The sequence below is a fragment of the Papaver somniferum genome, chromosome 7, assembly GCF_003573695.1.
Source record: "Papaver somniferum cultivar HN1 chromosome 7, ASM357369v1, whole genome shotgun sequence".
Lineage (NCBI taxonomy): Eukaryota > Viridiplantae > Streptophyta > Magnoliopsida > Ranunculales > Papaveraceae > Papaver > Papaver somniferum.
In genome coordinates, this window is record NC_039364.1 from 207245328 (window position 1) to 207317416 (window position 72089).

Consider the following 72089-nt stretch of genomic DNA (forward strand, 5'->3'; position numbering starts at 1 on the left):
AATCGCCACCACCGACTACATCGACGGGTACTTCTTCTTCGCTTTCTTCGCGTTCTTCTTCATTTGCAGCAACAATTTCTTTATTTCTTGCTAAAATCCCAATCTTTGGATCGATACCCCGAGCAACGTTTTTGGTTCTAGGTCTGTGGGTTTTATTTCCCTTATCCATTGTTTTATAAACGAATCGACGATGTTTTGATTTTACGATTCGCGGCGATGTTTCGGTTGAACACAAGAACGAGGGAAAGTTTTTTTTTCTTCCACAATCGGAAGATAATATGAAACTGGAAGAAGAAGAGTTGAAATGAGTAGAATTTTTTTTGATTTGGTTTTTATAAAGTTTTACCAGAAGGGCATTTATGTAACTTCAATATCATATAGGATACCCCTTAACTAGAGTCTTTGGTTGGATATAAATTGATGGCCCCTAAATCCTTTCGGATGGCCCCTAAAAACACGAGGATTTTATAGAGTGACAACGAAATATTGTACAGACATACTCAGTTTTAAGCTAGGCACCTAAAATGCTACCTACGCAAGTGCTAAGTAGAAACATATATTTTCCATTGAATGGAAAGCGAAGGTCAAATTGATAAAAGGCATGACGGGAGAAAAACTTAAGGAAACTACAAACCTAGGATTTCTGAGCTTCAAATTGAGGTGCTCTGTACTTTTTGTCTCTTTTTCTTGCTAATCCAAAAAATTAGTAATTGTTAATGAAAATGTTAAAAATATAAAATGAAGGACACTGAACTTTCTCAAAAAGTAAAAACCTAAAAAACAGGATTTGAACTTACGAATTAGCATAACTTGAGATTTGCATGCTAAAATAAAAAAAAATAGTGCATCAAAAAAAGTAGTCTGGGATTCTTCACCCAGTACCAAATGTTTCACAATATTCATAGGCTGGATTGCTTCACAATATAAATAGGCTGGAATAAAAAAAGAGCTTACAAAATTTACCCGCATCTTTTCAAGCCACATAAAACCTACAAAATTGCGACAAAGAAATTGAGTTAGGGCAAAAATGGTTACCATAAATCAAAATTAGGTTAAAAAGAAATTATGAGAAACAGATTTGTATATCAGAAAATAAAATAGTAGATAACAAGAAGAGTTACCTTTCTTTGGGATGATCACAGCAGGACTTTGACAAATTATACTAATCCTTGATGTTTTATATAGTAAAACATCCTCTCGAACTACTGCCATGCAATGATTGTGGATGTTAATAGCATTTTAAGGTGTAACGGACGAAGAATATGCCATTTTGGGGAGGAATTGAAGGAGAAGACGCCCCCTTCAAGCCATCGGCTAAATTATCAATGAATGTGAAATAATGGTGATATTAATACCATTGAATGGGGAGGTTTAAGATCGTTGGATGGTGGCTTAAAACGGGGGTGCATTTTCAGCCGAGATTTATTTTTGGCATTTGGAGGCACTTTGGGAATAATAGTAGCCATCGATTGACTTAAAACGCTCATTCAGAACCATTGGATCAGGCAAAAACCATTTGTTTTTGTAAGATAGATCTTCCATAATTAAGTTTTATTTGAAATTTTTTGAGTTCTAATAAACCTTCCAGCTTGAGAATTTCGGACAAAGGAAACAAAATATATTCTTAATATATTTTCGGAAATTCCTTTGTATTTTCGGTCCGGAAGTATTCTCTTATTAAGAGTAACTTTCTCTTGCTTGTATTGTGAAATCCTGATTAATTCTTTTTTAAATCCTCGAGCATGCCTCCAATAACTCGCATTATTACAAAGGCAAATAAGGAGGAAGCTCAAAGAGTTAAGGATTTTCAAGGATTCAATACAGAAAGGAAGAAGAACATCATATCAAAAATAATGTTTGATTATGAATCTGATAGTTCTACCGGATCTGAAGATGAGTCATGTCTGTTGGCTTACTAAAAAAGCGGGGGTCTAACAACACCACCCAATAATTCGCTTAGCAATCTGTATGGACTAACTCCGAAATACTTTGCTAGAGAATCAACTAGACAGTCAAACTCAATCTATATAAAAGTATCTCAAGGAGTTAATATCTCTCTCTTGATTTGATTTTTACTCAAGCTAAAAACAATAGCGAGTCTTTATCAAATACAAGGAATACTTGGACGGTACCAAAGACCATTGTCCAAGGATCAATCAATATCAATCAACAACAAAAGGTTGGATTTCTAATTGATGATCACGAACGCACAACCTGTATTATTTCAATTATATAACAAATATAATGCGGAAAAGAAATAACACAGACACCATAAATTTTGTTAACGAGGAAACTGCAAATGCAGAAAAACCCCGGGACCTAGTCCAGATTGAATACACATTGTATTAAGCCGCTATAGACACTAGCCTACTCCAAGCTAACTTCGAACTGGACTATAGTTGAACCCCTATCAATCTCCCACTGATACAAGGTACATTTGTACTCCTACGCCTCTGATCCCAGAAGGATACTGCGCACTTGATTACCTTAGCTGATCTCACCCACAACCAAGAGTTGCTGTAACCCAAAATCACAGACTTGATAATAAATAGATTTGTCTCATACAGAAAAGTCTATCAAAGGATAAATCTGTCTCCCACAGATAAACCCTAGGTTTTGTTCCGTCTTAAGATATAAAATCAATGTGAACATGAACCAATTGATAATCCGGTCTTATATTCCCGAAGAACAGCCTAGATTAATCAATCACCTCTCTACAATCTTTCCTGAGTACACAAGCGGATTGTCGAGGAATCACAAACAGTGAGACGAAGATGTTTGTGACTTCTTTATCTTGCCTATCGGAGAACTCTCACGATATCAATCCAATCAATCGATTGTACTCGTACGATAGAAGATGCAAGATCAGATCACACAACTACGATAAAGTAGTATCGGTCTGGCTTCACAATCCCAATGAAGTATTTAAGTCGTTAACCTGATTTTAGAGAAGAAAATCAAAGGTTAATGGTGATCGACTCTAGCGAGCGCACTAGTAGCACACAAACGTGTGGGGATTAGGTTTTCTCAATGCTAGATGTCTCCTTTATATATCCTACAAATCAGGGTTTTGCCTTAGGTACAAAGCAATCCTTATTCACCGTTAGATGAAAACCTGATTTAGATTCAAGCTAATATTTCTCAACACTTAGATCGAAAACTTAGCTTGTCACACACACTTGGGTAAACGTTTACTGGGTTCGTGAAAACCATGCCCAAACGTGTACGTTCATGTTGGTTCAACATAGTAACCCAAAAGGTCAACCATATAAGCATTTCATATTAACCTTGTTCTTCTTCACCATAACTAGTTCAATTGACTCAAATGAACTAGTTAGAGAGTTGTTCAATTGCTATGAGATCTTATGTAACTACACAAGACACAGTTGAAACAAAGATGATTCGATTCGATTGAATCGGCTCATGAACATTATAGCCACGGTTTGCATAAAGCATTCCTTAGTAATTTAACGTTTCTTGTTCAGAGCACATCTTTAGATCATAACCTCTTAAGTTCACAAACAAGTTGATGGACTTAAGTTAATCGGTTGAGTTTTCCAAACTCAACAGAAATTCTCGGTTCGAGAACATCCGTCAGTTCGCGGACTAAGCACACAAACGAGTTTTGGAAAATCCAGCAGAAATTCTCGGTCGAGAACTTCCGACAGTTCGAGGACTTGGCAAGCCAATTCCACAATCCTCCCAATTTCTCTTGATCAACAAAGTTCGAAAACTTCGGTTCTAGGAATACATGGTTATGTAATCTAAACTCTCATTTCAATCATTGAGACATTCTCAGAGGACGCTATGCAGCCGTTATTCACAGACCGATTCACGTCAGAGTAATTCTCAAAGTGATTGAAACTTTCATGACTTTCGTCACTAGGTGAAGATAAACCTGATTAAAGCGAAACGCTTTACCAACACACGATTTCGAGATAAAAGATAAGCAATGAATGCTCAGCTCGAAATGTCAAGTCTGTATGATCTAGTCTATATAGCATACGACTTTTGTCTCACAAGAAGTCGGAGATAAAATAGATAGACTTTTGAGTGATAGATAAGTTCAAGTCGCCACATACCTTTTTGTTGATGAATTTCCACGGTTCCTTGTATAGATCTTCGTCGTTGTATGATGAATCTCCATGAAGTCCTGGAGCTTAACTACACTTTTCCTATCCTATTCCGAGACTTAACTATGTAGGATAGAAATCAAGACTCATAGTTTTGATCACTAACATTGACAAACATGCTTGAGATAGCAACGCATGCGAGGTTGACTGAGCTATGATCTAACAATCTCCCCCTTGTCAATTTTAGTGACAAAACTATTAATACATATGGAATACAAAAAAGATAAACTTTAGTGGCTCCTATTCCATAGTCTAATCTTCAACGTTTCCTGAAATCTTCGTCCTTCCAAGTACTCCAATGATCCCAAAGGTTATAAGTTTAGCATCACCGTTGTTGAAGATTCCCGATCATTATTATACAGTGTCATAGTATTATTATGTAACATCAAAGTCCAATTGTATCACGACTTCAACAATAATACTATGGTAATATGTATCACTCCCCCTTAGTCAATACTCCATCTCGATCATGGAAACCACTCCCCCTTACACAATGATCCGAAAACCATATGTATTTGTAGTGTGAACTACAATATTTCTCCCCCTTTTTGTCAATAAAATTTTCAAAGGTACAAGAACGGGATCATAAAGAAATTTCCACAAGAGACATTTCATAGACTAAAAGAAAAAAGTACATACCAACTTAATTTAGATGCAATCATAAAACCGAAGCTAAATGCATTCATCAAGGAGTTTTAAGATACAAGATAACCCCTATAAAATTCCACAGCCGCACTCCCCGCAAGATATTACCATTAAGCACAAGTTCAAAAGAACTCTCCCCCATTTGATGTCATTCCCGAAAGAACAACAAGAGCGACCTTAATTTCGAAAGAAAAAAAGGATTTTTTATTGGATACCAAAAACCATGAGAATGATTTTCTATATCCAAAACTCAACCAAATTAACCACAAGTAAACCCATGATTAATTTAATTGGAATACGCAACTAAATCAAACCACAAAAGTGATCAATTTAATTGAAGGTGCTCAACATAAGTAAACTTACGGAGCTACGACTAAGGTAATCATACAAAGACGACTAACTTAATCGTTCACATACTCAACATAAGGAAAACCTTACGGAATATGCGACTATATTAACCGATAGAACATGATTAGTATAGTCGTTCATATACTCAACACAAGAATTTGTGGAATATATGAAAACTCAACTAGACTAATTACAATAGAACCTATAATTAATCCAATTGGAATACCAATAACCAAACTAATCACCGAAGTAATCAATTCAATTGTTTTGGGCTCAACATAAGAGAACTGATGGAACCCCGACTAAGTTCATCATAGAAAATGACAACCTTAACCGTACATGTACTCAACATAACAAAGAAAACTTATGGAGTACAAACTAAATAACCAAACTAGTTGATCAATTTAGTTCCTCATGCTCAACATATATCATCTTATGGAACAATCAACAAGCCAATAAGAAAAATCGACTTAGTTGTATCGTGCTCAACATAAGACACACAATGGAGCCTTCACGGTAGAACATAATAAAATGGATCAATGAAGATCAATACCGTGGATAACATACAAGGATCTATTCTATTTTCCATCATAACGATATAATAGACTTTATCCCTGTCAAACAAAAGATTTTATCCTATTTTCCATCAAATACATGATTGTATAGGCATAACTTTTGTAATTGTCAAAAGTCCATTCGTTCTTTCATCAATACGAATACTAATTCATGAACGATTTTACTTTTGACCGTAATATGGGACCTTCAAGTTCACGGACGCAAACAATACATATTCCATAAAAATATTGCAATATATCAAACCATTAAAATACTGCAATAACATCATCCTCCAAATATTTTTAGAATTTAATACCAATAAACCTAAGAAATAACATAAGAAGATGAAAACAAAAATAGCTATGTGTAGTCACAATCATCGCTATTCAAAGCACTATTTATTCTTCCAACTAATCCAAAAAGAAGAAATCCTAGGCGACAATGCCTTTGAGAAATTCAACATCATTCCCGAACTCCTTGTTGTCAACAGCCATTGGAACATACGGTTCGCAAAGATATGAGTTTATATCAACGAACTGTCTTGACTGATTATGTCGTACCAGGGCTCTCTGAATTTCTAAGGACTTTGACACAAAAGCCTTTATTTCAAGAATCTCCTTTCTTACTTCCTTCAACTCATCAAGAACATCAGAAAACTTCTGAGAGTTAGAAGGTACAACCCTTGGTTTTCTTGTCCTCTTTCTTTTCAAGGACCTAGAACCAGAAGATTTCTCTTTTTCCTTGATTGATGGATTAACAATCATAGTGACATCTTTTCTCTCCATAGACACAATGCTTAGAGAACAATTATACCAACTGATTTTTGTGGATGGAATTCACAATCTCGTAAGCAGTCTCGAGATATAAAGGATATCAAGGAGGAAAAAGGAATGTAGGGTTCGAAACCCATAAACAGGTTTGTGGTCGTTCAACTCCAAACCCTATGAAGAGTAGAATTGTCGATATTAACTCTTTCTTTGATAGACAGAAAACAACAAACCTAAGAAAACACTTCTTTCCTAAAGCATGTACGTTCATGATCTTGTCTCTTTTGAACAGGCACATGAGACAAGATTTCCCAAACAACACAATTAGTTTGTGTTGTGGTGAACAACAATTTGTCCACCATTTTCCTCAAGAGAGGAATCTTCAGACTTTTGTCTATCAAAACGATTCGACCATACTTTCTTTTCAAATGGTCTTACTCTATCCATGGAAACCAATTTCTTAGACGAAGATAAGATCCTACATACCTCAGCGGTCTTCTGAGCAAGTTTCAGCTTTGTTGCTAATCGATCTGCTCTTCGTTGGAGTTTGCTGGCGTGCCTTGTTTGGTGCTTGTATTTGTAACACCTTGATAGTTTGTGTCCCTTCATCGAACAAAACGAGCACGTCGAACTTGGATAGTATTCAGGCATCTGAGATGTGCAAGCAGCTAGACATACAGTAGATCCTGAAACATTACTGACAGGGTTTCCAGTTAGAGAATCTTCCAGCCTGATTGGGTTTCCTTCTTCTCCGAATCCATTGAGGTTGATATATGTATTGCTACAAGTATCAAAATCGATGTTTTCACCAAGGAGCCCTACACTTGATTTCCTATCTTCATCGAAATCATAGGTTTCATACATTTCATCAAGTGTTATGGCTAGACCTTTGTTCCCAGTATATTTTCTACGATTTGGGGATTCGTTAGCAAAATGGCCAAAACCTTTACACTTAAAGCACTGAGGCATGTCCTCGTCATCAGCCTCGTCAGCATCCCTGTTTTTAGGAGGTATGCGACCGTGAGGTTTGTCTGATGACCTAGGTTTGTCTCTCGAAAACCGTTTAATTCTCTTCAACAGAAGATCCCTAAACTGTCTTGTGATCAAGGAGACCGACTTGTCAAGGTCTTCATCTGAAAAATCATTCTCAGACTGATTATCCTCAGAGACATGAACACTTTTACCTTTGGAAAGTAATTTAGTGCTCTTCTATGCTTTAAAGGCAACATCCTTACCGACTTTGGATGTATGCTCATGATCAAAGATCTTTAGCTTCCCAACCAAGGTGTTTCTGGAAAGATTATTGAGGTTATTTCCTTCAACGATGGATGCTTCTTAGACTCGTATTTAGATGGCAGCGATCTGAGAATTTTCATCACAATGTCCTTTTCAGGAATAGTCTTACCCAATGCAAAAGATGCATTAACAATTTCAGACACTTTGTGATTAAACTCATCAAATGTTTCTTCATCTGCCATTCGAAGGTTCTCCCAATCAGAATTAAGGTTTTGAAGCCTAGCTTCCTTTTCACTGGTGTTTCCTTCAAATACGGTTTCTAAGATCTCCCAAGCATCTTTCGACCTAGTGCAATTAGACACATGGTGTTGAAGACTTGGGGCAATGGCATGTATGATAGCATTTAACCCTTCATAATTCTGCTTTGCAGCAAGAATCTCGGCAGCATTATATTCACCAATATTCTAGGGAACAGTTCCGTTTCCAGCTGCAACAACTGGCGCATCATAACCATTCACTACATATACCCATGATTGAAAATCACGCGATTGAAGAAAAGCTCACATAGCAATTTCCCACCACAAGTAATTGGAGCCATCGAAGACTGGTGGTACGTTAATAGAGATAGCACCTCTGTCCATAGAGTTAGACTGCTACAAACACAGACTTACTAGGTCTTAAACGTGTTTGCGTGCTCTGATACCAATTGAAAAAGCGGGGGTCTAACAACCCCACCCAATATTTCGCTTAGCAATATGTATGGACTAACTCTGAAATACTTTTCTAGAGAATCAACTAGACAGTCAGACTCAATCTAGATAAAAGTATCTCAAGGAGTTAATATCTCTTTCTTGGTTTGATTTTTACTCAAGCTAAAAACAATAGCAAGTATTTATCAAATACAAGGAATACTTGGACGGTACCAAAGACCATTGTCTAAGGATCAATCAATATCAATCAACAACAAAAGGTTGGATTTCCAATTGATGATCACGAACGCACAACCTGTATTATTTCAATTATATAACAAATATAATGCGTAAAAGAAATAACACAGACACCAGAAATTTTGTTAACGAGGAAACCGCAAATGCAGAAAAATCCTGGGACCTAGTCCAGATTGAATACACACTGTATTAAGCCGCTACAGACACTAGCCTACTCCAAGCTAACTTCGGATTGGATTATAGTTGAACCCCTATCAATCTCCCACTGATACAAGGTACAGTTGTACTCCTACGCCTATGATCCCAGCAGGATACTGCGCACTTGATTCCCTTAGCTGATCTCACCTACAACCAAGAGTTGTTGTAACTCAAAATCACAGACTTGATAATAAACATATCTGTCTCATACAGAAAAGCCTATCAAAGGATAAATCTGTCTCCCACAGATAAACCCTAGGTTTTGTTCCGTCTTAAGATATAAAATCAAGGTGAACAAGAACCAATTGATAATCCAGTCTTATATTCCCGAAGAACAGCCTAGATTAATCAATCACCTCTCTACAATCCTTCCTGACTACACAAGCGGATTGTCGAGGAATCACAAACAGTGAGACGAAGATGTTTGTGACTTCTTTATCTTGCCTATCGGAGAACTCTCACGATCTCAAGCCAATCAATCGATTGTACTCGTACGATAGAAGATGTAAGATCAGATCACACAACTACGATAAAGTAGTATCGGTCTGGCTTCACAATCCCAATGAACTTTTTAAGTCGTTAACCTGATTTTAGAGAAGAAACTCAAAGGTTAATGGAGATCGACTCTAGCGAGCGCACTAGTAGCACACAGACGTGTGGGGATTAGGTTTGCTCAATGCTAGATGTCTCCTTTAGATAGCCTTCAAATCAGGGTTTTGCCTTAGGTACAAAGCAATCCTTATTCACCGTTAGATGAAAACCTGATTTAGATTCAAGCTAATATTTCTCAACCGTTAGATCGAAAACTTAGCCTGTCACACACACTTGGGTAAACGTTTACTGGGTTCGTGAAAACCATGCCCAAACGTGTACGTTCATGTTGGTTCAACATAGTAACCCAAAAGGTCAACCATATGAGCATTACATATTAACCTTGTTTTTCTTCACCATAACTAGTTCAATTGACTCAAATAAACTAGTTAGAGAGTTGTTCAATTGCTATGAGATATTATGTAACTACACAAGACACAATTGAAACAAAGATGATTCAATTCGATTGAATCGGCTCATGAACATTATAGCCACGGTTTGCATAAAGCATTCCTTAGTAATTTAATGTTTCTTGTTCAGAGCACATCTTTAGATCATAACCTCTTAAGTTCACAAACAAGTTCACAGACTTAAGTTAATCGGTTGAGTTTTCCAAACTCAGCAGAAATTATCGGTTCGAGAACTTCTGCCAGTTCGCGGACTAAGCACACAAACGAGTTTTGGAAAATCCAGCAGAAATTCTCGGTCGAGAACTTTCGACAGTTCGCGGACTTGGCAAGCCACTTCCACAATCCTCCCGATTACTCTTGATCAACAAAGTTCGAAAACTGCGGTTCAAGGAATACATGGTTATGTAATTTAAACTCTCATTTCAATCATTGAGACATTCTCATAGGACGCTATGTGGCCGTTATTCACAGACCGATTCACGTCAGAGCAATTCTTAAAGTGATTGAAACTTTCATGACTTTCGTCACTAGGTGAAGATAAATCTGATTAAAGCGAAACGCTTTACCAACACACGATTTCGAGATAAAAGATAAGCAATGAATGCTCAGCTCGAAATGTCAAGTGTGTATGATCTAGTCTATATAACATACGACTTTTGTCTCATACGAAGTAGGAGATAGAATAAATAGACTTTTGAGTGATAGATAAGTTCAAGTCTCCACATACCTTTTTGTTGATGAAGTTACACGGTTCCTTGTATAGATCTTCGTCGTTGTATGATGAATCGCCATGAAGTTCTTGAGCTTAACTATACTTTTCCTATCCTAGTCCGAGACTTAGCTATGTAGGCTAGAAATCAAGACTCATAGTTTTAATCACTAACATTGACAAACATGCTTGAGATAGCAACGCATGCGAGGTTGACCGAGCTATTCTCTAACACTTACAACCTTCAAGATCCAATAAAAACCAAGTGGATACCTTATGATAGTATGGTTAACTATATCCTTGGTTTTGAAGAACTAAGAACCAATCTCATAATAACAGTTCGAAATCAAGATTGGCTGAAGGATAGGATTGATGAAACAAAAGCTGATCTTGCAGACATGAAAAAACAAGTTCAAAAGCTTGAAAAAAAAGAGGTGGTTGCTGACAAGTCTCTCGAGACATGCTTCAATAGTTTGAACACTGAAGAAACCTCAGTGAACAATCAGAGCAGCACTAGGGATTAAGTTATATGCTGTAATACTTAATCCATAAATACTTCAATGTTTTGATCTATTTCATTTATTTTATAAGGTCTATTTTGAATAAAACTATCATTATCAATTTTCTTGTAATAGTTACCTATTACATAGCCTGTGAATGAATGTTTATATTTTTGTTATGTTTATTCGTCTTATGGAATGTATGATTTCGGTTTTCTTCAACCTTAATATTCGATCTCATATGTTGTGACCCTTATAGTTTGTGTGGATTTTTGATTTAGCGGGATTAAGTTCTATCCTGTGTTGGTAGGAATTATCAAAGGATCATAAGGTGTTCTGACTAAAGCTCATATGTGAAAAGTCACAATATGTTGAATCAATTTATGTGTACATGATTTTTGTTTAGCATAACATATGTGTTTCGGGTTTTTATAGTTAAAACCGTTTCAACCTTTCTCTGGTAAAGGTTGCGTTTGTTGTTGTTCTTTTGTTCTTGCGAGAGGATGAAAAATTATTGGGGGAGAGTTCTTATTTGAATTTGCACCTAATGACATATCTTTTGGGGAGAAGAGGCTGTGGAATCTGAGGTAACGAATTTGTTAGTTAATCATTTTCTTGTTTAATAAAAGCTTGTTTATATTGCATATATTTTTCTTTTTCTTAAAAGAAAATCGGTACAATTGATATGTTCCATTATATTGTGTATGGATGTGTGTTTGTATGATTCAATTGTTTCCGGTTAAGAAAAACTGTGTCAATTTATTTGGCTTATTATTTGGTATCTTCTTTAATGTTGGGTATCAAGTGTTTTTGCTTAGCGAAATTCGGTGCAATTGCGGTGTTATAATGTCTATGTTTTTTTCAATTGCTTCCGGTTAAGAAAATAATTGTGCAAGTCAATTTATTTTGGTTTATATGTATTTTTTATGGATTAACAAAATACTGGATTTTGGATAGATTGATCTAACCAGGCAAAGGATTTTATTAGATTAAACGGAAGAGCCTTTGCTTATGACTTGAGATATCTTTATCTTGAAAAGAATCAATAGAGTTGTTACCAAAAGGATTGTTGTTCCTTAGATGTTTGGAATACGATCCGAAGGAATTGTACCAGTGCGTGACCTTCGAAGTCGGAAGCGCGGGGATACTGAGGAAACTAAGTGAACTAGGGGTAGGTGCTTGGTCTCAACTATACGAAGTTGGTATAGATTTTGTAAAGCGGCTTAATTCTGAGAGTGTTCAATTCTAGACTAGGTCCCGGGGTTTTTCTGCACTTGCAGTTTTCCTCGTTAACAAAATCTTGATGTGTGATTTACTTTTATTTTCCGCAATTATATTTGTTTATATAATTTAAAGTAAATTGCACTTTACGTTAACTCCGATATACTTGATAGTGATCCTATAGAGTTTGGTTAAGTCCGAACCTATTATCAAGTATCATACTTTGGTAGTCGTATTGTCTCGATCTCGTATCCATAGACAATCACACAAAGTGTGAATACCGAAGTTGTTGTATTGTCTCGATCTTGTCCATAGACGATCACACTCGGTAAGAAGACTTATAGGTTGAAGCAAAAAGATTGTGGTGTATTTGGGTACCCTCGTCTTTTCAACTGTCTCATAGAAATATATATATGAACAAATTCAATCGAAATCGGTTTGATTCGTAATCGTGCAAAGTACTTATACAAGAATCAATTCATGAACATTAAGCCACGGTTTGCAAAGATTGGATTCCTTAGATCATAAATGTTTTAGTTCATGAGTATGAGAATCATACATGACCGATTCTAGAACTCCCCACTGTGTTCACCAACTAGGTACGCGAACAACAGTTCCGGACCTTGGCCTGGTCAAGACGTTCACAAACCCGGTTCGCGAACAACTGTGCCGGACCCAACTCAGGTAAACCTGTTCGCATACTAGGTACGCAAATAAGAGTTTCGAACCTTCTCAGGTAAATCCGTTCGCATACTAGGTACGCAAACAAGAGTTCCGGACCTGAATCATCACAATACAGTTCGCATACTAGGTATGCATACCGTGTTGTATCCAGACATAGGTAATCGTTATAAACTCTCATTTCAATCATTTAAACATCCTTGAAAGAAGACATTGGTTGTCTCACACAAACCATTAGCTTCAAGTAATTTTCAAGTGATCGAATGATCAATACGAAATGACTGTCTCACACAAATCATATAAGATGTTCAAGGTAACTTTCACATGATCATCTTTTGACATTATATTTAGTTTCCAACAAATAAATTGTTTCCAACTAAACTCGTCAAGAATATGATGAGCATAGCTAAATCAAAAAGCTTCCAACACGTATTTTGAGAAACAGATAAGAGAGTTAAACTCGGCTCGAAATATCAAATGTGTATAATGTAAAAGTCTATAGATATACGACTTAGTTTCATTAGAAGATAGAATATAATAGACTTCTGAGTGAAAGATAAGTTTTTGTCTCCACATTCCTTTTGTTGATGAAGTTCCTCCAAGCTCCTCAGTAGATCTTCGTCTTCAACTGGTGAACGACGTGAAGTCTAAAGCTCAACTACACATTCTATCCTAATCCGAGATATAACTATAAGTAGACTAGAAATCAAGTATATAGTTTTGATCAACTAAACTTGACAAACAAGCTTAAGATAGCAACGCTTACGAGTTCGACCGAGCAGTGCTCTAACACTTATTGTTTGAACTTTGAATGGGTGAATGTGAAAAGAGTTGTTATAACCTTTTTTTATACGCTTTATGTTTGATGCCGATGCAAGTTTTCAACAACATATGTCATCTGATTTTAACCTGGTGCAATATGAAGTTGATCATGAATGTCAATCTTCTATCTTAGTTTGGTGTATGATGGGAGGAAGGGACAATTTGAATGTTCTCAATTTCTTAAAACTATAACAATATTCTCATTGTTAGGCATTGGTACAAGTGTATGATTTCCTCATATTGAGCCCCTGATTCTTCTTCATGCACCATTTCTGACATGTGAGTCCCTGTTGTACCCTTGTTATAACCTTTAATGCTTGGTTTGATTTGTGAACTGCGGAGGAAATTTGAAAGCGAGTCTAAAAAGTGTAGTGATGTTGTTCCACTGCTATGGAGACAATGTGGATGCTTAGCACTGGATTTATCAAATAGGTCACATTTCCACTGATAACAAATCAAACATGGAGTCTAGTATAGTAGTATTATTTAAGTTTTTGGTGAAATCGAATGAATATATAATGTTTATGTTTTGAATTGTGTTTTAGAATGTTTATGAATTTATAATGTGTATAAATATGAATGTCTGCAGGTTTGAACTCTGGTTTTTTTTCCTTAAAGATTTGAACTGTCACTTTCAGGAAACTGACATAACAATCGGTTAACCGAAACCCACTGGAATATACAAAACCGGTTAGAACTGATTAGAAACTAAACCGATGGTTAATGGCACGGTGATGGTAAGATTTTTAGAAACCGAGAGTAATGTTTTCGGTTTTGGTTTGGCTGGAAACCGAGACGAAACTGACCATGTATAACCCTAGCTTCAAGTGTATAGGTTTTGGTCACTTTGCTATTAAGTGTCCAAATCGACGAAAATACACTGACAACAAGGGTCTTGATGAAACTACTGATCATTATGATTATGAAGAAGAAGAAAGTTCAAGCATAGTACTTCCAGCTGAAATAGCAAATAATGAAGATACATCTCAGGCGTGTCTGTCAGCTGAAACTGAAAGTGTTCCCGAACCTCTTCTCAACTGATCATGTCCTTACTATACTACGGAAGGTCATGAACTTTAACAATGTTTCAAGTACAAACAGAAAGTAAGGTATGTCAATAAACTGCAATAGAGGGCTAGTCGCTTGACAAATGTGCTTAAACTCTTCCAAAAGCCAAAACCGTCTAAGGTATGTAACTTTTTTCTCCTTCTTCTCCTAAAAGTGTCATTGTTTCCAAGGAAAAGGAAAAGCCTAAATAAAAGAAGAGATCAAGATCTAAACGATCAGTAAAAATGGAGATTGATAAACCCTTGCAGAAATTAAGCGGTGAGCTCACTGATGCTCACCCCAACACAAACTAATTGTGTTGAAAGGGTGTTTTCTTGTCTCATGTGCCCTGAAAAGAAACAAAAAATGTGCACCTCCAAGGGATTTGGGACAAATTCTCTTGTTTGTGTCTTGTTCTTATTACTTGAATTTTCATCTTCTTATCATAGACTCAAGTTCAAAATTTTGTTAAGTATTTCTTGTGTCATATCAAGTGAGAAAAACAATTGTTCATGTTGAGCCTTGCACCATTGAAACTTTTCCAGATTCCTGGTTTTTGACTTGGTTTGTTTACTATATGGTCAAAATTTGTTCTCATTTTTTCCGTAAGGAAACTGACTTGAAAAGGTTAAAATGGCTTGAATTTTCATAGAATTTTATGTCTTGAAACTATCGTCTACGCTCTCTTCACTCTATCTTTCAAGTAATAAATGTAAAGATTTTCCCATGTACAAACTTTAAGAAAGGGTAAAATCGTATTTCACCTTTTTAATTTGATATTTGGTTCGTGAACGAATATTTGCTTAAAGAGGTTGGTCAGTTTCTGAGTTTTGGTTGATTAGTATTTCTTTTAATAATTATCTATATTTGGAATTCTTCCAAAGTTATAGTGATCTTGAAGATCTAAATATATTCGTGTTTTCTCGAATCACATATTCAAAAATTATTTTGAGATATGGTATCCTCAAGTATGATCTCTTCTGGTGAAATCCTTGTTCCTATGATTGTTGATTCCACAACAAAAAGTGTTGAGAATTCCTATCCTAAAGTGAAAGATTCACTTTTTAAGAGAAAAATGAAGAACATGAAGAAAAACCTAGGGCAAACTGCTAAAATCAGCAAAGGTTTGCAAATATTCTTGGATCTTAAGAAGACCAAGATGGAAGTGAAAGGTCTGAAAAACATCTTGCAGAAATCTCTTGAGATTCAAGAAGCACTCATCAAATAACAGCCAAGCAGTTTTAAAGGATCTAATGCTATTCTTCTTAAATCTTATGTTCCAATGTCAGTTGATGATGAAGAATTCGGGAATGATCAAACTTTCTTCAAAGATTTTTTTACTAGTTAACTCCTTGAAGGAATTTTGTTCTTATTGTTTAAGGAGGAACACTAGTTTTTGGAGTAGTTTTTATATGTTACTTTAGATATTCCAAACATTATCATCTTGCACACTGATTGAGTAGAGGTTGAAAGATAAACTTTATATACATATTGCCAAGGATCATTCAGTTAGTCCACTTGCTTTTGTATTAATTTTTGTCTATATCGATTGTCGAACGAAAAAGTTGGGTGTATTTGGTATCCCCTGCATTTTTCATAGGAATCCCCATTCTCTTTGGCATTTTGTATGGAAGTTGGTTTACCCACAGAGTTGAAATCCCCGTCTACAAGAATATTTTAGCCAATTCAGGAAGAAATGACGAGGCTATCTTGAGAGTTATTGAAGAGGTTGATATGAAAAGAGAAAGAGCATTAATACAACTCAAAAAACACTAAAGGTGTATAATAAAGAACAATTAAAAAAAATGTCAAGCCAAGAGACTTGACAGTTGGGGATCTGGTGCTACGTGAAATCTTACCTAGCAGCTCAGAATACAAGCTGGGTAAGCTCACGGCATCGTGGGAAGGACCCTACATCGTTTTTAAAGAGATTGGAAGAGGGTCGTACATGCTGAAAAACCAACTTGGAGAAAGTTGAACTACCCCTATCGTATCAGCCATGATAAAAAAAAATATTTCCAGTAAGGAACAAAATTACCAGTTTTTTTCGAGAAATAAAAGCTGAAAAGCTGAAATTGTAAAATGCAGATCGGAACGTAGCTCACTCAGCCTGGTTTTCAAACTGAGAAAACAATGTATCAGGAAGTTATTATCAGAAATTACTCCTCAGGTTATCCACATTAAAAGTCTAAAAGAAAATTTCTCTATGTATGCTAAAACACTTCTCTCAAAGAGTTGGTCATGAACATGCACAAGGAGGTAAAACCTCAATTGGTCGACCATGTCATAATTAAAACCATGCTAAGAATAGCTTAAGAGAAAAAAGACCTACCTTGGTAAGAGGGCTATGCACATTAAGACTCCGGACCAGTATCTAGACGAAATGGAATAGTACCCTGGCCAGGTAACCTCTGATCTAAGACCTGTCACCAACACCACTGTAAGGAAATAATGCTAATACTTCCAACGGGTCATGATAAAACAACAATAAGGGATAACATAACAAAAAAGATAATAGTGCCGAAATGCACCAAAAATACTGACTAAAAGGTCCATGATAAAGATAGAACTTAATCGCCAACCTGAAACAAGGGAATAAATTTCATATTCAAAAGCCACCGGCAACGAGTAGGGAAAAATCGGAATACCTGAACACATGTGATAACGAACATTAACTCGTTCTAATGTTAAGACTAAGGGACAACTGTAAATACCACCTAATAAGGAATGGGTTGAAGCCCATAAGGTCTAAAAATATCCATGATGGATAAGGCTCGTCTGAGCGAGATGAGCACAATACAAAAATCTTATAAAGACTAAGTCAAAATAAAAAGTAACCTGAACTTAGGTATCAAAAACCTGAACTCATATCGAAATTCTCGGGTGCAATCATAATTCAATCCTGGTTGAAATTGAATACCAGTCATACGATCACCACGACTGATCAAAATTTCCTGACAATTGAACTCATAAATTCTTTGCAAGAATAAAAAAGAGGGGGGGATTAAAAGAGTGCAAATGTAACAAAATAAGAATTCAGAATGATAATTAACGAAAGTGGAATAATATTTCATTGATTAAGTTCACAAAATTCTACATCAAATCGTATAAAATTATTAAAAATAATAATGCAATAGACTGGGCTCAGCAAAACACGGTCGAGCTGATCATCTCCAACCCCGACCCCTCATTGTCATCAGTATCATCCGATTTCAAAGTATTATCATGTCTCACAAAGGAGCTTGGGACGGGAACTACTTGAGAAGGGGGTCGGACGACTAAAACCCTATTGTGAATAAAGTTGAAAGGTACAAGGAAATCAACATAGTTGGGATGAGAGGCAGCAAGCCTAATTCTAAGATCAGAGATAACCATCTCCAAGTCACGATTTTCGGCCCTTTCGTTATCCAACTCTGCCATGAGGTCAGCAACGCCAAAGGCAACGAATTTGCTAACAGAAGAAAGAGATCGAATTTTCTCATCTCTCGTATTAATTAGCTCTCATAAATTCTTTTCATATATTCATAATGACTCTGAGCATTGGCAAGAGCCAACTAGAGATCGAAAATCTTTTTGTCCCTCTCAGAATCACTTCTCAGCCTCAAAAGCTTACTGTTTTCATCCAGAGTTTTTTTTTCAAAGCGGAAACAAGAGCCCTGCAGCGATTGACCATGTTGACGAGCTCGACGTGCATCTGAAAACCAGAGACAAAACAATAAATAACGCACATACGATCGTCAGAATAAGCATAACGATGCGGAAAATAACGTGAGTCACCTGTGCGCTAGTTAAGCAAATATGAGACTCGGCAGAAGCAAGGTCAAGCTGATTAACCTTAAGAATATCGTGGATACGAGGGTAATTCATCAAAGCGTAAAAGGTTAAAAAGCTTGAAAAAAAAAAATACTTGAGAGACAAATGTCAACCACTCAAACATTTTCTTTTCCAATCGGCTAATTTTCAGCCTCTCGATCTCCACTTTGACACATTCCATGACATAAAGAAATGTACGAATGAGTTTGGGTGAAAGTGGAACACCATTACATAATAACACCTAATTTGAAAAAATTTCAAATGGGCATACGTTTATTCCCTTAGTTTTTCTGATGTATTTGGGTTTTTTGGCTCCAGAGGCGGTTGGACTCTTCAAGAGAGTCCAGAAAGTCATGCATAGTAATGTCATGACTCATACTTCGAGAAAGTGTGTTTTTAAAAAGATAGAATTTGTAATTCAAAAATGACTTACGGCGCGAACTAACAGGCTTTCAGTGTGCTTGCCTGCTCGGTGGATGTAAAATTTATTTCTATCAAAATAAAATGTTTGCAAAGATAATTTGATGTCCAAACTTCCAACAAACTTCCAACAAACTTCTATCCAAACTTCCAACAAACTTCATTGAGCAGAACTTGGTGAATGATCATGAATAATTAATGTATGAATGTGAAAAGTCTAACAGCACTATACCTTGTGTTATATAAGACACGGTGCAAGATTGTTGTTAGGGTCTACCAAATTAGGTTAGGGTGTACAAAATCAAGATAAGACCGTACAAGTTTTTCCTTTGCTTGATACACCCCCATCTAACCTGGTACCCCAATTTTGCTTGGTACACCCCCATCTAACCTGGTACCCCAATTAGCAGCCTTCACACAATGCTCATGAATTTTTAACTTCTAAAGAAAATAGTACACAACTGATACCTAGTAGTATAAGTTGCAAATTTGGTAGTTGAGAATTGAATCGAAATCTCCGCAACAAACAAAAGTCGGAATAGTTTGGTAAAATCTAGGTGTGTATCTTATCGCGGTGATGGTTCCACCAGGACTGTATTTGTACTTCCGATAGATTAACATTTCTCAGGACAGTCAACAAGTGCTAAAACACCCACACCCGTTTTCACTCTCGTTTCTCATCCCACCACAATCACGCGAAATGAAAATGCAAGTAAAAAAATGTGTCAGACAAAGCAGCTGGGAATCTGATGATTAAAAACAAACAAACTAACCAAAATATTAGTTGAGAAAATGAGATTCGGAAGAACATAGAGTAAATCGCCAGATTTAGCCACATCTCTTATTGTTTCCTTCGGAACGTGTCTGTCCACTCCCCCCGAATTTCCCTTCTATCTCTCTCTTACTAGCTGTGAGGAAAAATATTAACATCATCTGCTTCATTGCTTGTTTACTCCCCAATTGTCTCATCCTCCATTCAAATTTATCTGTCTCTGTAATTCACCAACACTCCTCATCCATGGCTCCAGCTGCAGAAGTTTCAACGAACCAACAGTATCAAGGAGATGAAACTAGAAATGGGCAGGAAATCGGCAATAATGTTAATGCGTCATACAAAGTAACCGTGGTTGGTAGTGGTAATTGGGGAAGTGTTGCTGCTAAACTCATTGCTTCTAATACTCTTAAGCTTAACTCCTTTCATGGTAATAAAAACTCATTCTTATTGTCTTTTATTTCAATGATTATTGATACTTTTTCCAGTTAAATCCACCCAAATACATGAAAACCCATTTCTCATTGCTAATCCAAGAAAATGAAAATTTATTATCATTTATGCAAGTAGAAACTAAAATTTCACTATTTTGGTGAATCTTAATGAAAATTCAGATGAAGTGAAGATGTGGGTGTATGAGGAGACCTTACCCAACGGTGATAAACTAACTGATGTCATAAACCAGACAAACGTAATGACTTCAATTCTCTGATTATAAGTATCTGTTCTTGTCAAATATGATATCTATTCCTTGACGTTTACATTTACTTAGAAATTACGCGCATAACAGGAGAATGTTAAGTATCTACCTGGGATAAAACTAGGGAAAAATGTTGTTGCTGATCCGGACATTGCAAATGCTGGTAAGAACCATCTGATCTTCACTGCATTGCTTGTGAATTATAAAACCTGAAACTGTACTTCTAGTATCTAACTTCTCATCGTGGGATTTGTGCAGTTAAGGATGCAAACATGCTAGTTTTTGTGACTCCACATCAATTCATGGAAGGTATATGCAAGAGACTTGAGGGGAAAATAAAGGAAGAGGGTGTTCAGGCTATATCACTTATCAAAGGTATGGAAGTCAAAAAGGAAGGACCATGCATGATTTCTAGCCTCATCTCTGAAAAGCTTGGAGTGGACTGTTGTGTTCTCATGGGAGCAAACATCGCCAATGAGGTAAATACAGAAACCAAAAGAGTCGATACAGTTTGCTTTCCCATAAGCGGAAGCCATACAATTTGTTATTCTTTTAATGTCTTTCCTGAACTGGATTTGGTTTGGACAATGTAGATTGCTGTGGAGAAGTTCAGTGAAGCAACAGTTGGATACAGAGAGGATAAAGAGGTTGCGGAGATATGGGTTAAGCTATTTGGGACTCCCTATTTCCAAGTATCTGCTGTGAGTATCTCATATTTGCTTTGAACCATCATCATGTCAAAGCTTTGCTTGCAACCATCATCTTCCACCAGTTAAATAATCAGATGAAACCACTGATACATAACAAATTCAAACTGGCGATCCAGTTTTTTGCACAAAAATATTCATAGGCTGCCAGAAACAACCAACAGCATACATGGACACGAATAAAAGTAACTTAAAGTTTCACGAGCAAAAATGTTTCATTTAGTCGCTCGAATGTGCAGGTTCAAGATGTGGAGGGTGTCGAACTATGTGGAACACTGAAAAACGTAGTGGCCATTGGAGCAGGTTTTGTAATTTTCACAGTTTGCTTTGAACAGTTTCTTCGTTTGTACGGAAAATCAAGATACTAATCACTGTTAACAAACCAGGTCTTGTCGATGGCCTGGATATGGGGAATAACACGAAGGTATGAGTAGTACACAGAACACAGTGTGATTTGAGTGCTGTACACCAGAACATTTAATGACCCTATTCTTTTTGGTTTGACATACAAAAAATACCAGGCAGCTATTATGAGAATTGGTCTTAGAGAGATGAAAGCTTTCTCTAAGCTCATGTTCCCTTCTGTTAAGGACAGCACCTTCTTCGAAAGCTGTGGGATAGCAGATGTCATCACTACATGCTGTATGAAATTTTGAACTACTGTTACTTTTCCTGAGCTTCAAAAGTACAGGGCAAGTTTCAATCAACAAACTAAATTGTTGTTTTCTCCAATGCAGTGGGAGGAAGAAACAGGAGGGTTTCGGAAGCTTTTGCTAGGAATGGTGGAAAAAGGTTCTTCATTTCCTTATTAGGTTTTGAACAGATTCATTCAAGTCTAGGCTTTCAACGGCAATTGTTAACCAGTGTGGTTTGTTCTACATGTTAGGTCTTTTGATGAGCTTGAAGCGGAGTTGTTGCAGGGCCAGAAACTACAGGTTGACATCACTTGCCATAAATAAAGCTAATGCTATATAATCTACTGAATACGCTAGCAGTATCCAACTTATTTGGCTTGATGTTTTTTTTGAAGGGTGTATCAACTGCCAGAGAAGTGTACGAGGTTCTAAGCCACCGTGGATGGCAAGAACTATTCCCACTGTTCACTACAGTGCATAAGATCTGCATAGGTCTCCTTCCCCCATCTGCCATTGTCGAACATAGTGAGCATACTCCAAATTTCTTACTGGTTGAAGGCTCTGCAGAGTACTACTGACCCTTTCTCAAGCATCAACTGAAACTCCAACCAAATGGAAGACTGTCAAGCTACAAAACTTTCAGCGGACAGAAGTCTAGATGGGTTTTTGTTGACACGCGACACAAAGTGCAACACAAGTGGGTTGATATGGGGAAACTTTTCATGCTCTTAGATGTACTGGCCTAGTGAGTAGTGACCCTTTTGTAAGGTTTCTTTTGCTGGAAGAATCATAGCCTTTTCTTCATATTTACTTGTTCTTAAAGACTAAATTATGACAGTCTAATAGCCCTAATAATATCTCCTATTCCCTGAGTTAATAATCTAATAATGCAGACTCATTTTACCAAGTAGAAATTTTTACATTAAAATCTTACTATGTGGAATGAGGTACGTAAGCGCAAAGAACTCCAACTGACACCTGTAAGACAGCACAATTTCAGATTTAACTAATAAAATCCATGCTAGCAACACCAGAATCATGACCTGATTACCCCTAATGCAAAAGGATACTCTTGAGCATTTTCTGTGAAGATCGATGAACTTTACAACAAATGGAAGACTGTCAAGCTACAAAACTTTCAACGGACAGAAGTCTAGATGGGTTTTTGTTGACATGCGACACAGTGCAACAGAAGTGGGTTGATATGGGGAAACTTTTCATGCTCTTATATGTACAGGCCTCGTGAGTAGTGACTCTTTTGTAACGTTCCTTTTGCTAGAACCAGCATAGCCTTTTCTTTAAATCTACTTGCTCCTGAAGACTAAATTATGACAGTCTAATAGCCCTAATAATATCTCTTATTCCCTGAGTTAACAATCTAATAATGCAGCCTCATTTTACCGAGTAGAAATTTGTACATTAAAATCTTACTATTTGAAATGAGGTATGTGAGCCCAAAGAATTCCAACTGACACCTGGAACACAGCACAATATCAGATTTAACTAGTAAAATCCATGCTAGCAACACCAGAATCATGACCCGATTACCCCTAGTGCAAAAGGATACTCTTGAGTATTTTCTGTGAACATCGATGTAACTTTACAACAAAAGCAATGTTGCAGGTTGTACAGCAACATAAGAGTATGTTTAGAATGTTATATTATATTGTCATCTGTTTACCAGCTGGCCCTATTTACTCATGACATTAACCTCTAAATCATTTGTACCCTACCATTTAAGGGGTCAAGAATTCTAACTGAATCGAGCATGGAATCGTAAAGGGCAAGGACACAGAAAGACAGTACACATAGACATATAACACCAATACCACACACTGGATCATCCAACAACTAACAACTGACAGAACTGCAATTAACTGAAGAGAGAATAATAGTTAACTCATGATGAGCCAATCCGCAAGTTTCATGACGCTATCATGTTTTATGAATGTTAAGAGTGGATAATTTCCAGGGAAAATAGAAATACAAAAGAAGGATCGCTGATAGAATGCTGTGAAACAAGAGGATGAAAGTTAAACTTATGCAAGTGAATCTTCTTGTTTCTGCTGGGCCAGTAGCTGTGCTCTATACCTTTTGATCTCTGCTTCTTTTTCCAATCTTTCTTGCTGTAAATAAACAACACAGTATTGTTGAAGAAGAAACTCAAACAAATAAAGCCAAATCAAATTAAATCTGGAAATTTTAAACAAAGAAAAAAAGAGCCCACAAATATAGCAAATGTGTTCAAAAGACTCTAGCTAATATGGTTGCACAAAACGAATCAAGCAACTCAATGAGATCGACTATTTAAATATCAGGTTCTCGTTATTGCAGTCTCTCGTGTCTTAAGAGATTACACTCAATGAGATCAACTGGAAACAACAATTACAGACTAACTTTATCTTTCGTTTGCTTATAGAAAAAAGTTGTTGCCGAATAACAACAACAACAAACCCCATATAATAAGATGTCTTGGATGAATAAAGCCCAACTATTCAGATTTTGAACCAAGAACATATACATATGTTTATAATGTCTCCAATTGACTCTAGCTAGCATGCTTGTGTGGGATGAATCACACAACACTATTATTCGCACGCCTACGGCTTCCAGGCATTTATAATACCTTACCTAGCCAGTATAAGTGAACTATTTAAAAAGCTCAAAGTTTTTCATGTTAGGTTCCTGAAAATGCAGTGTCTAGTGTCTTCAGAATTGCACTACATGAGGTCACGGTCAACTAAAGCATATGATTACGAAGAAAGGCTAGTCGTGAAAGTGATAGGAAGCCTACACCAGAAAAAAAATTATGCCTAAACATGAAAATTTCATCCTTCCCTTGTCATCGTTTGACTTTCCAACCATCATTCGCAAACATTCAAAACAAACCAGATGAGATGAAATTCAGAAAAAAGAGGGATCTGACTAACTATCAATAATTCAATTTAATCGGATGAAACACTATTCTAGATCACCAATAGCACTTCAACATCTAATTGGTGATTATCTATCGACAATGGCGATACTATTTTGTCAGAGCTTAAATATCGACTTATCATCTTGTAATAACACTTACTCGATCTAAGTTCAAGGGCAATCATAGTTTTTCTAATAAAATACGAACCCTAACTTAATAAAGACAAAGATAATAAACCCTAACTAGGTAGTAATCTGAGATAGCTGGAACTGAAAAATTGAATCCAAAAATAATGAAAAATGAAACCCTAATTTATGTACCTTTTCGTCTTGATGAAGAGCGATCCAGACATGAACTTTATCCATGGATTGCCAGAATACAAAAGCACCAAGTGTCATAGCGAAGAATGTTGCTACCTTCACCATCTTTACTTCTTCTTTTTCTTGTTTCTTCCCCAAATTTGAGAATCAGAAATTTTATGTACTCTTCACAAGAACTGACCACCAAACACAACTTTAGTACTCCAAGAGAGAGACTGGTTATCATGTAATCAATAGTAACTTATCCGATACGCTCAAGGGCTAGTAAATTAATCGAACGGTTCAGATACTTTTGACCTAAAGTGAGTCCCACCTCCAGAGGACTAATCAAGGGTTGGGAGTTGCATTTCTTGGCCTTGAATGAGAAACTCCAAGGGAGGAGGCTGCACATTATTTTTGCTGATAAAATTAGGTTTCACCTATTTGCCACCTACACTTTTCCTATTTGTCACCTCCTAAAAGAAAATTTGAAGTAATTCTACATTCAATTCTGTTTTTCCTATTTACCACGATTTTACCTATTTTCCATCCCCATTTTTCCTAAATCTCATCCCAACTACAAAACTATTTTTCTTTTAACTCCTTTTATGTTGGGTAAACAAAACTCACCCAATTTTATTTTATCGGTAACTTTATCTTCATCTCCTACCACGTCTTCCTTCAACCCTGCTTAAAAAAAAAAAAACCTTCCTTCAATCAATTTCTCTCTCGAATTTAATTCAAAAGTAATCCACTACTAACCTCTGTAATTGATGCCATTACCGCCGCGACATCTTATACATTACCATCACTACTATTATGTTTGTATTGCTCTAATTTATCATTCTAGGGATCTAAATATAGTTTCGTTGATCGAACTTTCACTAATCTAATAGTGGTACCCCAAACGAGAGGAGTGAGAACCATAACCAATCCTAAAACCGGTGTTTAACTATTTCTTTCTTCATTAGACTTCCCAAATTGATTCACGGAACATGTTTACTGAACTAAAAATAGAGATGCTAAGGGAACACATGGTTAGGATCTCACTGTATTTAATTAAATTTACACTATAATCAATTATCCCAAATTTCATAATCTTAAATTAATTAAAAAAAGTCGCATTATGTAGCTAATGATTATTTTAATGGATGATGTAAAAAAAATCGCGTTCTGTATTGTTCTACTGGATTATTTATGTCCAAGCTATTGTATTATGTAACGAATTAAAAAAGAGATCGCCTCAATCTTCAAACCTAATAAAGATAGTGATATATAACGACTAATTTCCAACCTGATTAATTTGGTGGTTTACTATGATGAGTGAGTATTGTTTATCCAGTTTAAAAGAAGTTATATAAAATTTGGTTTGTATAGATGGGATGGAAATTAGGGAAAGAGGGGATGGGAAATAGGTAAAACCAAAGAGAGATCTACTATATGGTGACTCGTATGGATTTTGTCCGTCACACTTTGATGGTCCTCAAAATTGAACTTTAAGAAGAAAGAAAAATCAAAGTTGATCGATTCTCGATCGTTTTCCTTTAAATTTTTTGTGTTAGAGAGCCATCAATCACCATATCCATCATAAATCGAAAGAAAATTATAAAATTATTACCCATGATTAAAGAATTTCAATATCAAAATTTCAATTAAAACAAAAAAAAAATTCTTAAAATTTTAATGTTTTGATTTTCATCAATTTTACATCGTTATTCTTCAAAATTATTACATAGATTAGTTTTTAATAAGAGAATAATATATGGGTTTAAAGGAATTTAGAGATATTTGATCCTAATCGAAGTTTCCTGAGTTTCAAAATTTACCCAGAAAAACAGGTCACGCGCGGGTCAGAAGCGGCGAGGAAGAAAGGCTCCACGGGTCAGTTAGGGACGCATATAAATGTTACATTTGAGTGAATTCTTTTGACAGTTGATTCTGGTCAGGAACAATTATAACTGTTGCAAAATATGTTTCTTTTCCAACAATATATATTAGGAACCTTGAGTAACTGTTGCAATTAGTTTTGGCCATCTTGGTCGACCCCAACTGTTGTAGTAGTAATCTATTTTATCATCTTGAACAATTTTATTATCTTCTTTTACTTATTCGTCACCATATAAACGATCAGAAGACCAACAACTAGGCTAAAAAAAGAGTTGTCGGTTACATATATATATATACTGACTAATAGTATTGTATTATAATTCGTAATCGTTTAAGTTTCTTGATAGCGAGGATTTAGTCATGGTGGTAAAAAATTAAGCATACATCATATATAAGATGTAAATATATGATGTAACTCTAATACGAATACTATCTACAACGGGGAACAAAAGAAGGTACAAACTGTTTAGCAGGTTTGTTAATAATATTAGTTGAATCATAATGAAATTGAGTCGATGGATGTTGCCAGTTACTCTTGATTAAATTACCTTTTTCTGTTGAAATTGATGATGATGAGACCTCAGCCGTTCGATCTCCATTAGGTGGTGAAGTAGGTGACATAGCTAAGGTGACAGAAGAGGTATCGCTACTTTCATCCTTGTGCAAAACTTGATGCAAGGTTTACTTGGATCCATGTTGGTGCTCTCCTTTACAATCTACTAGTGCTTTATTTTCGTTGGGTTTTCTCTTTTGATAATTGATGCTATTAGAGATATTTCTAGAGCGAGGAAACAAAAATAAGACGGTTTTGGTTGACCCTCTCGGTCCCTTGTTGTTTTCCTTAACACTTCACTCCCTAATGAAGATTATTGCTTCCAGTTGTAAACTCGATTTACACGCCTGGTACCTTGATGATGGCACAATTGTTGTGATACACTTGAGGTGGCCAAGGCCTTGCGCATAATAGAAATTGAAGGGCCAGGTAGGGGTTTACACCTAAATATAAAGGAAACGAAAGTCTTTTGGCCTTCCATTGATCCCAGAGGTATTGCTGATGGTGTTTTCCCTTCTGATATTGGTAGACCGTCTAATGGGGTTCAACTTTTGGGTAGACCTGTGAGTCTTGATTTGAACTTTATTAGTGATATGATGTTGAGCAGGGTGAACAAGACTATTCAACTAATGTCCGCTATCAAAAAACTCAGGGACCCTCAAAGTGAGATGTTGTTACTTCGTAATTGTACTGGTGTGTCAAGATTATATTTTTCAATGCGAACTACCAATCCTGCTGTCCTTCAACAAGCCACTGATATTTTCGATGATCATTTGCTCAAGTATCTGAGACTCCTAGTCACTGGTGATGGCGCGGATTTTGGTCCTTTACAGCAGAGATTAGCCACCTTGCGTATCAAAGATGGTGACCTTGGCATTTATACCATGGCAGAAACCCGCACCTACTGTTATCTTGTTTCACAGAGCCAGACTGCTTCGGTGCAAAAGGTGATCCTTGGTAGCTTATTCCCACAGACAAAGGTTTTGCCTATCAGTTGGCTCTTCAGAACTTTATCCAGGTATGTGGACTACCTTCTTCTTACTGTGTCGATGATACTGCCCCCCTTCCATGCACTCCCTGGCAGTCGCTTATTTTGATGCAGTTAAGAAGCGAATCCCAGACCAATTTTATATGTCTACAAGAGACTCCATTTTGTGGAAATGCAACCGTATTAAGCACGCACATGATTATTTGTTGGTTGTACCAATTAGTGGGCTTAATCAATGCTTTGGACCAAGACCGTTCAGAGTTGTTCTTTGCTATCGCCTTGGTATCCCGCTGTTTGTTGAGAATGCTCTATGCTCAAGTTGTAACAGATCTATGGATATCTTTGGGGACCATGCGCTTTATTGTGCTAAGGATGTGGGAAGTAAGTTCCGACATGACCATGTACGTGATGTAATCACTGACATTTGTTACAAAGCTAATGTGCCTGTGTAAGGAAGTTTTTCTGGGTTTTTTGTCGGATGATGACAAAGACTTACGGCCTGCTGATATCCTTGTTCTTAATTGGGAAAATGGTCACGATGTTTGTATGGATGTCACAGGTGTCTCTCCCTTTACTGGTGAGGGTATTCGCTCCTTTGTCCCAGGTGAAGCTATTTCTAGTGTTGTTTCGCGTAAACGCACTAAGTACTTTGACAAGTGTGTTTCACATGGTTATGGTCTGGGTGTTCTAGCCTTCTCTACCTTAGGGGAACTCGGTGAAGATACTTTGTGTTTTTTCAAGCGTTTGAAGAACTGTTTAATTAGCAACGATACTAGTAGTGGTTTTGGTAGTTTTATTTTTCATAGATTAGGGATTGTTATTCAAAAAGGGGTCGGTGTCCAGATTGTTGTTAGGCTACCAACTAAAGTTGTATGCCAATCTTGAAAACAAACAATATCATTTTAAAAAAAAATAAAAAAATAGAAGAGGTTTGACGACAACATGATAAGATGGGGTTTTGAAAACTTAGATCAAAAGGGGATAGTGACGGTGGCCACCGGTGGGTTGGGGAAGTAATAGGAATTTTAGATGTCAACTGGAATAGAATGTAAAAAATAAAGTCAAAATATACAGAGATAGTATTTAAAATATTTTAAAATATATTTGGGTGGTAAATAGGAAAAATGTGGGTGGCAATAGGTGAAATCTAAAATTATTCAGACCACAAACCCAAAAGAAGCAAAGTAATATGTTCCATTTTTAAGGAACTTGAACTCCAGAACCATTCCATTATTATGTACAATCACAAGACTTTACAACTACGTTTATCACAAAGAAAAAAGACGAACTAACTGATGTTTTTTGTTATCTTTTTTATCGACTCCTGCATCTCTCCTGTTCAAGAAAATCAATGACAAAAGAGATGGGACAAGCACATCTGGTATTCTTAATTGGGTTATGTTAACTTGTATACCCGTATACATGTTAAGGTTTAATAAATAATTGTTTAATGGTATTGGAAATTGTGTTTTTTTATCTTATTCTATTAGAAATTGGTAATTCTTACACTAAAAACAACAAATCATGTTCCCAATGCAAAAAATTGTTGTTTTCATTGCAATAAAACAAACAAATCTTGTTTCTAATGCAAAAAAATGTTAATTTAATGCACCTTAACATGTATACGGGTATACAAGTTAAGAGGACCCTTCTTAATTTAATCCACAACGATTGAAGAGCCAATAAATGTATCATGTCCATATGCAAATAGTTCCATCCTTATCTGCTGAAACTAAGGGCTTTCCCAACCCACTCCATGCACAAGCATTGATAGGAGAATAATCTTCCTTTAAAGTGCTCACTACGTCCGATCTAAATCTTGACCAAACATAAACAGAACCATCAGCAGAACCTGATGTAACATAGCTATCGTCTGGACTGATGCAGGAACGACTCCAATTATTTGCCAATCTGTTCCCTGTTGCCCTAAACGTGCCACAAACTTCCATTGAACGCATATCAAATAGGTTGTGCAGATTGTCCCTTCCACTAGTCAATATAATATTACCACTTCGAGAGATACTGATTGATGTAATGGCATTTGAATGTGCAGCAACTTCACTAACTACCTCCCCTTTTGTAATATCCCACAACCGGAGGTTTCCATCAGTATGACCTGTGCAAATTGTTTGTCCGTCCATGCTAAAACAAAGAGAATTACAGTTGCTGTGGGACATCATCGTCAAAGTAGAGTAGCCTTTCTGTAGATCCCAAAGTTTTATCGTTCGATCATAAGCAGCACTAACTACAAGACTGCTTGAAACTTTGCTCACATCTACAGCACAAACTTTGTCTTTGTGGCCTGTAAGAGTATGACGAATCCTGCCAGAATTCACATCCCATGCATATAAGTTGCACGAGCTGCTTGCAGCAATAATGTATCTGTTATCATGGGTAACAGTGAGATCAAGAATAGAGCCTAGGCTTCCATCCAGAGTACGGGTAAGCATCCCAGTTTTCGTATCCCAAATTTTGACACTGCGCTCTTGACCCCCGCTGATTAACCTATCTGACTGGTATTCAAACAAGATTGAAGTACACCCACCTTCATGGGCTGGTATCTTGTGCTTGCAAGCAGTGGGAACGGTTGATCCAGCAAAGTTCTCAGCTCCTGCTTCAAATTGTCGGACCACACCATCAACTTGCTGATTTGCAAGCTGTTCTAAACCACTGGCTTTTAGTCGATTCATCATTTCTTCGTATAAAGCGTTAGCCTACAGATACAAAAGAAACATTGTTATACTGAATCACGTAATGAGTTGTCATTTTTTGTGTAGTTACTTGTATAATACAAAGTACTACAAATAAAGGAGTTCCATAAGGATTGACATAAGAAGGTGACTTTCCAGCAAAACTCAGTGAAAGGCAAATTTAATGTTTGTAAATGTTACAATACCAAGCATACCCATGTAGAAAATAATCCAAACATGTACCATACGTGGTGGAAGATGAATAGAGCCACAAAATCGCAATTGCTAGAAAAGGAAAGGAATAAGTAGAAGCTACACATATCTTATGCTAGTGGTACCACATTAACAAAGTTCCTGATAATATTACGATGTTTTCATATACAATATACTCCATATCCTAAGAATGTACCTAACAAAACTATACCTCATTAAGTCGTTCAGCATCCTGCATCTTTTGCAACATCCAACGATCAATCAACATCTTGTTTTCATCTTCAGCAGTTTTTGCCTTCAAAGTCATTTCTTCTAGCTGTGCTCTTAGCTCTTTGTTCTCACTCATTACCAAATCCAGCGCTTTCGTCTTTTCTTCCAGGCTTTCTTTCAATTGCGAGCACTCCTCTCTGCGAAACATGCACATCAGTAAAATCCCCATCCCCACAAATCACACCCAACAAAAAAAATATATGTCTTCCTACACCAACCTTGTCTGAGTAACCTCAGTTTGAAGATCATTAATCAATGTTTCTTTCTCTTGTACCAATGCTTTTGCAGTTCTACATTCTGCCACTTCTGTCACAAGTTGTTCAGATAATCTTGATTGTGCTTTATAACATTGTTGCAGTTCTAATTCAAAGTTTTCCGCTTTTTCTTTCCATTCTGAACCCTAACATATCAAAACACTAAAATCCTTGAAAAATCACCAAAGAATATTCTGCCCTAAGATGATAACCTAAATTGGATGAATTCACACTGAATTCTAGATTCGAAGAAATTTAAAAGGTTACCTGAGATGCGAAAGGCCTTGAAAGCGCTATAAAAGCTGGAGCATGAGCTCCTTCTTCAAGTAAATGACGTTTTTTTAAGGCATTCAAAGCGTGGTTTATAGCTCTCATGGCTAATTCCTCCGGATTCCTGCGAAAAAAAATTCACATATTTTCAATCAAAAATCACAGGAAAAATCCAAACATGAAACAAAAAGATCGAGTTCGTTATTAAGGTAGAGAAATTCATGAACTTACATGATCATTAATTTAATTTCCCAATCTTTCTTTACCAATCTGAATTTTGGGTTTTGACAAAACGTAGAAAATTAAAAATAAAGAATGATTTGGTATACTGTATACAGTTGTAGGTTGAGTTGGTAGTGGTAATCGAATTTTTGTCCCTATTATTGATGGTCTATACAATTCACACAATAAATATATCCCTGATGGCAAAATTGAAATTTTATCTAAAAGATTTATTTTCATGTGTTTCCATTTTTAACCTTTTATGCGTTATATACTCTTCTTCCTCTTCACTTTGGATGAAAAACGAGCAACACAGTTTATCATGGTTGCTGCCGCCACTACCATCTCCGACGCCACCACAACCAACACCATCAGTACCATCACCATAACTACCACCACCATCTCCTTAATCACGATCTACATCTCCATCTTTGCAGATCGAAAATTACTTTCTCCTTCTCTTCTTAAAACAGCCATCTCCACCACCACCACCTCTGCAATTACGACCACCTTCTCCGCCGCTAATGGATTCAGATTTAATCGAACTATCATCAACAGCATCTCCACCACCACCTCTGCAATTACGACCACTTTCTTCTTCTTATAAAAACTGAATTTGAAATCGGATTCAAATAGATCGAGATCTGTTTCAGGTTACGATTTATGGTGGTGGTGTAGCAGCGACGGCGGATGAGGTATGTTTCTTTCGATACTGGTGGTATTGTAAGTGATAAAATTGGTGTTGGATTTTGGTTCTGGTTGTTTTGGTGGTGGTGGTGCTGGAGATGTGTGATTTGTTGGTGGCAGTGTTGGTATGAGTTGTTGTTACAGAGATTGAAGCATGTTGCTGAATGAAATATGGTGGTTATCTGGGTTGAAGCATGTAGTGATATTGGATCAACTATGGTTGTTGATCCATATATTTTGGATCAACTATGGTTGTTGATCCATATATTTTGAATCAACTCCTGTTGTTGACCCAATTTTTTATTGGATCAACTATGGTGGTTTTGGTTGGAATGATGAAATTGGTGTTGGATTTTGGTTCTGGTTGTTTTGGTGGTGGTGGTGGTGCTGGAGATGTGTGATTTGTTGGTGGCGGTAATGGTGGAGAGGTACGAATGAGAAATTAGTCATGGAATAGTAGTAGAATGGTGGTTCTGGTTGTTGTAGTTATCGAGATTGGTTTTGAAGCTGGTCTTGGAGCTGTTGGTATTTATGAAGCTACAGGTAATGATCAATTTGTTGTTGTTTATATGTTTTTATGGGATCAATTGTTGTTGTTGATCCATTTTGTGGGATAAGCTCCTGTTGTTGACCCAATTTTTTATTGGATCAACTATGGTTGTTGATACATCTATATGGGATCAACTACTATTGTTGATCCTTTGAACTCCTATTGTTGACGATATTTCATTGGATAAGTATAATTATGCTTGTAGTTTAAATCATGCTTTGTAGTTTAAATCATGTAAATTTCTTCCAATGTTGAACTTGTGGTGCAATGGTAGCATGACTGACTCCATGTCAGATGATGCGTGTTCGACTCATGCCAAGTTCACTCAATTTAACATGGATCAACTTTCATTGTTGATCCAATTTTACATGGATCAACTTCCAGTGTTGATCCACTAAAATTGGATCAACTTCTACTGTTTATCCTTTTTTATTGGATCAATTATAGTTATTGATCCCCTAAACTAGATAAACTTCTACTTTTGGTTCTATTTTTATTTGGATCAACTATTGTTGTTGATACAAACCAGTAGTGGCGTCGGCGGTGGTGGCGGCAGCAACTAACTAGTGGTGGTGGCCGCAACAGACTAGTGGTGGTGGAGGACTGGTGGTGGTGTAATGGTGGTGGTGAAGGAGTGGTGGTGGAGTATTAGTGGTGGTGGCGGTTGGTAGCTGGTGATTGTTGAACGGTGGTCGTGGAATGGTAGTTGAATGTTGTTGGTGGTGGTGATGCTAGTGGTGGTGGTGAAGTGGTAGTGGAAGAAATTTGTTCCATTTTGAAATGAAGAAAAAATATTATATGGGTGAGGGTAAATGGATAAGGTTATTAAAAAAGGAGGGAAATATTTATTGTTGCATAAGGATATATTTGTAAGGAATTAAAAGTAGGGACATATAATTAATATACCCGAGTTAGTAAGCTAAACTGCTGAGGTGCAGGCCGGGCCAAGACTTATATGTGCTTCATGTGGCCCTGTCTGGCCCCTAATAGTTATGTGTCAGAAAAACCTAAGAAAAACTTTTTTTTAATAGGAAAGGAAATTCATTTAGATGCTCAAAATTATTACATACGGAGTTTATCCTGTTGAATGAGGATTTGAGTCCAGTCAGGACCATTATTGAACCAATTAAAACATAAAGATTGGGATCTTGTAAATTTGGCTAGAGAATCTGCCAAATGGTTTGCATCCCTGTGTACATACTTGCAACTCCAAGACTCTACTGACTCTAAGATACTACGAGCATCATTGATTATATTATAAGTTGTCCATTTTACAGCTCCCACATTTCCATTAAGCGCAACAATAATATTCGTGCAGTCTCATTCCAGCTTGTTCCTTACCCATCCATTCCTCTTTGCCCATATTACTGCTTCTAGTAAGGATTGTACTTCAGCTTGTTCTGGGTCTATGGCTGAGCAAGCACCTCCTCGCAATCCATTGTTGTTTCCTGCAAAATCTCTGCAGATTAGACCCCATCCTGATAAACTATTACTGTCAACATATGATGCATCAAAGTTGATTTTACAGACACCAGAAACAGGTTGTGTCCAGGTATGAACATTATTACTAGTTCTAACATTTTGGGAAGTAGGGATTATCTTAGACCTGGTCCATTCATCAAGCTGCACAAGAACATTGTTAGATATTTCCCTTACATTGACAGATTTGTTATCAAATGTTTTTGCACACCTTGCTTTCCATACTACCCAAACTGTGAAGCAAGCCAGTTCATATAGTTTAAAATCCATTTGCACAGAATTATTGTTTATCAGAAAGAAACTACAGAACCATTGTGTTATATCACTGATGTGAGCCTGGTTTGTAAACCCAAGTCTGACAGTATTCCATATGGATCTAGTGACATGGTATTCATAAAAAAGATGATGAGGAGATTCATTTGCTGCATCACATAGGGGACAAAGAATATCATGGTGTCTAGAGACTCTAGCTAACCTAGATTTTGTAGGGAGACAGTTATGCATGAGTTTCCAGATGAAATGTTGTATCCTAGGAGGGAGTTTATGCTTCCAAAACAGTTTCCAGTTGATAGATAAATTAGTTTTTGTGGGTTTATGAATGAGCTTATCATCAAGAATAGCCATGTATGCAGTTTTAATGGTAAAAATACCATTATTAGATGGTTCCCATCTCAACTTGTCTTTTCCTGTGAAAAGAATCATTATCCTAGTGATATCTCTAACTGTATTAGCATCAAACAACGCATTTAACATATCTAAATTCCAGGTTTTAGAATCATGGTTGATCAGCTGACTAACAAAAGTAATATTAGATGAGTAAAATTGAGATGATGGGGGTTTGTGCATATTTGGAATCCAATTATCTTTCCAAATATGCACAGAAGAACCATCACTAATCTCCCAAACATAGAACTTTTTAATAATTCTTAAACCTGTACATATGCCATTCCATATCCACGATCCCTACTTATCCACAAAATCAGTCAAAGGATTAAAAATTTTAAAGTATTTTTCCCTTAATATGACAACCCATGGTTCATCTGGAGAAGTAATCGTCCTCCATGCTAATTTAGTAAGAAGAGCAAAATTAAGAATATTTGTTCTTCTTATGTTGAGACCCCCTAAATCTTTAGGAAGGGCAATATCAGTCCAACCTTTAAGAAAACAACCTCTTTCATTTTCTTTTTTTCCCCACCAGAATTTCATTTGTACATTGTCCATCTTGTCGGTCATATCCTTAGGCATAGGGAAAACTGCTAAATGGTGGCTAGAAAGGCTACCTAATACACTTTGGGTCATTATAGTTCTACCTAGTGGAGCTAGGAATATACTGTTTTAGATTTCCAGTCTACTCTTGTAGTTGTCTAAGAGATGGATAAAAGAGTCGCATTTCTTCTTTTGTAAGAGAAGAGGGACACATACTTCTCCTGCAGTGACATTCTCCTAATTCTAAGGATATTATATATCTCATTCTTCACAGAACAAGGAACCTTAATACTAAAACATAAAGCTGATTTATCAAAATTTATAGCTTGGCCCGAAAATTTGCTAAACTGCTCAATTAAAGTGGATAGGTTTCTAGCATCTCTAGTTCTTGCTTTAGTGAAAATTAAGCAATCATCGGCAAAGAATAAATGAGAAATTGAAGGATAGTTCTTATTGGCTTTAAAACCATGGATAAGATTATTTTGTTCAGCTTGTATTAAACTCCTAGAAAAAGATTCTATGCATAATGTAAACAAATATGGAGACAAGGGGTCTCCCTGTCTAAGACCCCTTTGTGGCATATAAACCTCACCTAGAGAACCATTCAGCAAGATGGAAGTAGACACTGTAGTTATGCACTGCTCAATCATATAACAGAAATCATCAGAGAAACCTAGTTTCTTTAGACTAGCAATTAGGAAACTCCATTCTACTCTGTTAAACGCTTTTGACATATCTAATTTAATAGCAGCACAACCATCCTGAGCCTTAGTTTTTTCATACTATGAATGAGTTCATGTGCTATAATGATATTATCATGGATCATTCTACCAGACAAAAAAGCAGTTTGAGCTGGGGAAATGATTTTATTTAGAACATTCTTTAACCTAGAAGCTAGCAACTTAGATATTATTTTGTAAGAAACATTGCATAGACTAATAGGTCTGAAGTCCACAACACTTTTAGGGCAATTATGCTTGGGTATGAGAGTAGTAAAATTATGATTTAGTTGTTTCAATAGGTGATGGGAGTGGAAAAAATCTTGAACAATTTTAACCACATCAGGGCCAACAGTTTCCCACATAAGTTGATAAAAACCTGGTGGGAAACCATCTGGTCCTGGTGTTGTCCATGGTTTCATATCAAAAATAATCTTTTTAACTTCATCAGCAGTAGGTAAAGCAACTAGCATATCATTATCAGCATCAGAAATATTAGCATGCACACTCTCTAAAAATCTCTCAGGATTAGGAGGAGCACTAGTTTTACTCATGGAGCTAAAATGTCTCAAAAGTTCACATTCAATATCTTTTCTATCTTCAAGCCAAATGCCTAAGTTGTTTTGTAATGATTCTATTTGAGTTTTCTGTCTCCTATAGTTTGCTTTGTGATGGAAATAAGCAGTATTTCTATCATCCAAAAGTAAAGCATCATTCTTACCCTTTTGCCTCCAAAAATCAGCCTCAATGTCATACCAGTATTTGAGCTGTTGTGTTAATTCATTGACTCTGCTAGCATTATGTTGACCTGCCTATCTAGTAAGATCTGAAAGCTGGGACTCAAGATTATAAATTTGAGTATTAATGTTGCCAAAATGGTGATAATTCCAATGACTTAGACCTTGTTTAGTGTTTTTTAGGCAGTTAGTCAGTTGGAAAGCAGCATAACCATTAATATTACATTTCCATTTAGCCTTAATTAGTTCAGTACAACTATTATCTCTAAACCAGGCCTTATTGAGTCTAAAATACAAAGCAGCGTTAGGGAATCTATCTCTCAAATCTAGGGACGTAATGGCTCTATCTAGTCTTTCTAATATCAGCTCATCTCCATCTCTCCTATTAGTCCAAGTGAAAGGGTTTCCAATATAATGCATGCTGAGAAGGTTGTTACTGCTCAGTAAAAGATTGTTTTTATCTATTTCTGTTTGGCTAGGTATGTTACCTCCTTCCTTTTCATCTCTATGCAAAATGAAGTTTAAATCCCCAATTACTACCAAGGATTAGTATGTGCTAATCTAATATTTCTTAGATGATCCCATTGTCTATCCTGGTCAAAGCTATTTAAAGCACCATACAAACAAGTGACAAGAAAAGTGTTATTTTTACTATCAAGTTTAACTAGACAGTTTATCATATTAAGCTGTTTGTCAATAATTTGCATATCAATGTTGTCTTTCCATAGAAGACAGAGTCCACTAGATAACCCTATAGGATTAAAGAAAGTAACCTTGGGATATTTGTATCTAACAATCAAGTATTTCATTCTTTTTTCCTGGTTTTTGGTTTCAGACAAAAATACGATATCAGGGTTTTGGGTTCTAATGAGCATATGAAGATGATTTCTAATGTCTTTATTTCCAAACCCACAAGCATTCCATGATAAGATTTTCATACTGATACACTGATTATTGGGAGTTATACGATATAAAACAGTAAAGTGAGAAAATTTTTAGTAATGACCAATATTAAAACAATGACCAAAAGCAAAGCATGCAGAACAAAGTTTTAAATGCAAATATTTAGCAGAAAAATTGGTTTTCTTGAAAGTTACCTTGTTCTCCCCTTTCGTGTTGCTGTCATGTTTCCCCATCAGTGTGTTTCTTTATGTATCTTGTATTTCCAATTGATCCTCAGTCTGAGAAGTGATGGGAATGGTTGTTGAGTTGGTTGAAGAAGAAACAGAAGAATCATCCTGTTTTGGGTCTTCATTTCTTTGTCTCTTTCCTAGTCGTGCTTGCATTTCATTGTCTTCAACCTGATCACTTCTTCCATTCATAGTGCTGATGATAAGACCATCCTTTGGAGGTACAAAAGGAGCGTGTTTGACAACTTTCTTTGGTTGTAACAAAGGGATAGAAGATCCAGTATTCCCTATTGTTCTTTTCTTTTTAGCATGATGATAGACGCATTTATGTGTCTAATTTGTCCCAATTGTATATATTGTTAGTGCTCGATTTTGTACTTATTTGGTTATTTTATGTGTTTGTAGGTGTTTTTGGAGAAATAAGCTTTTGCGGCGAAATTGGCTCAAAATGTGGCATTTGAACCTCCGTAGATAACGTACCAGAAGCACCCCAGAAGTATGCCAAAGACACCCCATAAATACCCCGGAGGAACCCCGAAAAAGTGTTGAAAACATCCCAGAAAAATTACTAAAGGCACCCAAGGGACAAGTGCTATGCGGACCCCAGCACCCTGGATAAGGGGTAACCTAATTACTAGGGGGAGGTCACCTTCACCTTTTGAATTTGGCGGAAAATTGTGGCAGACGTGACTCATATTAGAGTTCGCATTCTTGGGACGATTTAAGGAGATTCAACCTCGGATTTTCGTTGGGCTGGACATGTTAGAGCACAACAGGGTTGCTACAAGTGATCGGACCGAACGAATTGGGCTAGAGAAGCCGGGAGAAGCAAACAGAGGCGTCAGAAGTTTATTGGGTTCTGTTGATGATTGGGCTTAGTTTTAGTCGGAGTTTGACGTAGAGATGGATTGGGATTCAGTTGATACACCAAAACAGGACTGGTATGTGTCACAGATTCGGAAAAATAGGCAGCAATTCTCGGTAGAAGCAAAACAGAGAGGCGTAAAAAATAAAAAGAGAAAACTTTCCGTGGAAGAAAAGAAGGATTTACTCGCAAGATTTTCGATCTTGTTGGCTATATATAGGATGGGTCAAGTCATAATTAGGTTTATGAAGTCATTGGAGCAGTCGCAGAGAAGTTTGTAACACTACAGAGCTGAGAAGATCAAGTTGCAGGAAAACCCGTGTTTCTGCTACTGCTGCTGAAGAACAAGCATTGCAAATAAGAACAGCGTCTTAAATTCGTAACGCTGCTACAGTAACTTCTTCGTAACAGTCAGTCCTTTGTTTTGCAACACCAATACATCATTTCAAACAGTCAGTGTTATAGTTTTTCATCTTTTAATCAATTTTTGAACCATAAACAAATATTTTGAGCAAGTGATTAATATGAGGAGCTAAACCCCATTGCTGAGGCGATAGAGGAATCTATTTTTCCAACAAGAAGTGGTATATCCTATTTTATTTATTTATTTGCAATTATTATATGATTATTTTCCTTGGTTGAAAATTGTTTGAATGATTTTTGTTAAGCAATTGTTATTTCTTTTGATAGAGCATACTTGGACCTAGGTTTTTGATGTTCTATGCTTCGGATTTACACTTGTTATTTTGAGAATCTACCTTTTACAATAGTTAGAATCAACTTGAACGAGAAAATTGCATAAATATAATTATTGGGATTAAATCACTTTGAACTTGGAAAATAGTGGAATCTTAGCCTCAGTGTTCTTTTAATATTAATATCATCTTTGGTTGAGTTTGTGACAATTTTTAGTTTGTTTTCTATTTTAGTTTTAGAATTTAAGTCTATATTTTATCCTTCGCAAGTCTGAGAATCGAACCACTTTTATCACTATCTACAATCACATCAATTTTTGGCGCCGCCGACGCGGATTTGCTTTTAGGGTTTTAGACTTATTTTTCTTTTATTTTTTAGGTTTTTATTATTTTTGTTCTTTTTTACGTTTTTGGGTATTTATCTTTTGTCTACAGGTTTTGGATCATAAAGAGAATTGAGCCAAGGAGTTTGGTGATTTCGTAAAGATTGGATCTTAAAGCATAAAGACTTGGAGAGAAAGATTAAAGCGAAAAGAACAGAAAAGAAAACAATTTCTTTTTCGTTATTTTTCTTTATTATTAAAAAAGAAAAGAAAAAAAAAAGAGAACTGTATTAGGATTTGTTATTTTTGTAATTTTTTCTTTTCTTTTTTGGACACTTGGACATTAAACTTTGGACATTATTATTTTTAAACCCTAAGGAAGGGTTGGTTTAAATATAAACTGTGTGCAGAGAAGGACGGTGATTACGATATCGCCTCGGCCCCTCGGGTTCGTACATGACATAGAAGTCGTGGCCCGAGTCGACTTCAGCGGTTCTTCGCCTGTCTGGTACGGGAGGTAAGTTTTTCGAAACATCCGCGAATCCCCTGTCAGCGGGTTTACTGTATTCCTTCGTTTGCATATATGCTGAGGACTTGAAAACGACTGCTTTAATTTCCTAGTAAAGGGCAAGGACTGGCCATACAAGATAAGGATTCGGATTTCATCACCGTTCTCTTCTTGCCCGCCTTAGGAAAATGAAACCAAACGCGAACCTAAGCCTAAAATTTTGACTAGAACGAGACCTATAGGGTAACGAGCTTAATAGGAAAGTCGTTCGAAGAATATTGGTTACTCTTTTGAGCATACCTCGAAGTTCTTGAAGGATTCTGTGAGTTGAAATCGTGACTGCGCCGCCTTGTAACCGGTGAGGCCTTGGGTATCAAAGATCCACTAAGCTTCCCTCGCCTCGATTCAACTTACTTTGACTCGGATTGATTCCAGAGGGGTTTGCTCAGATTGTAACGAGTTCCTTTTCGAAAGAATATAAGCTGGTCTAGAAACAATCTAAGTGGAGCCATCATGCTTTTTGTTTGCTAGAAATTTAGGTTTGATTTGGTTGAGTCAGCCTTGTTTTGTGTTTGCATAGAATTCCCTACCTTATTCTGTTGCATGCCTGAACGTAAAAGAGACGCCCTAGGTAGATTTGTTAAAGAGAAACCTAGTAGTTCTAAGCGTCTTGATTACCTCAATTTAGAAAGTCCGATTCGTGAAGATTCCGTTTTGAACTCCGTTTGAGGAAAGAATCCCTGATAGTCCAATAGCGCCAGAAATGGCAACTTTGAAAGCCTTGTTGAATCCTACTAGGACTACTCGTCCCTCGTGTATCAGGTTACCTGAAACTGAAGCAAATTATGAACTTAAGCCTGGAACCTTACAGTTGCTCCCAATCTTTTTAGGGAAAGAAAATGAAAACCCCTATTTCCATGTTAGGGACTTTGAGGAAATTTGTAGTACCCTGAAAATTAGAAACCTTGATGATGATGCTTTAAAACTCAGGTTATTCCCCTTTTCCTTAAAAGATAAAGCCAAGTCGTGGCTGTATAGTTTGGCTTCCGAATCAATTGAAACCTATGAACAACTTACATCTGCCTTTTTGAACAAGTTTTTCCCTAGGCACAAAACCTCGTCTATTAGGACGCAAATCTGCACGTTTACACAACAGGAGGGAGAATCTTTGTATAGGTATTTGGAAAGGTTCAATGATTTATTAGCCCAATGTCCTCATCATGGTTTAGAAAAGGTTAGGTTAGTTCAGATCCTTTATGAGGGTTTAGATTATCCCACCACAACTACAGTAGAATCCATGTGTACAGGTGGGTTTGAAAACCAAACAGTTGATGATGCGATGACATATTTGCATGAAATCGCCGAAAAGACCCAACAATGGGAAAGCAATAGGGTACCCCAGAAAACAATTCTTCTAGGCAGAGGAAACGTTAATAGGGTAGAAGGAAGCTTTGAATCAGATGCCAAAATTGCTGCTATAGCGAAAAGGTTAGAAGCTTTAGAAGTGGGTCACACTAGTGGTAGATTGGAGCCTTTTTGGGAAGGCCAGAATAATGAAGAGCAAGCCAATGCTCTCTATAATAACACTAGGTATGATAACCGTCAGAAGTTTGACCCATATTCAGAAACCTATAATCCTGGTTGGAGAAACCATCCGAACCTTTGATGGTCTAAGGGCCAGAGTCAAGGTCAGTTTAGTAATTCTAATGCTCCCCCAGGTTTTGGTTACACTAAGAACTCATCAGGCCCAGAAAACAAAACGACTAGCTTAGAGGAATCTATTAAGATGTTAGCAAAAACTCAGGATATGTTAGCACAGAGCCAAATTAGTTTTCAACAGGAAACCAAGCAGAACTTTCAAACTATTGCTCAGAGCCTTGCTAATCTAGAACTGCAAGTCGGCCAAATAGCTAAGACCTTAAGTGAGAGAGATAACGAAAGCCCCCTAGTCAGACTACCCCCAACCCTAGAGGAGTTCATGAAGTAGGTGCAAAACCATCGAATCAATTGAATGCTATAAAACCCTTAGGAGTGGTAGAGTAGTAGAAAATCAGGTAACCATGCCCGATAGTGAACATACTGTAGTTCACCCCTCAGGATATCATCCCTCAGGACCACTTACTGAGGGGACTGATAAAATTTCCGATGATGCCAATTCGGTTCCTGAGAGGTCTGATTCTGTGTCTAGAGCCCCATTTCCCCAGCTATTAGCATCAACAAAGAAGGAATCGAACTTTAATGACATATTGGAGGTTTTTAAGCAAGTTACCATAAACCTTCCTTTATTAGATGCAATTAGGCAAATTCCTGCTTATGCCAAGTTCCTTAAGGATATGTGTACGCGAAAGCGAAAACTTAGCGTCCATAAGAAAGCCTTTTTAGCTAGTCATGTAAGTTCAATCATTCAGAACACTACCACTCCAAAGTACAAAGACCCAGGTTCCCCAACCATTGCTTGTACAATAGTTAAACACCGGGTAGAAAAATATTTACTTGACTTAGGAGCCAGTGTGAACTTACTGCCGTACCATGTGTACTTACAGCTAGGACTTGGTGAAATGAAACCTACTCAGATAACACTGCAGTTAGCTGATAGGTCTGTCAAAATTCCTCGAGGTGTTATCGAGGATGTTCTTATTGAGGTCGACAAGTTTATTTATCCAGTGGATTTCGTGGTCCTAGATACCCAACCTATCCCTGACCCAGAGAACCAGATACCTGTGATTTTAGGTCGCCCATTCTTAGCTACGTCTAATGCGATCATAAACTGTCGAAATGGTGTGATGAATTTATCCTTTGGTAATATGACTATCGAAATGAACATTTTTAATGTCAGTAAGCTACCTTATGAGCTAGATGACACATGTGTTGAAGAGGTGAACATGATAGGAATCTTAGTTCAGGAGTCATTACTAAATATCGCATTGGAAGATCCATTAGAGAGTTGTCTAGCCCACTTTAACATGGATTTCGAAGAAGATAGCAATATTGAACAAGTGAATGTTATGTTGGATTCTATTCCTATGTTAGATACTGATAAATGGAAAGCTAGGTTCGAACCATTACAAGCTTTTGAGTCTACCTTAATCCCTTGTTCAGAAGAGCCTCCTAAGTTGGACCATAAATCTGCATTCTTAGGGACATCTAAGATTTTTCCTGTGATTATAGCATCCGATCAGGACAGCAGGCCAGAAATCATGCTTCAAGACAATAAGGAAACTCTAGGGTTGACCATACAAGATATGAAACATATAAGTCCTACAGCTAGTATACCTCAAAAGAATTTAGAGGATGAACCACCTGATCATAACTCAGAGAAAGCAATTGACCTTTTTCAGAAACCTGATGGTCTAGAAATTAGGAATATTGTGACTAGTCTATCTAGAGACACCCAAAATTCTAAGTTTGGGGGTAGTGATCGTTAATTATCCCCATTAGAAGTCCCTAACTTGGGACTCGATCCTAGTGCTTATGAGGTATCACTTGAGTCTATTCAGACTCCACAACCCGATCCTCCTGATACTGTCCAGGAGGAAATCCAGCTATTAAAGTCCCATTTTTCGGATGAATCTGTTTTTCAAGACACTCATATGAAGCCCAATTGGGTGCCCCAAATAAATACAGTTGTCTTGCAAGAAACTTTCAATGAGGTTGTGCTCCTTATGTTATTTTTTCTGATCCTGTGCAGTTGTTTCATATTAGTGGCAGTTTTATTTGGTTTTGATGACCCACAGTTAGTTCGACTACTGATATATGATTTGAAAGATAACTAGCCATTTTATGAAACTTGATGTCTGGATGAAGACTTTAAACTTAGCACTTCTTGGGAGGTAACCCAATCTCATGCAACAAGGTAATATCTTTCCTTAACTCTTTTGCTTCAATGGTAACAGTTTCTCCTTGTTCATGCTTTTAATTTCATCTTTAGAACATTGAGGACAATGTTAGATTTAAGTTTGGGGGTATGTGAGAAACTTTTTAGTTGCAGTATGAATAAATAAACTCCAGGGCTTAGAAATTTATTCCTATTGAGGATTGCACTAACTAGTCTAAGTGGATGGAAGCATTTTAATCGTAGTAGTTGAGGAACCAATCTGATTAGATGGAAACATCTAGAAGAGTCTATTCATAAAAGCACAGAGCTCAGGTGTTAGAAATAACATGATAGTTTCACCATATCTCGTTGAGTCCTTTTCACTTCTATTTTTATTTTATTTTGTTTTAAACTATGTTACTCTAAGTGATTAGGTGGGGATCACGATTCAAGTTGTTACCTATGCTAGGGTGAATAAGAGTGATTGAGATACCAAAAAAAAAAAAAAGTTGAGACCGGACCAATTAGACCAATTGGAATAAATATTAACACTTGGATAGCAATATGTGTGTGTTCTCCCTGTCTCCGTCGCCTAAACAAGCGTGGAATGCAGGACCCGTGGGAACTATCGTGTAATACGCTGACAAGAAGCATGCGCTTGGATCCAAAAGATATATTCATGCCGTTAAAAAAAATCAATAAAAAAGGTTATTATTCTATGTAATCGACCACTGGTTCCCTTGTATATGCCAGTTTGTTGATCTAGATTTAGGTTATCGGCCGCTGGTTCCCTTGTATATGCCAGCAGTGTTGATATTAGTCAGACCGGTATCTCAGTCCATTAGGATAGGTTCATTTTAGCAGTGGCCTTCAGACAGATATGTGAAACATCGATCATTTGGTCAACATCAACACCATCTATGTTTTTCTATATCCATCTCTTAATCTTTCCATGTGATTAGTTTGACTCCGAATATGATGTCCATAGTGCAACTATCTGAGTAGAGCTCTGTCACTTATATATGAATTTTAGTATGCTTGAGTGCAAACTCGTGTACATCAATTGGAATTTCGCATCAGGGTACTTCCTCTTGTAGTCAATAAGTATGCCAACCAAGGAGATTCTTTAGTGCCTTCCAAGGTTCGTTGTAGATATCTAGGGCCTGGAGTATTAAGGTTTTGTGGGTATATCTCTAGTAAGCCCTCCCGAGACTATAACTCGGCCACTAGGGACACCTAGGGGTTTAAAGGCTTATTGCATACGCTAAATGCAATCGACGATGCCTGCGACAGTGAGTTAGGATTTTATTTTGTAGTTTTGATTTGCTCGGGACCAGCAAATAATAAGTTTGGGGGTATTTGATAGACGCATTTATGTGTCTAATTTGTCCCAATTGTATATATTGTTAGTGCTCGATTTTGTACTTATTTGGTTATTTTATGTCTTTGTAGGTGTTTTTTGGAGAAATAAGCTTTTGCGGCGAAATTGGCTCAAAATGTGGCATTTGAACCTCCGTAGATAACGTACCAGAAGCACCCCAGAAGTATGCCAGAGACACCCCAGAAATACCCCAGAGGAACCCCGAAAAAGTGTTGAAAACATCCCAGAAAAATTACTTAAGGCACCCAAGGGACAAGTGTTATGCGGACCCCAGCACCCTGGATAAGGGGTAACCTAATTACTAGGGGGAGGTCACCTTCACCTTTTGAATTTTGAATTTGGCGGCAAATTGTGGCAGACGTGACTCATATTAGAGTTCGCATTCTTGGGACGATTTAAGGAGATTCAACCTCGGATTTTCGTTGGGCTGGACATGTTAGAGCACAACAGGGTTGCTACAAGTGATTGGACCGAACGAATTGGGCTAGAGAAGCCGGGAGAAGCAAACAGAGGCGTCGGAAGTTTATTGGGTTCTGTTGATGATTGGGCTAAGTTTTAGTCGGAGTTTGACGTAGAGATGTATTGGGATTCAGTTGATACACCAAAACAGGATTGGTATGTGTCACAGATTCGGAAAAATAGGCAGCAATTCTCGGTAGAAGCAAAACAGAAAGGCGTAAAAAATAAAAAGAGAAAACTTTCCGTGGAAGAAAAGAAGGATTTACTCGCAAGATTTTCGATCCTGTTGGCTATATATAGGATGGGTCAAGTCACAATTAGGGTTATGAAGCTATTGGAGCAGTCGCAGAGAAGTTTGTAACACTACAGAGCTGAGAAGATCAAGTTGCAGGAAAACCCGTGTTTCTGCTGCTGCTGCTGAAGAACAAGCATTGCAAATAAGAACAACGTCTTAAATTCGTAACGCTGCTACAGTAACTTCTTCGTAACAGTCAGTCCTTTGTTTTGCAACACCAATACATCGTTTCAAACAGTCAGTGTTATAGTTTTTCATCTTTTAATCAATTTTTGAACCATAAACAAATATTTTGAGCAAGTGATTAATATGAGGAGCTAAACCCCATTGCTGAGGCGATAGAGGAATCTATTTTTCCAACAAGAAGTGGTATATCCTATTTTATTTATTTATTTGCAATTATTATATGATTATTTGCCTTGGTTGAAAATTGTTTGAATGATTTTTGTTAAGCAATTGTTATTTCTTTTGATAGAGCATACTTGGACCTAGGTTTTTGATGTTCTATGCTTCGGATTTACAGTTGTTATTTTGAGAATCTACATGTTGCAATAGTTAGAATCAACTTGAACGAGAAAATTGCATAAATATAATTATTGGGATTAATCACTTTGAACTTGGAAAATAGTGGAATCTTAGCCTCAGTGTTCTTTTAATATTGATATCATCTTTGGTTGAGTTTGTGACAATTTTTAGTTTGTTTTCTATTTTAGTTTTAGAATTTAAGTCTATATTTTATCCTTCGCAAGTCTGAGAATCGAACCAATTTTATCACTATCTATAATCACATCACTTGATTGTTGTTAACTCCAAAATAATAAGGTTTGGCGTGTGCCTTTGCCAGGAAATCAGCAGCTGCAGAACATGCTCCCTTATTATGTTTTATGATGAAACAACTTGGACAGATGTTGTGTGGTTGCTTTTTATAGAAGAATTTTATCCACCTTGTGTTCCATGGAACCTCTTCTCAATGGTTCATTGATATCGATGATCACACATACCTTTACTCCTTCCTTATCCACTGGAATAACATCCTTTGGTTCAATTCCAATCACTTCTCCCATCACCCTTCCTATCTTTGTTACAGAGATCACCTTCATGTGTTCTGGAAGTAATTTCTTTAGTTGAAGCCAGAAATATTGCTTGTTCCATTCAAAGTTTTGGTAAATAGTTTCAGAGTTGTATGGATGCAGAATAACCAGGTTCCTATTGATGCTCCAAGGTCTGGTAATATATACTTTTTTGCAAGTATCTTCATCTTTGAAATTGAAAACCATTACATTAGTGTCAATCTCTACCACTTTGATTTCTTCTTCAGAGATAAATGGCCAGGTGAACTTGATATGACTCTCAACAACCTTGAAACCCATCTTTCCTTCTTCCATTATTATCATTCCTACTAAGAAGTGTTCCCATTCATTTCCAATCACTACCTCTTCATCATCTTCAAGTTGGATAATTGATTCTGATACATCCCCTAAGTCTAAAGTTGCTTGCCTAAATTTGGCTGCAAGGTCTAGAACTTGATCATTTTTCTCAGCTGCCATTTTCTTAGTACAGGGATATGTTGAAATTGATATTTTCTGGTTCAAGAGAGAATTGATATTTAAAGATTTTTGGGTATCAGAATTAGGGTTTTCTAGTTCAAGGAGATATTTTGAAGTCCTTATATCACGACAATGGGATATATGAGATAATCTTTTGTTATGATCGAATAAGGAATTTTTGGTAACTGTATGGATTGCTAAAAATATGACGAGAAAAATTAGGGCACCTTTCCTTCTTCTCCGCCCTTTCTTTTTCTGTTTCTTCTTTTAAGCTTTTTGGAATCTGATTTCGAATCGGTATTGAGTGATATTAAACAATTCAGACTTGAGGATCCATGGAAATACTTCAGCAAACGCAATTAAAGCTAACAGAGCAAACGCTGTAAACACCACTTTTAAAAAAGCAAACGCCATTATAGGGGAAACAATCTGTAAACACATTAGGGAAGAAAAAAATATTAGTTCTTCATTTCTACTTTAAAAAAATTTCAATGAAAACTCAAATCAAATTTTGAATATGGTTTTTATGGAGAAGAAATTAAAATTTTATAAGATCTGTATTAGACATAGAAAGAAAAAGTAAGTATGTATAAGAATTTCGATCATATAACCATGGAAATAGAGTGAGAAAATAAACGAGTTCACCGATTCAATCGCCTCTCTCCAATTACAGAAAAAAAATGACTTCCAACCTAAGAAAAACTTATTTGCAAAGATTTTCCCCTCTGTGGAAATTTAACTATTATCCTTCCTTTTGATGGGCCTTCACAAATATCCCTAACAAACTTTACAAATGTCCCTAGTGGCATAATTGAAAATTTTCATTAAAAACATAATTTTAATGATTCCGTATTTATTCTCCTCACTGTCCCCCTCTTCTTCATCACTTCTTACGACAGAAAAAGATCAAATCAATGAAATCACTCCCACCATCATCTACATCGCTTCCACCACCACCAGAATCAGCACCACCAAAATCTACACCACCACTTCGTCACTTCCTGTGTTTGATTTTATGTTCTATCATGTTTTGCTTGCCCTTATTCTTCAACCAGATCCATCGACGATATCAGTTCATCAAAAAAAAAATTAATCAATGGAGAAAAGTCGATGAAAATCATCAAGAACAACTGAAAAACGAAGATTAATCAACGAAAAATGAATCAAAAGATAAGTATGATATCTCCTTTAATCGATGGAGATCTGATTTTAGGTTGCAATTATATATCGAGATCTGGTTTAGGTTACGATTTATGGTGGTGGTGTAGCAGCGACGGCGGATGAGGTATGTATTTGAATCTAGGTTTCTTTCGGTACTGGTGGTATTGTAAGTGATTGTGACGTAGATGAGAATAGTTTAGAACTAAGAAATTGATGATGTATATGGAGGTGGTTTTGGTTGGAATGATGAAATTGGTGTTGGATTTGGTTCTGGTTGTTTTTGGTGGTGGAAGCGATGACGGTGGTGTTTATGAAGCTACAGGTAATGATCAATTGTTGTTGTTTATATGTTTTTATGGGATCAATTGTTGTTGTTGATCCATTTTATGGGATCAACTCTTGTTGTTAACCCAATTTTTTATTGGATCAAATATGGTTGTTGATCCATCTATGGGATCAACTCCCGTTGTTGATCTAATTTTTTATGGGATCAACTAGTGTTGTTGATCCTTTGAACTCCTATTGTTGACAATATTTCCTTATATAATTATAATCATGCTTGTAGTTTAAATCATGTTTTGTAGTTTAAATCATGTAAATTTCTTCCAATGTTGAACTTGTGGTGCAATGGTAGCATGACTGACTCCATGTCAGATGATGCGTGTTCGACTCACGCCAAGTTCACTCCATTTACATGGATAAACTTTCATTGTTGATCCAATTTTAGTGGATAAACAATGGAAGTTGATCCACTAAATTGGATCAACTTCTACCGTTGATACTTTTTTTGGGGATCAATTATCGTTGTTGATCCCCTAAACTGGATCAACTTCTATTGTTGGTTCTATTTTTATTTGGATCAACTACTGTTGTTGATACAAAAATATTTGAACCAGTGGTGGAGGCGGTGACGGTGGCGGTGGTGGCGGCGGCGGCGAACTAGTGGTGGTGGCGGCAACGAACTAGTGGTGGTGGAGGACTAGTGTTGGTGTAATGGTGGTGGTTAAGGAGTGGTGGTGAAATATTAGTGGTGGTGGCAGTTGGTAGGTGGTGGTTGTTGAACGGTGGTGGTAGATTGGTAGTTGAATGTTGGTGGTGGTGGTGCTAGTGGTGGTGGTGAAGTGGTAGAGGAAGAAATTTGTTCCATTTTGAAATAAAAAAATATATTATATGGAAGAGAGTATTAAGGTAATCTAATATTAAATGGATAAGGTAATTAAAAACTAGGGACATATTTATTGTTGTATAAGGATATATTTATTGGGTTTCAAAAGTAAGGACATATAAATAATATACCCCTTTTCTTTGAGGGTTACATTCAGATTCAAATGTCATAGATGTTAAGGATGCACATGGTCTGGTACGGCCCGGTTTTCTTATGGATCCGGTCCCTGTACTTGGGGTTGACCGGTACCTCATTTTGAGGACCGGTACCTGGATTTGTACATGTACCTCCGGTACCGGTCCGGTACAAGAGCGATTCCGGGTTTTTACCTGAAAAACATTACAAAATACTAAAACTACATTTCCATAAGTTCAATGTTCAACATTACAAAATAAGTTCAGTTTGTTACATACTTAAGTTCAACATTTCCATAACTTCAACATTACAAAATACTAAAAAGTAAAAACAACATTTACATTACCATAACCATAAGTCTAAATGAAAGGCAATCATCTTGCAAACAGAAAAGGATGGCTGCACAGCCTGCACTTGCAATCCTAAGCCACAAATATGCACATTCCTTCCCAATCCTAGCACAACCTGTTACCTGTGTGTATTACAAGTTTACAACCACAAACAACAAGCAAATACATAAGTTATTTAACCTTCAGCGAGCAAGTCATTGTAGTCCAGTACATAGTTCAGTACATTCATTTATCATTTAAGGACATAGTATCACATTAATGACAGTGTAGTGCTTCATTTAGATGTTCATAAACAATGTCATATATCATACATTATGTCTCAGTAAAACATTAAAGGAACAAAAGTTAAAAGAATGCTAACAACCTTCCATTTCTACCTTTGTTAGGATTTCTTGGACATTTATTCAAGTGCTTTCGTAATCCATAACTGCCATTTACGTCATTGTGAGAAGCATATGTTTTGTGGAAATGATGACATTCCGCTTGAGTTTCGCTTATCCTGGTCATTTCCAACCAAACGTCAGATCTCACCTTGCCATGCTTCTTTTTTCTATCACCATCAGCAACTTCAACTGCTTCAGCTGTACTTATTGGAGTTGCAGTTTCAACTTCGTTTGTGTGAGATGCAGCTTGAGAAGATGATACAACTTATGTTTGTTGAGTTGTACTTGTAGTTGGAGTTGCATTTGATATGTTCATTTGATGTGTTGTTGAGTTGCACAATGTTAGACTGTTAGTTATAACTTATAAGCAACACAACATGATGTTCAATAATCAACATTAATTGCATCATAGAAGAGTAAAGACTACATTATGTAGATTGTAGATAGAATCATAGAAGTACAAAACCCATTAGATAATCTTAACTTCTTATTAAGATTATTAAAACCCTAACCATGAAAACAGTAGAAATTGACAAAATTAGACAAAATAAACAGATCCCATTAGATAAAACAGAACCCATTAGATAGATTGAATGTATCAGAGCTTCAATCTGTACCCAAGTAAAAACCCTAAATCAATCTACAATCAAACCCCAAATCAATCTCAAACATATACTGAATCTCTTAATACAAATAGAACAAGATTCAAACAAACGATTACTAAAAAGTAAAAAGTATAAATCAATCTCAAATCAAACGATTCAAACCCTAAATCAATCCATGAGAGTTACAAAGATTCAAACAAATCGAACACGAAGATGAAGAATAGTTACCTGACTCAGTCAGAGATGGTGAAGAAGAAAAAAAGTGAACAGATCGAACTTAGACTTAAAGATGGTGATACTCTGATAGAGAGAACAAAGAAGAGAGTATGTTGTTGCTGCTCTTCAGAGAGAAAAAAAAAGAAGAAAAATGATAAATGAACCGATTCTCTCGATAGTCTATACCTACTATGGACGGCTGCGATTAAAAACTGATCTTGATCTTAACGGCTGGTATTAACCGGTTCTTATGGTCTGGTACAAGCCGGTACCACCCCAAGAACCGTTCCTTGTACCTAGTCCTATCCCGGTTCTCAAATTCAATACTGATCCCTGTACGGTTCCGGTCTGGTTTTTCCGGTTCCAGTCCGGTACAGGTATTCTTGACCGCTTCTTGTGCAGCCTTAATAGATGTATATAAAAAAAACTACTCTTATATAGGTTCTACTGTATAATGTTATTCAAGTATGTTATTCTTAATCTAGTTAGTAGTATTATTTTTTCCTGTCAAATTAGTAATAGTTCACTTTTTTATTGTCCAACTTGATTTCTGGTTACCGAAACATGTAACAGGGAGAGATTAGTGATGAAAACTTTTGGATTAATACTATTTGGTTAATTTTTGTACAATAGTGTCTCTAATTTAATTTCTTGCAGGAAGAGATATAAAGAAATCAAGGAATGAGTGGGAACCATCTGAGATCATATTATTGGAAGTATGAATATTTTATATATTTTTAAAAAAAGTAAGTTTATAACGTCGTTCAATTAATTTTTGTGTTATAGGGAGGTGTATAAGAGTTTAAAAAGAGGAAAATACCATAAACAAAAATACTATTAAAGGAAATATTTCACAAATACCGAAATCCTTGGCAATTAGATCAAATGGGGGAGATAGTGCAACGCAAAAAAGATTATCAAAAAGCGAAAACACAAAGTGATCATTGGCAATTGAAGAGCGAAAGCTTGCTGAGGTAAGAAGAGGTACAAATATAACATATTTTTATATTTCCGTGTTTTAGGAAAACCTCGTAAACCTTTAAACCAAAACATAGATCTGGGTGGGGTGTTAAGATTAGATAAATTCTGGTTTCCGCTTCCTAAAATTTGATTTGGAGTTTTATATGTTTGTTGCAATCTATTTAGAATGTTATGCGTTTTTGGAGAAACTTAAAGACAGAGATTTGTCACTTGTAAATCTTCAATATATGCATAAACTTTCTTTACTTGTAATAAGCTCAACCCACAATGAGCTTCATAACTAGTTTTGCTAGTGTTATTAAAGAATAGAAGACCGGTTTTGATAGAAAATTAAAACTAATCATCCAAGCCATTCCAAGTTTTGGATGCTAACTTACATAAAACTGATTTGGTTTTAGTTTTGGGGATTTATTTTTCTGTCAAAACCTTTCCCTAGGTCATGATGTGGTTACCTGTAGTCTTATATTGACTCAAGGTTGTTTCACCATTTTCCTATGACGCATCTCTACAACTAGTTAAGATTTAGATTTTATTAAAAAAAAGTTTTAATACGACTGAGAAAAGATTTTATGGTTTTTCGATAACGTAGAAAGCTTGAGAAAACTACTGTAAATGTTCTTAATTTCTGATTCAATTCTAAGATAGGAATTGACTTTTATGCTTTACAACTCTTTTACGGTGTTAGTGCTTTTTGCAACGAATCTGAGAAGTTTCATATGATTTGTCAATTATGAATCTTCAGTTTATGCAACATAATATAAGATAATGACAACACTATGCAATTTTAATTCAATAAGAAATCAATGTAACTGTCATGGAAAGTATAGAAGGATATATAGGAGATTAGTATCAAATAAATATCAAAAGAAAATAATAGTTTTCTGGAGATTGGTACTACATATTATACAAGATAAATCCTATGTGGATCTTTCAGATGTTTCCTACAAATTACAAACAAAGAGAATATGTTACTATACAAATATGTGGAGATTTGGTTTGTTGTTGATTTTATTGTATCCATCTACATCTTTAATGTTTCAAAGGAAAATTATAGGCAAACTAGATATGTATTTGTACGAAAAGGTTGAATTGAGGTTTTTTGCAAAACTTCAAGGTTTTATAAAAGATAAATAGAAGTACATTAGCATGGCTGGGTCCAAGAAATGGGCATCAAGTAAAACCGGATGGTGGAAACTTTTTATATATGTTATATCTTTTTCACTGTGGAGTACTTTTTCTTTATACATGTTAACTACTCACATTGGTTATGTGAAATTTTCATTAGTTTCAGGTTATCTCATGTTGCACTAGTTCTTCTCAAGTATTCTTAGTAGTTTGTCTTTTATATTATATGCTTTGCTCAATCATGTTTCATAGAAAAGCACAAAAACTAGTACATTTCTTGTTGTGTACTTATTGTTTCCGTTATCAACTATGTGGCTTTTTTTGTGTTTGATATAATTAAGTGGCTTAATTGCCTCATAAACATATGACCTGCTAATTTTGTGCAGAATTGGTGGCTTGTGGACTTATTGGAAGGCTCGTTAGAAATATTGAATGAGGATTGTTTCCTTGCTCCTAGAGGATGGAGCTCCGTAGAAGTCTCTGTAGGTACGAAAAAGTCGTTGAAGGGGATACTTATAGGGATCATTTATTTGCACTATGTACCTTAGATTACTACTTGTAGTTCTCAACACCATCAAAATAGTTTTAAATCTCGTATCTTGGTTATACTGGTCAGAGGAAAAATGAACATATTTGTAGTTATCAGCGTCGTCACAGTAGTTTTAAAGCTCGTATCTTGGTGATATTGGTCAGAGGAAGACACGTATATATACAAAATAAGACATGGTCGGTTGGATGTTTTTCGACACTTGTTACAAACTTTTGATTAAGAATTAAAATTGGTGTGTTTTGGTGATCAAGTTAAAAATTTAGATCAATGGATGGATAAGTGTAATTTCTGAAAAGACGAGGGTACCCAAATACACCACAATCTTTTTATTTCAACATATAAGTCCTCTACCGAGCGTGATCGTCTATGGACAGAGTCGAGACAATACTACGATTCGGTTCACACTTCGTGTGATTATCTATGGATACAAGATCGAGACGATCCGACAACAAAGTGTGATATTTGATAATAGGTTCGGTAATAACCACACTCCGTAGGATCACTATCAAGTATTATGGAGTTAACGTAAAGTGCGATTTACTTTAATTATAATAAAACAATTATAATGCGGAAAAGTAAAGTAAATGGCACAACAAGATTTTGTTAACGAGGAAATCGCAAATGCAGAAAAACCCCGGAACCTAGTCCAATTTCGAATACTCTCAGAATTAAGCCGCTATACAAAATCTAATATCAACTTCGTATAGTTGAGACCAAGCAGACTACCCATAGCTACTTAGTTCCCTCAGTATCCCTGCGCCTTCGACTTCTAGAGTCACGTACGTGAATAGCAAGTCCTTTGGATCGTATTCTAAACAGCAAAGGAAGAATGTGTTTGGTAACCACTCTAATCAATCTTGCTAGAAGACATAGATGAGTCGTTGACAAAGGCTCTTCTGTTTAATCTAATAAACTCCTTTGTATGGTTAGATCAATCTAACTATAACTACTGAAATAGTCAAATATATATTCGCACTCAATCAATATAGATCTCAAAGAGAAATATAGAGAATGCCGATCTCACACAACTAATCAATCAGATCTATCAAAGATAAACTGACTCTAGTTGGATCCCAACCGATCAAGGTTTGTGCACTAAATCCACAAGATACGAAAACTAATAAGAATTCTTTTTCGTCTTCAAATCTTTTATTGCCTTCAAATACTTGCACAACATTACTTGAATCTCTTGTGATCAATCACGCACAGAACGGAGTCTGTTATCAATGGATTAACACAAGATGTCTATAGATCTAACAACAGTTCTAAAGATCACGTCGATACTTTGATATAGTCTGGGAGAATCTTAGTTAAGATGAGAAGATTCTCAAGAATAAACAAACTAGGTGCAATCAAAGTTTCAACAACCATTAGTCAATCAAATCAAATCGAAAACTAATAACACTGCAATTATCTAAATTCCTACCAACGGTACTCGTAGAGCTTCTTGATCCCACAAAAGTCTTTAAACGAGTGTTCATAAGAGATTTCACCTAATTATGATACTTTCCTCTCCGAATAGACGGCTCCACCAGAAACAACAAGAAATGAAGTTTGCTTGGATCTTAGGATAGTTTGCTAGAAATGCAAACTTAATTATTTATAGACCAGGGATGTTTGGACACCAAGGAATTTCCAAAACCGAAAATATTCTCAATATGCAATGAATGCCCAAATTCGGTTTTCCTAATTCCAATAAATGTTTTTCCAATATTTCCGAAATCTCTCAATAGAAAATCTCCAATTAGTAAATGCACATTACTAATTTTTATTCTCTAGAGCTATGCATTAATTGCTGGTAATTAAAGCATATAAAACCAAAAACCTTAATTAAAAGATTCTTAATTTGTTTTGTCACGGGATCACCTTGAGTACCAAGGAATATCTTTGAACAATAAATGATAAGAGTTACTTCTCGTGTTCAAAGTATGTTGACATCTTTTCACCGCAAATCCTTATTTCATATTTACATGGATTTGCTTCTTGGAATTGGTTATACCACATTTCCAAACAAGTTTAGAACTGGTTTACCAGTACTCAAGACTACTATGTAACCAGTCATACCAAATCACAATGGTTAGTTGTGATTGCTTCTTCCAAGTCATATACACGGGTTCAGATCGGTTGTACCAATCACTAGGATCGGTTCTGTGACGCCCCAATTACTAAACCTGCTTAGCTAACAATATTACAACCTAACTGAAGAATCAATTCCATATTGACGATCTTAAGGATCTTATTGCATAGAGTTAACTAAAACCAAACTTAACCCAACACTCTGATATTAATAAATGAAGAATTCTCAAATGATATTAATGTATTAGTATGTTGTTTTACAATAAATGAAGAGTACACATACTAAAAAGATACATAAATGTAACACAATTTCGGTAACGATTTAAACTATGAACATGGATATCTTCACGTGCATCATTTCTTCTGGTAACTGAAACTGAAGCGGGAACGAGTGATCACATCATCCCAAAAGGGTGCTCAATGAAAACATATAACTCTCGAGTAATTACTAACATGCTTCACAGTTCTAAAAGAATATAACGTGAAAGAAACAAGAATAAACTAATTATTCAGCTATTCATGCATCATGAAGCAAGTGTCACTCTAACCTCGCCAAACTCATTGGAGAAGACGACGCGAGGGTAACCTTAATCAATAATAATAACATCGTCCACACAGAGGGCCCATACAAACCATGATTCAGAATATTACTATCAAGATCAGAAAGTTAGTCAAACAAGTATAATATGCAAACGAGTGATTTCCCCAAAATAAATAGTATATATAATAACGAAACGGGGAAGAAGCCGCCCTACTAGGTAATATTATAACGGGGAAGAAGCCTCCCTACTATATATTATTTATATACTATCGAAACGGGGAAGAAGCCGCCCTACTAATATATTGAAACGGGGAAGAAGCCGCCCTACTAGGTAATATTTCCTAATTCCAACCATTACTCCTACTCCAACAATTCTATAATAAGCGTTGTCATCTCCCGTGGAAATCAATTTTTTCTGTCAGAGCATAGCTCGTTTGAACTCACCAAGCGTTGGTATGTCAAGTTTGGTTGTCATATTTTAGTATCAAAACTCATCTAGAGTCGCTTGATTAAATACTGGAGTCAACTTCGTTTAGGTTAGACTAGAAAATCTAGGAATATTGAGACATACAAGTATTACTCCAAACACCTGAAGAATGTGAAGAAGTAACAAACTACAACGACGACATCATCCTTCCACTTGGGGTTAGTAATATTGACTTGAATTATTTCATTCCTAACGTATCTTTCAAGTCGTGCTATATTGAGAACATAACTGTGAAGCTGTATATACTATACATATTGTATAATACTCTAGTGATGTGACATGATCATAACAATGTGATCATGGTATTAGGGGATTAGACTATGAAGTATAACGCTTATCTTTTGAACTTCGTAAATATGACATCGACATAATCTTGTATATATTGTTATGATTATGTGAATGGGTTATGGTGAAGATTTCATCTTAGGAAACAAAGTTTTACATTTGTTTAAAGGAAGTACATTCATGAACTTGTTTTAGGAATCGAAAGGGAAATCATTAGGATTATTGGTCCGACTATTCATTGCAAATCTTTTGATGACCAATATGTGTGAGATGGTAGAACCGATCTTAACTTAGGTTATGTATCTTGGTATAACTGATCACAATGCCAGACTTATTGTTAGAGCATAGCTCGGTCAACCTCGCATGCGTTGCTATCTCAAGCATGTTTGTCAATGTTAGTAATCAAAACTATGAGTCTTGATTTCTAGCCTACATAGCTAAGTCTCGGACTAGGATAGAAAAGTGTAGTTAAGCTCAAGGACTTCATGGCGATTCATCATACAACGACAAAGATCTATACAAGGAACCGTGGAACTTCATCAACAAAAAGGTATGTGGAGACTTGAACTTATCTATCACTCAAAAGTCTATCTATTCTATCTCCTACTTCTTATGAGACAAAAGTTGTATGCTATATAGACTAGATCATACACATTTGACATTTCGAGCTGAGCAGTCATTGCTTATCTTTTTCTTGAAATCATGTGTTGGTAAAGCGTTTCGTTTGATCAAGTTTATCTTCACCTAGTGACGAAAGTCATGAAAAGTTTCAATCACTTTGAGAATTGCTCTGACGTGAATCGGTCTGTGAATAATGGCTACATAGCATCCTCTGAGAATGTCTCAATGATTGAAATGAGAGTTTAGATTACATAACCATGTATTCCTTGAACTGAAGTTTTCGAACTTTGTTGATCAAGAGAAATCAGAAGGATTGTGGAATTGGCTTGCCAAGTCCGCGAACCCAGTCCGCAGACTCAGTCCGCGAACTGTCGGAAGTTCTCGACCGAGAATTTCTACTGGATTTTCCAAAACTCGTTTGTGTGTTAAGTCCGCGAACTGGAGGAAGTTTTCTTTCCGAGAATTTCTGCAGAGTTTGGAAAACTCTACCGATTAACTTAAGTCTGCGAACTTGTTTGTGAACTTAAGAGGTTATGATCTAAATATGTGCTCTGAACATGAAATATTAAATTACTAAGGAATGCTTTATGCAAACCGTGTCTATAATGTTCATGAGCCGATTCAATCGAATCGAATCATCTTTGTTTCAATTGTGTCTTGTGTAGTTACATAAGATCTCATAGCAATTGAACAACTCTTTAACTAGTTCATTTGAGTCAATTGAACTAGTTATGGTGAAGAAGAACAAGGTTAATATGAAATGCTCATATGGTTAACCTTTTGGGTTACTATGTTGAACCAACATACACGTACACGTTTGGGCATAGTTTTCGCAAACCCAGTAAACGTTTACCCAAGTGTGTGTGACAAGCTAAGTTTTCGATCTAACGGTTGAGAAATATTAGCTTGAATCTAAATCAGGTTTTCATCTAACGATAAATTGCTTTGTAACTAAAGCGAAACCCTGATTTGAAGGCTATATAAAGGAGACATCTAGCTTGGAGCAAAACTAATCCCCACACGTCCGTGTGATACTAGTGTGCTCGCTAGAGTCGATTCTCCTTTAACCTTTGGTTTTCTTCTCTAAAACCAGGTTAACGACTTAAGACTTTATTGGGATTGTGAAGCCAGACTGATACTACTTTTATCGTAGTTCTGTGATCTGATCTTGCATATTCTATCGTACGAGTACAATCTATTGATTGGATTGAGATCGTGAGAGTTATCCGATAGGAAAGATAAAGAAGTCACAAACATCTTCGTCTCACTGTTTGTGATTCCTCCATAAACCGCCTGTGTAGTCAGGAAGGATTGTAGAGAGGTGATTGATTAATCTAGGCTGTTCTTCGGGAATATAAGACCGGATTATCAATTGGTTCATGTTCACCTTGATTTTATATCTTAAGACGGAACAAAACCTAGGGTTTATCTGTGGGAGACATATTTATCCTTTCATAGACTTTTCTGTGTGAGACTGATCTGTTTATTATCAAGTCTGTGATTTTGGGTTGCAGCAACTCTTGGTTGTGGGTGAGATCAGCTAAGGGAATCAAGTGCGCAGTATCCTGCTGGGATCAGAGGCATAGGAGTACAACTGTACCTTGAATTAGTGAGAGACTGATTTGGATTCAACTATAGTCCAGTTCGAAGTTAGCTTGGAGTAGGCTAGTGTCTGTAGCGGCTTAATAAAGTTTGTATTCAATCTGGACTAGGTCCCGTGGTTTTTCTGCATTTGCGGTTTCCTCGTTAACAAAACTTCTGGTGTCTTTGTTATTTCTTTTCCGCATTATATTTTTTATATAATTGAAATAATATGTTGTGCGTTAAAGATCATCAATTGGAAATAGAACATTTGGTTGTTGATTGAAATTGATTGATCCTTGGACATTGGTCTTTGGTACCGTCCAAGTTATCTCTCTTTGATAAAGACTCGCAGATTTCCATTTGCTTGAGTAAAGATCAAATCGAGAGATTGAGATATAAACTCTTTGATATATCTTTTTATTGATTGAATCTAACTGTCTAGTTGATTATCATAAAAAGTATATTGGAGTTTGTCCATACAGATTGCTAAGTGAAATATTGGGTGGTGTTGTTAGACCCCCGCTTTTTCACTTATGATTTGGTATGACCGGTTTTTGTTAGTTGGTGTAACCGATCCTAAGTAATCACTGTGTGATGGTATGATCGATCCTTGTAATTGGTGTGACCGACCCTAGTAATTGGTGTGACCGATCATGAGTGTGTGTGACGGATCCTTGTAATTGGTGTAACCGGTCCTGGTAACTGGTGTGACCAATCACAAGTTATACCATGTGTAGATGGAACTGATCCTTGTAACTGGTATAAGCGATCCTAGTGACTGGTGTGACCGATCACAAGTATTTCCATAATTAGGTATAGTCGATCATAGTGATTGGTAGAACCGATTGAACCCATGTATGTGATTTGGTATTTGATCGATCACAAAATAGTCTTAGAAAACAGGTGAACCAATTGTAAACTTATTTGGAAGTGTGGTATAACCGATTCCAAGAATGCAAATCCATGTAAATATGAAATAAGGATTTCAGTGAAAAGATGTCAATACTTTAAACACGAGCAGTAACTCTTATCATTTATTGTTCAAAGATACTCCTTAGTACTCAAGGAGATCCTCTACCGAAATAAATTAATAATCTTTTAATTAAGGTTTTTGGTTTTATATCCATTAATTACCATCTATCTCTAGAGAATAAAAATTAGTAATGTGCATTTACTAATTGGATATTTTCTGTTGAGAGATTTCAGAAATATTAGACAAGAATTTATTGGAATTAGGAAAACCGAATTTTTCCATTCATTGCAAATCTTGAGAATACTTTCGGTTTTGGAAATTCTTTGGTGTCCAAACATCCTTGGTCTATAAATACCTAAGTTTGCATTTCTAGCAATGTAGATGGGGAAAAATGATTTGCTGGTTTTTAAGGAATTGAGGAGACGACCGTACGGAGGAAACTCCTCGAACCGAGCGAAATATTAAACCTCACACAGATGCACCGCTGCAAAGGGGGTGCTTTATATTCGAGAGATCAATTTGTAGTACTCTGTCCTAAATCAAGACAATGACCGTTCCAGAGTAAATTCGGTCACAAGAGAGGATAGGTTGATCTGTAGGAGGGAAGCTGAGAAATGTGCGGAATCAATGGTAATCAATGATTGTGTGTGTGTGAATTCTGAATACAATAAGCTCTGAGTGATTGAAATTGCTCAATTGAGAGTAGTTGCTCAATTGATGAGTTGATGATCTCTTGTTGTCAGTTTGACGTGAGATTGATGATACTGATGATGATGATTCAATCATGATTCAGAGACTTATTTATATTGCTGGAATTTTAGACACCATGATCCCATGAAGTGTGACAGTTGATGGAATCAAGGAGTGTGGAAATGGAGATCGTGTTTGAAACCAGTTGCTCATCGTGTGGAGACTTGTTCGATTTTCCACCCACTACCTCGTGAATTCCTTCAACTGATTGCACGACTTGCTCACATTCCATCGTGTGTTTGAACACACGTTCCGTAGACCGCCAGACCAAAATCCTAAGTGATATCCTCCCAAAGTGACACGATTGACGTCTCGTGGTTTGTTAATCAATTGATGACTTCGTGGTTTGATGGGACGATGAGTCCATGTAGTTGCTGAGTGTCGAACATGATGTTCTGAAACTCATGAATTGAACATGTCATGAGACAGAAGTATAGTTCTTACGATGAAGTGAGCAAGTATTTCTCATTCAGTGGATCGTTGAATATTTATTGTTGAACCAGTATTCCTTGGTTTGAAAAAATATTTATCATCTGAGCAAGTGTTGCTCATGTGATGAATTGTTGAATATTTGATCGTCTGAGCATGTGTTGCTCGTTTGATGGATTATTGGCAGCGTACCAAAAATATTAATTAGAATACTGGTCGTTGAACCGAGCATAATTAATAAAATTAATGACCATGAGGTCGTCGTAAAATTATTAAGGTTATAATCTGGAATGATGATCCTTGGATTCAGAAACCCTAATCTGATCAATTGATGACCAATTCATGGTTCGTAAGTATTTCAACCATGGGACGAAGGAGGGAGCGACTACATGGGACCATGTATCAACCATGTAGTGTCCATATTCTCATGTGAGCAAATACGAAGAACTCCTGAAGAGTTGACGATTTGTTGGTGGAAGAATGATTAAATGCTGGCTTAATCATTTATTCAAAAATGCTCGTCTGAACCTTAGGTGAGAAAACCTAATTAATTATGACGAGGCGAGGGACCGACCATGGAGTCATGAAACCGGCCCTGGGTTGTCCCTTGACCGCCTGGCGATCACTTCATGAAAATCCAAAGTGTTTGGGAGAGTTTTGGACCTAATACGAGCAATTGTGCAAATTAGGTCAAAACTGTGAAAATTGATGGGACCGGCTTTCGTGAGCCAAAGAGACAATCTTGGTCGGTCAAGATAGCGTGCTCGTGTCCCCAAGGCATCCGCGTCTCATTCTTGAGAATTTTGATATTTTCTGACGTGCGATTGAGCATCCATTCGAGAAAATATGCCAAAATTAGGGTTTCGACGAAACTGAGGAAAACACCATGAGATGATGAAAAATAATTATAAAATAAGGAATGAGGAGGCATGGGAACTCCGTGGTCAAGGCATGGTCGGCCAGTCGTGACCACGGTCCCGTGGTGCCTTTTCCTTAATTTTATAATATTTTGATGATTTTATGAAAAATTCATGAATTTTGAGAAATTTGATGAATTTAGGGAGTTTCCATGAATTGAAGGAGTTTTCATGAGTTCAAGGAAGCAAAAAATATTAAAATAATAAAACAAGGGCGTGTGGGACCGTGGAAGGCATGGCCGGCCGGCTAGGGCCCGGTCCCACGAGTTTCCCTAATTTTATAATGATTTTATGAAAAATTCATGAATTTTGAGGAATTTGATGAATTTTGGGAGTTTCCATGAATTGAAGGAGTTTTCATGAGTTCAAGGAAGCAAAAAATATTAAAAAAATAAAAACAAGGGCGTGTTGGACCGTGGAAGGCATGGCCGGCCGGCTAGGTCCCGGTCCCACGAGATTTCCTAATTTTTTAATATTTTTAGGTATTTTGATGATTTGAGGGAATTTTTCCTAATTTGAGAGAAATACCATGAAATCAAGGAATTTGATGAATTCAAGGAAAACTAATAATAAAATAATAAAACAAAGGGGCGTGAGGGACCGGCTAGGGCATAGCCGGCTAGCCAAGGCCCGGTCCCACAAGTTTTCATAATTTATTTTATTTTATTATTATTTGATGATTTGTGCAAAAATACCATGAAATCAAGGAGTTTTTTCATGAAATTAGAGAAATAATAATAATAATAATAATAATAATAATAATAATAAGAAACCATGGGTGTGGGGCCGGTTGGGACCAAGGCATGGCCGGTTGGCCAATGGTCACTCCCCACACTCCTTTCCTTAATTTTATATTATTTTTTATGGATTTATGGAAGTACCATGAAATCGAGGAGTTTCCTCAAGAAGAAGGAGATTTGATAAAATGAGAGAATTTTCATCAAATCATGGAAAATAATAAAAATGCATTAAAAATATAAAACTGGCGTGGGATTGACCACGACACGGTTGGTTGGTCGTGTGTCCATGCTCCCAGCACCCTGGTCAATATTTTTAATTATTTATTATTTTCTTCTCTATTTTGCATAGGTTCATCGTTGCGTTGTATTTTTGAAATACTCGTTCGTGGGGTGACTGTTAGTGTATCATTGTTGAATACACCTTCACCATTTGAATCGGGGCTTACTTAGAGGTAGCTTAGACGCCCGGTTGTTGATTATTTATTACTAATTGTGGAATTCAGTAGAGAATAATTCACAAAACTGAGTAATAAGATGTTTATTATTAATTCATAGGATCAGCTGAGGATTCGACTACGAATTCAGAATAATAAAGTGAGCATTACCATTCCATGGGATCGTAGATTCGACCATAGAATCAGAGTAATTAAGGTTTATCTATTACCATTTATGAGACCAGTTGTGGATTCAATCATGAAATCGGAGTAATGAGATAATATAGTTATTGCTATTCTATGAGATCAAGCTGTGGATTCGATCATAGAATCAGAACAATTGTTATTGTCATTCCATGGGACCAGTCGTGGATTCGACCATGGAATAGGAGCGATTGTAATTAGGAATAATTAACTTTGTGGCTCTATACTAGCAGAGCAAGCTGTCGAGGAGCATTAATAATCCTGATACGAGCTTGCCGGTAAGTCATATCCTTTATATAGTCAGGGTAAACTTGTTGTTTGTTCCTGAAGACGTTATCGCTCTGTACTAGCAGAGCAAGCTGTCTAGGAGTCGTCCATCTCATGATGCTATATAGAAATAATCACTGAAAGTATTCAATATTCATGAGATATTCCGTTGTCCAGTCGTGAGACTACATATCTACATGTACTCTGAGAGAAGTACTCTTCGTTGAGAATTCGATGAGAGACCCGTGTCTCGATACTCACGTCTGATTGCTGAATCAGAGCTTGGTATAATTATGAGTTCACGAATTTAGCCTTTATCGAAAATCCACCATCTACATTAAGTCCCCTGCTTACTGAGGAAAGCTGTGTTCCTCAGTCAGCATTAAATGGTGATTTTCCGGCCATAAATAATAATACCAGTAATTGAACTTAGTCGTAAGTTGAGACGTTACCGGATTTAAATAGCATGAGCAAACCACGACTTGATGAAGGATTCAATGTCATGATTGGAGCGTCTTTTGATGAACATAAATTGGTATTGAACCGCTGGTTTGGACGACGAGTCCGTGGTCGGTTAGGATTCGCGGGTCGGGCCCAATAAGGAAGTCCTTAGAAAATTAGGTTTTGGAAATAAAATTGATATAAAAGGGATTAATCCTTTTTTTTCACGACCAGCTCTCATCACCTCTCCACCACCTTTACGCTAGCAGCATGAGGAAGAAAAAAATTACGCCGACGCTCCACCGTCTGGCCAGATTCCGGGTTGATTTGACTGATTAAGGGTTGTTCAAACTTTGATTGCACCATGTTTGTTTATGCTTGAGAATATTCTCTTCTGATATAAGATTCTCTTTTGATTGTATAACAATGATTGAGAGCTACTGTTTCCTCATTGTTGTGGCTACGGATCTTCAACAACAATGATACTGGGTTGAACAAGTTCAGAATCATTGGAGTACTTGGAAGTGACGAAGATTTCGAGTAATGTTGTAGAACCAAGGAGATCAAGCATTTGGATGAGAAGGAACAAAGTTTATTTATTTTGTAATCCATATGTATTGATAGTTTTGTCACTAAAATTGACAAAGGGAGATATTGTTAGAGAACTGCTCGGTCGAACTCGCAAGTGGTATCTCAAGCTTGTTTGTCAAGTTTAGTTTCCAAAACTATAAGTCTTGATTTCTAGTCTACTTATAGCTAAGTCTCGGATTAGGATATAAAGTGTAGTTGAGCATTAGACTTCACGGCGTTCATCGATTGAAGACGAAAACTACTAAGGGGAGCTTGTGTAACTTCATCAACAAAAGGTATGTGGAGACTTGAACTCATCTATCACTCAAAAGTCTATCTACTTTATCTCCTATTTGAGACAAAAGTCGTATAGCTATATAGACTTCAATTATACACATTTGATATTTCGAGTTGAGTTTAACTCGCTTACATATTTCTCGAAATATGTGTTGGTAAGCTTTCGCTTTAACCAAGTTCATCTTATATTCTTCACAAAAGTCAAAAGATGATCATGTGAAAATCGTCTCGTAACATCTTACGTGATTTGTGTGAGACAGTCATTTAATGTAGACTCGGAATGTTTCGTATTGATCATTCGATCACTTGAAAATTTCTTTGAAGCTAATAGTTTATGTGAGATAGCTATTCCCGTCTTCCGAGATTGTTTTAATGGTTGACACTAGAGTTTAGAACGATTGGATATAAGCATAGTATGCGTACTTGCATATATGTAATCCAAGTCTGAGAACCATAGTATGCATACCCGTATGCGTACTAGGTGGTTTAGTGAAAGTCCGGGAACCTTGTACGCATACTGGCGTGAGGTTCAGCTCCGGGAACTTCTGCTGAGTTTTGAAGGTATGCATACCCGTTTGCATACTGGAGATATGCGTACCCGTTTGCATACTCGAGTAAGTTATGTTCTAAAATCGGTTTGTTCATGAACTAATACATTTATATAATAAGGAATGCAATCTTTTGCAAACGGTGGCTATAATGTTCATGAATTGATTCATGTGAATCAAAATCGATCTTGCTTCAATTGTGTCTTGTATACTTATATGAGAATATAAACAACTGAACAACTCTAGAACTAGTTCTGTTTGAGTCATTTGAACTAGTTATGGTTAAGATGAATATGGTTGATATGAAAGTATTCATATGGCTAACTTCGATTAACTATTGTTGAGCCAACATGGTGCACACGTTTAGGTACGGTTATTCATATCTAAATGAAGTCACTTTTCATTCGTGTGTAACAAGCTAAGTTCGATCTAACGGTTGAAAGATATTATCTTGAGTCTAATCAGATTTTCATCTAGCAGTGAATATTGAATTCTTTGTTACCAAGATAACATTGATTGCAAACCGTAATTTGAAGACTATATAAAGTAGAACTCTAGCAACTGGGAAACCTAATCCCCACACCTCCTGTGTGATACTAGTTGCGACTACAGTCGATTCTCATTTCACCTTAGGTTTTTCACGAAAAACTGTAGGTTAACGACTTGAAGACTTCATTGGGATTGTGAAGACATGCCCAACTATTTTCTCTATAGTTGCGTGTTCTGATCTTGTTGTTTTCTATCGTGATTGAGTACTACTTTCTCTAAGATATTCTCGAGATTTAATCTCCGATAGGCAAGATAAAAAGTGGTCACAAACATCTTCGTCTCATCGTTTGTGATTCCACAATATCTTGTTTCGCTATCATACGATTAAGATTATTGTGAGGTGATTGATATTTTTAGGTTGTTCTTCGGGAATATAAGTCTGGTATATCAATTGGTTCATGTTCACCATGATTTATCCAAAAACGGAATAAAACTCATAGTTTTATCTGTGGGAGATAGGTTTATCTATACAATAGACTTTTCTGTGTGAGACAGATTTTTTTATCAAGTCTTCGACTCTGGGTCGTAGAAACTCTTAGTTGTGGGTGAGATCATCTAAGGGAATCAAGTGCGTAGAGTCCTGCTGGGATTCAGAGACGTAAGGAGCGAAACTGTACCTTGATCAGTGTAAGATTGGTTAGGGCTCAACTACATTTCATTCCAAAGTTAACTTGGAGTAGGCTAGTGTCTGTTGCGGCTTAATACATTGTGGTGTTCAAATATGGACTAGGTCCCGGGGTTTTTCTGCATTTTCGGTTTCCTCGTTAAAAAAAATTCTGGTGTATGTGTTATTTTTTTCCGCATTATATTTGTTTATATAATTGAAATATCACATTTTGTGCGTAAGTTTATTCAATTGTGAATCCAAACTTTGGTTGTTGATTAAATTGATTGACACTTGGATATTGTTTTTTGATACCGTCCAAGTTATTTCTTATATTCAATCGGGCACACAAATTCCTATTTGTTTGGTTGCGAATTGAATTGAGAAATAAAAATATAACTCTTTGATATACTTTTCTTAAGATTGAGTATGCTTGTCTAGTTGATTCTCTTGAAAGTATACTGGAGTTAGTCCATACAGATTGCTAAGCGGAATATTGGATGTGGTTGTTAGACCCCCGCTTTTTCAATTGGTATCAGAGCAGGAAAACACGTTTAAGACCTCATAAGTCTGTGTTTATAAGAGATATGACTCTATGGACAATAATGTTATCTCTGACAATGCATCACCAGTTCAGAAGCCCTATATTTTGGTTCAAAGCCTTGAGTCTCCTGAGAAATCTCTCATATCTTCTCCATTGACTGAAACTGTGTTCGACTGGGAAAAATCCCTAGATGAACAGTTGGATGATCTTTCAGATGAAATTGATTCAGAAGAGGGGCAAGATCTTGATGAAGAAGTGTCACAATATATCAAGCTTTTTGACAATCTATTAAAGAAAAAGAAGTCAACTGCTTGCTTGGCTGAATATCTTACTCCTCTCTGTCAAGAAAACAAGAAATTGAGAAAACTCTTTAACGAATATGATTCGGGTTACAAACTTTTACAATCTATTCTTAAAGATCGTGAGAAGATGTGCGTTCAAAGAATTCTGAATGTGATAATCTTCGTCGAAATCTCTTTGTTTTGAAAGAAAGACTTGCAGAAACTGAAGCAAGATATGACTCTCAAAAATGTTTTAACGATAGAGAAATCAGCCTTCTCGCCAGAGAAAAACAATTGGAGGCTGGGCTTGCTGCTGCTATTGATAAAGTCAAATCACTGGAAGAGAATCTGAAAAGATTCAATGCTAGCTCTATAAAATTATCCACTATGATGGGAGCATGCAAAGAATATCGTGATACACGTGGTCTGGGCTATAAAGGAATAGACGCTCCAAGTACTAGTAAGATAAATTTTGTCTCTGCTAATGACAAGTTCCTAAGTAAAAATTTCACTGACATAAAAAATGAAAAACTTCCTTCAGCAGCTGATGTTCCTATGAACAAAGTTTGTCCACCTTTGAAAACATCTCATGTGAGAACAGTCAAGAACATTCCCTACAACTGTTATTATTGCGGAAACAAAGGTCACCTTGAAAGGAGATGTCGTTTTCGACTACGGAATGAAAAACTTCATAACATTCTTGTATGGATGTCTAAAGAAGTAATTAAACATGTGTCTAATTTTGCTGGATTAAAAGGTCTTGCCCGCAATCAAGAAAAGTGCTGTGATGAGCCAATTCTTGATTGTAAATATGACACAAAACCTGTTTACAATTGTAAAGGGAAGAATGTCATATGGACAACTGACTCTTCAGATCAAACGCTTTGTCTTTGAAGAGAAAAAATCATAGAAGGAAGAAGAAAAGTTCAAACGCTTTGTCTTTCACTGAACAAAGTCTTGAATCTAAAATGTCTGCTCCATATTACATTCACATCAATAATCGTGTCTCGGAGCTCAAGACAAGTATAAATAGACGCAACCGTAGCATTAAGAAGGCAAGGAATGCAGCAGTTTCAGGTATCTCTTGTCCCCCTCTTGTTAACTCTCCGTTGACTAACCCTTATGTTTTGTTTGAAGAAACAAAAAGGGAAAATGTCAATATCCTTGATGAGCAATATGCTCATCAAAATACAACTTGACTGCCAAAATGGGGCATTCTCGGTGTAACTGTGTGAGGATGATCATAATTCTCAAGAAGTTCATGTGTCTTGAGAAAAGTGGTCTTTGTTGTATTAGTATTTTTTTTTTTTTGTTAAAATGGTCATCTCACTGTTGATCCCTGCTCCAGTATACTATTTCATAGTGTAATATTGATCCATAACTCTTTGAGAACATTCTCTTTGTTGCCTACCTTGAAATCTCTTGGTTTCTTCCCATTGACGAGTGAGTTGTTGTTTATCAACAATTATATTATGTTCCTTTGAGCTAAGATTGTCTGTCAATTTGTTTAGAATTTGTCTTTGATTTTTCAAAAACTACTTCTAAATTAGGCTCCATTGCTCTCTTGGTTCTGAACCTGGTTCGCAACCTTGAGCATATGTGCACCCGACCCTTACCGGATGTAAACGAGTATTCGTAGGGTTTCCCTATGATGTACTCATATATATATATACATATATATATATATATATATATGTATCATGTTCTTCTCCTGATACATACACATTCCGTGACGTCAAAAAAATTCTCTGAATCTTTGAGGTGTGCACAATGGATGGATACAAAAAGGAAGACAAAGTTGAACATGGCGAGGTTATAGAGTTTCACGAACCCTGTTTTGATAACTTGCTACCATGTTGCTGATCATGAAAACAAACCTCCAGTTCAGATGTCATCTTAACTGGCAGGAAATCTTCTTCGAGATTTTGAAGTCGTTCGTGAACAACTTGGGATTGCAGCAAAGAATCTTGAATTTATGAAAAATGAACTGAAGAAAGAAACTGATGAACTTGTCTATGTCCAATCTTTGGTTGTTGGTCATGTCTGATGACTCTCGGTTTCGTTCTTCCTATGAGTTATTTATTTTTTCTAGGAAACTTCTTTGTTGAGAATTTATTCTTGTGTTTTAAGAAGGATAACTAGGGTTTGGAATAGCCATTATTATGAGTACACATAGCTATTTCCAACGATTTTCATCTTGCAATGTTTTTAGATTTATTTATTTAAATTCTAAAGTCTACTTGGAAGATGATTTTTGCAGTATTAATCTTTATGGTTTCATATATTGCAATTTGTTATGGGATATGTGTGTTTACGTCCGTGAACTATGATTGTCCCATATATGTCAAAAGTTAAGTCTTTCATATGTCATTATGCAAATATTAATAAAAGACTGAATGAACTTTTGACAAACAAAAGTTAAGCATATTATGTCATTATGCAAATATTGATGGAAGATATG

The 72089-nt window shown here is 36.4% G+C and overlaps 3 protein-coding genes and 1 pseudogene across 3 annotated transcripts; 1 reads left to right on the top strand and 3 right to left on the bottom strand.

Annotated features, from left to right (window-relative positions):
* Positions 1-19870: 19870 nt before the first annotated feature.
* LOC113293307 (glycerol-3-phosphate dehydrogenase [NAD(+)]-like) lies at positions 19871-22724 on the top strand. Its single transcript, XM_026541990.1, has 11 exons — positions 19871-20245; positions 20430-20506; positions 20606-20678; positions 20774-20994; positions 21109-21216; positions 21462-21525; positions 21609-21646; positions 21744-21864; positions 21960-22014; positions 22109-22157; positions 22253-22724. The coding sequence occupies exons 1-11, from the start codon at positions 20062-20064 to the stop codon at positions 22433-22435; spliced, it is 1173 nt and encodes a 390-aa protein (XP_026397775.1). The 5' UTR covers positions 19871-20061; the 3' UTR covers positions 22436-22724.
* Positions 22725-23697: 973 nt separating this feature from the next.
* On the bottom strand, positions 23698-25312 carry LOC113293308. Its single transcript, XM_026541991.1, has 2 exons — positions 25095-25312; positions 23698-23983 (listed from the first exon to the last, which is right to left on the bottom strand). The coding sequence occupies exons 1-2, from the start codon at positions 25197-25199 to the stop codon at positions 23897-23899; spliced, it is 192 nt and encodes a 63-aa protein (XP_026397776.1). The 5' UTR covers positions 25200-25312; the 3' UTR covers positions 23698-23896.
* Positions 25313-29952: 4640 nt separating this feature from the next.
* Positions 29953-32570, bottom strand: LOC113299452 (autophagy-related protein 16-like). Its single transcript, XM_026548470.1, has 5 exons — positions 32430-32570; positions 32196-32322; positions 31893-32074; positions 31616-31811; positions 29953-31215 (listed from the first exon to the last, which is right to left on the bottom strand). The coding sequence occupies exons 1-5, from the start codon at positions 32435-32437 to the stop codon at positions 30193-30195; spliced, it is 1536 nt and encodes a 511-aa protein (XP_026404255.1). The 5' UTR covers positions 32438-32570; the 3' UTR covers positions 29953-30192.
* Positions 32571-42446: 9876 nt separating this feature from the next.
* On the bottom strand, positions 42447-42546 carry LOC113300737 (annotated as a pseudogene).
* Positions 42547-72089: the final 29543 nt, after the last annotated feature.

Excerpts from the sequence above, each read along its gene's own strand:
- LOC113293307 (XM_026541990.1), top strand. The coding sequence starts at position 20,062 with ATGGCTCCAGCTGCAGAAGTTTCAACGAACCAACAGTATCAAGGAGAT. Across the intron at positions 20,679-20,773 it reads TCCGGACATTGCAAATGCTG|TTAAGGATGCAAACATGCTA; the intron begins GTAAGAACCATC and ends GGATTTGTGCAG. Across the intron at positions 22,158-22,252 it reads TGCAGGGCCAGAAACTACAG|GGTGTATCAACTGCCAGAGA; the intron begins GTTGACATCACT and ends TTTTTTTTGAAG.
- LOC113293308 (XM_026541991.1), bottom strand. The coding sequence starts at position 25,199 with ATGGTGAAGGTAGCAACATTCTTCGCTATGACACTTGGTGCTTTTGTA. Across the intron at positions 23,984-25,094 it reads CTCTTCATCAAGACGAAAAG|CAAGAAAGATTGGAAAAAGA; the intron begins GTACATAAATTA and ends GTTTATTTACAG.
- LOC113299452 (XM_026548470.1), bottom strand. Across the intron at positions 31,812-31,892 it reads ACTGAGGTTACTCAGACAAG|AGAGGAGTGCTCGCAATTGA; the intron begins GTTGGTGTAGGA and ends CATGTTTCGCAG. Across the intron at positions 31,216-31,615 it reads ATGCTGAACGACTTAATGAG|GCTAACGCTTTATACGAAGA; the intron begins GTATAGTTTTGT and ends TTGTATCTGTAG.